This window comes from Onychomys torridus, chromosome 2, assembly GCF_903995425.1.
Source record: "Onychomys torridus chromosome 2, mOncTor1.1, whole genome shotgun sequence".
In the NCBI taxonomy this organism is placed as follows: Eukaryota; Metazoa; Chordata; class Mammalia; order Rodentia; family Cricetidae; genus Onychomys; species Onychomys torridus.
Genome location: NC_050444.1, coordinates 125,482,872 through 125,554,207, shown reverse-complemented (window position 1 = coordinate 125,554,207; position 71,336 = coordinate 125,482,872). Strand labels below are relative to the sequence as shown.

Genomic DNA, 71,336 nt, shown 5'->3' with positions numbered 1-71,336 from the left:
AAAATGGAGGGGAAAAAGATAAGGGGGGAAAAGTGACGAGCAGAGGGGGCTGTTTTAGAATGACAAACAGGGAAATCCTCTGTGAGAGAGCCAGAGCTGACAGGCCAGAGGGATGAACTCATTTGCAGCCTGAGGAAATCAATGTGGAGAGGGTAAGTGAGTCTCCCAGGGTCACCACTGCTCACTGACTGACACTCAAGGGCCCCGTCCCCTGCAGTATATACACAGCAGTGACTCCGAACTACAGTCTGTGCTTTCAGCCCTCAGTGTCTGTGAGCTCACCCTGCAGAGTCCTCTCTCAGTCTCAGGAGTTTTCACCCGCCACTCATCTGTGGACCCTCTCTGTCAAGTGTGGGACTTGATCTAAAATAAATATAATGAGTAGAATTAGTTCTAAGATCCAAAGGGTCTGGGTTTAAATCTGACACTTACCATTGCCTAGTTAATGTTACTGCATTTCTCACTGTAATGTGATCATCTGAATAGTCTTGTGGGCTCCTTAAGGAAGTATAAGTACATAATGAGACATTCAGTGACATCAACTACTTACAGAGACCTCACCTTTAATCCTAGCACCCTGGAAGGCAGAGGCAGGCCGAATTCTGTGAGTTGGAGGCCAGTCTGGTCTACTTAATGAATTCCAGATCAGCCATGGCTACAGAGTGAGACCGTCTCAAAAAAAAAAAAAAAAAAAAAAACAACAACAACAACAAAAAAACACACTGACAACTCTTATAACTAAATACATTGTGTTCACCAAAGATTTTTTTCTTCAACTACATTTCCATGGAATTGAAGATAAGTTATTAATATCAAATAAGTCAGGTACATGCTAAGGGAGGCTGAGATGGATGGAAGCCCTATGGTCCTCTACAGAGATTTAATCTCACACTCCCTCTTGTGTCCTAAATGGGAACTGCACTACTTCTAGACTGACCAGTAGCCATGGTGCTGAAATTAGCCTAGATAGAGAGCAGAATAGAGGGAAGCAACATTTGATAAGCACCTACTGGGGTGATTTCTGTATATCATCTTTTGTCGCTCATAAACTATTCAACAGAAACAAAAATCTAAGATTCACAATATTAAGTAACTTTTCTAAGTATTCATGGATATTAAGAAGACCTAAACAAAAAGAAAACTGGTGTGTGTGTGTGTGTGTGTGTGTGTGTGTGTGTGTGTGTGTGTGTCTGTGTCTGTGTCTGTGTCTGTGTCTGTGTCTGTGTCTGTGTCTGTGTCTGTGTGTTGGGGGGCGGTGTTCATTGCGCTGTAGGATAAAGCCAAACACCTTTGGTAAGTTGATCAGGTCTTTTCCTCTATGGATTTATCACCAACCATCAGCCCTCTTGGACCTTAATCTCTGGCCACACTGGATGGTTTGTCTCCTCAGAAGTTGTTGCAGCTCATTGTTTTTATACAGACCTTCGTCTCAACCTCAGATGCTACTGTCAACAGCCTTCATTTATGTAGATAGTTACTTCCTACTTTACTGGCACATGGTCCTTACTGGAGAGAATATCAATCGCTTCTCTCTCTCCTGGACTGTTTTGAGCCTTAGACTTCCTGTTGGTTTGTGGAGACTAAACAGTAAAATCCCAGTCTCTCACTAAACAAGGATTAGAATGACAGTGATGAGCAAGCAGCCCCCCCACCTCCCACCTTCACCCCCCACCCCCCCACACACCCCCAGAACTCACACTCTGGCGAAGCAGTTAGATAAACAATCACAATGACAGAGAATTGTCACCGTGAGAGTCACTTTGAAGAAGAAGTAACAAGAGAACTGGGGAACGAATGTTGCTTGAACAAAGTTCTGGATTTGAAGCCAGGCCATGATGGCACACGCTTTTAATCTCAGCACTTGGGATGCAGAGGCAGGTGGATCTCTGAGTTCAAGGCCAGCCTGGTCTATATAGAGAGTTCCAGGACAGCCAGGGCTACACAGAGAAACCCTGCCTTAGAAAATTTTTTAAAAAGTTTGATCCCCAGCACCAGATAAACTAGGCATTGTGGTATTTGTCTTTAATATTAGCACTAGGGAGGGCTGGAGAGATGGCTCAGGGGTTAAGAGCACTGGCTGTTCTTCCAGAGGTCCTGAGTTCAATTCCCAGCAACCACATGATGGCTCATGACCATCTATAATAAGATCTGATGCCCTCTTCTGGTGTGCAGGTATACATGCAGAGCACTCATACATAAATATAAATAAATAAAAATTTAAAAGAAGAAACAATGTAAGCACTGGGGAAATCTTCATTGGACTCAATACTGACAAGGAAGGAGGATCAGAAGTTCCAAGTCACCTTCAGCTGCACAGTAAGCTTGCGGTACCACCTTGGACTAGACTTGGGTGGGAGAAAAAGAAAGCAGAGAATAGATAAAGAAAGGTCATGTTAATTCGACAGTCATTGAAGATCTCATAAGGAGACATTACACAGACTTCTGAGGAAAGAGAAGCAGAAGGGTGGGGAAGAGGTCCTCTCTCGAATATTATTAAGGACCGGCTTTAATAAACATTCTTCCCAGGGGCCCAGAAGAGAACCTATGAAATGGTGAGAATTGTTTTCGAGTAAAGAATCTAAGTACACCGAGCTCTTAGTCCATCTACTTTAGTCCTCTGGAATAAATCCGATCTACCCAGCTTCAGTTCTGTTCTCATGCCTGGCTCCTTTCTTTCCTGATTTCTCTCTACATTTATCTGCTGTCCCCTCTAAATTCTATCTTAATTCCCTCATCTTAGTTCTGGCCCATCTTGGTCTTTCTCATCCCGTTCTTCCCCATCTGGCTCTTCCTCATCTTCCATCTCATTCTTCTAGTTCTCCATCTAGTTCTCCAGTCAAAATCCTCAAAAATCCTCTCTCAGTCTCTGAGGTTCACAGTTATACACCCATGCAATAGCAGTGCTCTAGTCAAAGCAAGGTCACCAGGCTCAAATTCTTACAGGGTCATAAAGGCAGACAAGAGTTTTCCTCAGGCAGTGACCACCAGGTTTTCTTCTACAACCCCAAAAGGGAGTGGTAAAGGAGGAGGTCAGCTGAGAGATAAAATTGGTTAATATATCAGAAAGGGAATTTATGTGCTCAATCTACATTCCCAGGAGTGGTTAGGTAAGAAGTTAGGAGTCTATAATGTCAGTAAGGCTGTATCAGAAAGGAGCATCTCAGTTTAAATTGCACAAGAAATAATTCGCCTGACCTAGGAGACAGGGGTTGTTTCCATGAGGGTGTTACCTTAGTTCAGGAGATCATTTGGCCTTGATCGGTGCTTTAGATAAATACACTGTTAGGAGTTTTTGGAAGTACATAGCATACAAGAAAATCATTGTAGGAACCAGCTAATATATATACAAAAGCTAAAATATCACCAAGACTTCTTAAGCCATGCCTTGACCTTTGGGGAAGTCCTTGACCTTTCCAAGTAGTAGCTTTTGTGACAGTAGCTGAGCACCCTTCCATTTTCCTGCGGCTTGTAGCAATTCTCTTGTGGAAACCTGTCAAGGCTGCAAGGTCTCTGGGCACCAGGAAGAAGTCAAGTGTGGCAGTACTCTACTCACCAGTGACCGGTGCTGAGGAATTGAAGTGGCATTTGAGATTCAAGAGAACCAGGGGACTCTGGGAAATACTGCCCAAGAGCTCTTTACCTGGGCTCAAATCGGGGACAAGAACAGCATTAATAGGCACACGGTGTTCACCATAACTCTCACCAGATGTCCTAGGACACAGAAGGTCTCGGGGAGGAATGGAGGCTGCTTGCACATTGCCCTTGAGCTCCTAAGTTGCACTGATGATGTGGGAGAGGACAGACATCTTGCCCCTTACGCAGGTAGAGGCTTTCCTCCCAGGAGAGTAAAGAAGGTTTCATGTGAACTTTGTCCACACAGCAGGCCAGTGCAGGAGAGATTCTAGTATATGCAGGTTACACAGCTGGACCGGCATGTTAAGAGAATAATATACCATGACACTGGTGAACTGGGGTCAAGTTAGGTCACCATTTAAACAACAACATTGATTTTGGACTTAAAATTGACAAGAATGGAGGGAGAAGGTCAATGAAGCCTTCCAAGCCAAAGATAAAAGGGGGTGGGGGATGATGTTTCACAGAGAGCAATGAATGTAAAATTTATTTAGAGAAAGCAGGGGAGTGGTGGCCCCTACCTCTAATCCTAGCACTTGAGAGTCTGAGGTAGGATGATTGTTGGTTTGAGGTCATCTGGGGTTTCATAGAAAGACCTTGTCTCAAAAAACAAGACCAAACAAAACAAAACTCAGCAGTTAAGGGCCTTTGCTGCTCTTGGGGTTTGGTTCCCAGCACCCACATGGTGGCTCACATCCATCCCTGTCTCCATATCCAGGGTACTCAATGCCCTGTTCGGATCTCTGCAGGCACCAATCATGTACACAGCACATAGACATACATGCAGGCAAAGCAACCATACACATAAAATAAAGTAAATACATTTTAAAACATTGAAACATGCTGTAGTAGCACACACCTGTAATCCCAGCATTCAGGAAGCAGAGGTAGGAGGATTTCTGTGAGTTTGAAGCCCGTCTGCACTACATAGCAAGGTCCTGTCAGAAAAACCTGAGAACAAATGAAAAGGAGGGAGACAGAATAGGAGTTGGTGATGAAGGACTGCATTGGAAAGGTCAAGGATGGGCCTCAGTTTTCTGGCATGTAGGAATGGAGGGTGATGCATTTATTTATCTATTAACTTGGTAATGGCATTGCCAAAAAGACATCATTGCTGTGGATATCACTCTGTATAAATAAAGTGCTGATTGGCCAGTAGCCAGGCAGGAAGGATAAGGTAGGTGGGACAAGGAAGAGGAGAATGCTGGGAACAGGAAGGCTGGGAGGAGACACTGCCAGCCGCTGCCATGAGAAGCAACATGTAAAGACACCGGTAAGCCACAAGCCATGTGGCAAAGTATAGACTAACAGAAATGGGTTAATTTAAGATAGAAAAAGTAGATAACAAGAAGCCTGCCACGGCCATACAGTTTGTAAGCAGTATAAGTTTCTGTGTGTTTACTTGGTTGGGTCTGAGCGACTGTGGGACTGGTGGGTAAGAGAGATTTGTCCTGACTGGGCCAGGCAGGAAAACTGTAACTACACATCATGATCCGTTTCCACCTTTTTATTACTTGTAGTCCTTTAGAGGTCCTAGATCACTGTACAACAATGCATTGGTCTACCAGCATTGTGTCAGGATATTTAGTGCTACTCCAGGAGATGGGATCAAGCATTGTCTATGCCAGCCTGAGTCAGAAAGAGCTATCCTAGTTAGGGGTCGGTTGCTATGACAAACCACAATGACCAAAAACAACTTGGGAAGGAAAGGGTTTATTTGGTCTACACTTCCCGATTATCCATCATTGAAGGTAACAGGGCAGGAACTCGAGCAGGGGAAGAGGCAGGACCATAGAAGGGCACTTCTTACTGGCTCACTCTTCATGGCTTGCTTAGCTTACTTCCTTTTTCTATTATTAATTAAATTTATTCATTTATTTTATATCCCCACTATAGTAGTTGGGTTACTGTTATTGTTGTTGTTTCTTTTTTTTTTTTTTTTTTTTCTTTTTGGTAACCCGCCACCCAGCTCCCAAGTAAATACATGGAGACTTACTCTTGCTTATAAATGCCTGACCTTAGCTTGGCTTGTTTCTAGCCAGCTTTTCTAACTTAAATTATTCGTTTCTCTTTAACTATATTTTGCCTCTAGGCTTTTAGCTTTCTTTACTCTATACATCTTTCTTTCCTTCTTACTCTGGGGCTGACTGTGTGGCTAGGTGGCTGACCCCTGGCATCCTCCTCTCCTTCTTTTCTTGCTCCTCACTCTCTTCTCTAGGTTTCTCCTCCTATTTATTCTCTCTGCCTGGCAGCCCCTCCTGTTTTTCTGTCCTGCCTAGCTAGTGGTCTTTTAGCTCTTTATTAGACCAATCAGGTGTTTCAGGCAAAGTAATACGTCTTTACATAATTAAACAAATGTAACAAAAGAATGTAACACATCTTTACATCATTAAACAAATATTCCATAGTATAAATGAATGTAACACATTTTAAACCAATATTCTACAACACCTCACCACAGTTCCCCTCCCTCCTCTCCTCTCATCCCTTCCCCCTCCCCCCAATCCTCTCCTCCTCTGTTTCTGTTCAGAAAGGGACGGACCTCTCATGGGGGCCAAGAAAGCATGGGATATCAAGTTGAGGTAGGACTGAGCTCCTCCCCTTGTATTAAGACTGGGCCAGGCAACCCAGTATGAGGAATAGGTTCCTAGAAGCTGGCCAAAGCGTTAGGGACAGACCAGGCTCCCACCACTAGGAGATCAAGCTATACAACTGTCACACATATGTAGAGGGCCTAGGTCGGTCCCATACAGCCTCCCTACCTGTTGTCCAGAGTCTGTGAGCTCCTACAAGCCCAGGTTAGTTGTTTCTGTAGTTCCCTTGTTAATGCCCTTGACCCACCCCACGCCCGGCTTGTACAATCCTTCCTTCCTCTCTTCATCAGGACTTCCCTAGCTCAGCCCGGTGCTTGGCTGTGGATCTCTGCATCTGTTTTGATCAGTCACTGGATGAAGGCTCTCTGATGATAATGGGGTAGTTACCAATCTGATTACAGGAGATGGCCACCTACCTCTCCCCCTCTATCTACCCTCACAACCCAATCCCTCATGTTCCCATCCCTACTGGCCCCCAGTCTACCCAGGAGATCTCTTCTGTTTTCCCTTCCCAGGGAAATTCATGCATCCCTGCCTGTCCCATTTTGGGCCCTCCTTCTTACTTAGCCTCTTCTTAGACAACCCAGAAACACCTGCCCAGGGTGGCCCCAGCTAACCAGCATTGATTGATTGTCCCAGTAAAGCAAAGATTTCACTCCACAGACTCTTAATCCAAAATATCACAGGAGAAACTATCTCATTTACTAAAGAATTTGTTATCTGTTGATTAGTTACTACCTTTCTCAATGTCTGGCAGGTATACCAACAAAGACTTATTACTTACTAACTAAATGTTAGACTTTCTCATGTACCTTACAAGTACTTTTCATCTGCTTACCTCATCTTTGAAGAACCTAATTGATTATCAGTGGATTTATCATTGAAATATTTTGGTATTAGATCCCCTGGTCTTGAGGAGGTTGGAGTATCTCAGCCACTCACTCAAATGGTTTCACCTGGTCACTCAAATTGTTCTGTATCTGAATTCTTGAATTCGGAAATATGTTTTCTGGCCACCTGTTTGTGTCTCAGTTTAGCTTGTCAAATCTTCCATAACATTTTTACTGCAGGCAGAGGTGATGTAATTCCTTCCTGGTAATATACAATTTCCTTAGAAGGTGATAAGAAAATTTTTATCAACATAGTGTGACTTGATACAATTAATGTAGCCTAAGTATAGGCTTAAGTATATTTTAATCAAACACTTGGTTTCAAATCACTTTATTGGAAGGCTTTATGTATTACCTCGTCAGCCAACACAGCATTCACTGTTCAGTCAGTCAGCCAAACTGGACTTTCAGAAAGATTTTACTTTGGAGAATCGGGATAAGTGTGTTTAAATTAAATATATGAAGGTACAAGTTACACGTGACAAAAGTTCACGTGTTGACCAATGTGCACACCTGTATAACCATGACAATGGAAGTTCCTAGAAAAAAGCCACACCCATGTCAAAGGTTCTGTGAGGATGACTGACTGATCAGTACTTCAAGACTGAGAGCTGAAATGATCCAGACACAAAGTCAAATTGTCTCCTATCTTTATTCCCTGAATAGCCATTCATTGCCCACTTCTGTGTCTGACCTGACGTCTTGAGGACTATCATTTGGAATGTATTGTCCTAACAGACCACTAACTTCTGCTGACTCAAATCTAAGAAAGAGGCAGGGGGTGGTGGCGCATGCTTTTAATCCCAGCACTCAGGAGGCAGAGGCAGGCGGATCTCTATGAATTCGAGGCCAGCCTGGTCTACGGACTGAGTTCCAGAACAGCCAAGGCTACAGAGAGAAACTCTGTTGGAAAAACAAACAAACAAACAAACAAACAAACAAAAAACCTAAAAACTAAAAAACAAACAAAATAAGATCAAAAGCTAAGAATGTCATCAGATAGTGTCTGAGACCCATAGCATAGGTCTGCCCCCTTTGTTGTAACCCACTTGCTTGATGTCCCCGTGGAACAGAATTTTTTTATTTGTTTTGTGACAAGGTTTCACATCACCCAAGCACTTGAACTTGCTATGTAGTCAAAGATGACTTGGAACCTCTGATGTCCCTGCCTCTGCCTCCTGAGTGCTGGGATTAACGATGTGCACCACCCTGCCCAGCTCCACAATCAACATTTCTACTGCCTCACAATTCTCACTCACGGCCTTTTCAGTTGCTTCCCACTAACCCGCAACCCCAGTGCCAGGTAACCACTGTAAGGGTTCTGTCCTTACTCATCAGCCTGGGACAGGCGGCCAGCCTAAAAAGTGGGTGGGCCCTCTGTGTGTCTCCCTTTTCTCTTTCCGCTCTCTTCCCTCCATGCAGTCTCTGTGTTTCTCTGGTCCTCTCTCTCCCTCTCTCCCTTTCTCTCTCTCTCTCTCTCTCTCTCTCTCTCTCTCTCTCTCTCTCTGCCCCCCCTCTGCCCCCCTCTCTCTCTGCCCCCCCCTCTCTCTCTCTGCCCCCCCTCTCCCCCTCTCTCCCTCTCTCCCTCTCTCTCCCAATAAAGCTCTAAAAGTAACTATGGCTCATGACTTTCCTCCAGGACTCTCCTTGGTCAAGCGCCAATTTAACCAACAACCACTGATCTGCTGCTTCTCAGCGTATATGATTCTAAGTGCCCTGAGTTTCACCAAGAAGTTCTGGCTTGAGTTTGTGTGTTTTTTAAGATTCATTCATGTTACAAAAAACAGCAGTTCCTACTTTTTTACTGTGTGTATGAATACACCACAATGTCTCCATTTGTTGTTATTTCATTTCAGCTTCTTTGGGTCATGAATGTTCTTTTTACAAGATTATATATGTGTATCTATGTTTAAAATAATCTATATGGCTGTATAGTTAACATGTCTACACTCACATAATAACTATATATTGGGGTCGGGGATTTAACTCAGTGGTAGAGCACTGGCCTAGCAAGCACAAGGCCCTGGGTTCAATCCTCAGCTCCACCAAAAAAATAAAAAAAATTAAAAAAAAAAACTATATATTATCTAGGAAGTGTGTGTGGCTCCATGATAGACCTCATGCTTGGCATGCTTGAAGCACATGGTTCAATTTCCAACATCAAAACCATGAAAATACTGTCAGAGATTCATGCCCTAGCTAGTAACTGAGGATGCCCTGGCTGAGAACCAGAAGTCAGTATCAAATATGAAGTATTTAAAGTAGATACAGAGTTAGGCATGGTAGTTCACACCTGTAATCTAGCACTTGGGAAGCCCAAGCAGGAAGATTGTCTTGAAGCAGGGCCAGCCTGGGCTACATAATGAGATTCCATCTCAAAGCAAACAAAACAAAACAAAAAAGTAGACACAGAACTGATATCCCATAGAAGAAATTTCCACTGGAACATCTATCAATTTTTTTCAACAACCCTGTAGCCACAGTTATGATTGGTGGAAAGCTACGTACTCTGGGATTTTTTGATGTTTAAGGCAAATTATGACCACCAATATTTACAAACAGATGTACTGCTGGTCTATTCAGGTCAGTGGTCTCTCTGCCCTCATTTGAAAGGAAAAAGAAAAAAAACAGGTAGGTAACCTTGAGAAAACTCACAACTATCTGAAGATTTCTCCCTTGCTTGTGGGGACTCAAACTGATCACAAGATGAACCTCTTCACTGTTGAGAAACTCCCAAGAATAAGCAGAAGTAACTGCTGTCGAGCTGGCTGTCGGTGTGTGGCCCTCTCTGGAAAAGCCTGGAGAATGTGTGTGACAAACCCTTCTGTGCTGCCCCGAAGCCTCTAGGAGCCAAGAGCTGCAGTAGTGTACCTCTGTGAATGTCTCTACAGAGCCCTTTCTGCACAGCTGGTGTTGACATCATACTAAAGGCACCGTCTAACTCAAATGAAAGGTTAACAATTAAAATTCATTCCTGTTATAATGACGAATGTCCTGAACCTACTCCATGCACTTCTGTGAGAACAAGGTCTGGGTATGCAGCCTCCCTTTGCTCTCCCAGTCCTGGGCAATTTTGAGTAATCATATTTTCAAAAGTTAACAGTACTAGCTTTTCCTTTTCTGAAAGAAAAAGACTGAATGGCTTAAAAACAAGGCTTCGAGGGGTTGGGGATTTAGCTCGGTGGTAGAGCGCTTGCCTAGCAAGTGCAAGGCCCTGGGTTTGGTCCTCAGCTCTGGCAAACAAAACAAATCAAAACAAACAAACAAACAAACAAACAAACAAACAAGGCTTGGTTAATTCCAACTGTTAAAGCTGTTCCCTGCTCCTGGGATAATCTAGTGTTCCCTTCCAAGCACTACAGTTTTTGAAGGGGAATCTGGGATAATCTAGTATTCCATTCCAACCACTACAGTTTTTGAAGGGGTGGGCAGTTAAGTTTGTCATTTATTTATTTACGCTAACTCATTAACCATTCAGCAGCTGTTGGGGCGGAGGCTACATTCCAATCCCTGGATCATCTAGCAAATGTGCTCCCCACCTGGTGTTCTCAGGAAGGTGTGTGGAAATGCCTTATTGAATATAGTGCCTTTGGAAGGTGCTTTTCTTTCCACCCTCTAGGAGATCCAGTCACAGATGAAACTGATAAAAAAATGGGCAAAGCTGCCTCACCCTTCTCTTTTCTAGGATGTATCTATGTGTGCTGGTGACTCTCAAGGAAAAGTTTGAATTTGCTGCTTTTGGGATGGGAGGGAATTTCTAACCTCTTTTGATGATAAATGAAGGCACATTACACCCTTTGAAATACACCAAATGGATTGTTTGTAACGTTATTTTATTTTATTATTCATCTATTTATTTTATTTATTTTATATCCCAGCTGCAGCCTATCTCCCCCCACCCTCACCCCCACCCCCACTTCCACTCCCACCCTCACCCCCATCCCGGCAACGCTTCCCCCCTCTCAATTCCCCCCTCTTCTGTCTCCATCCAGCAAAGGGCAGGTCTCCCATGAGTATCAATAAAACATGGCATATCAAGTTGCAGTAAGACTAAGCACCTCCCCATGTTTTAAACACTGAGCAAGGTGACCCAGTATGAGGAGTAGGGTTCCAAAAGCCAGTAATAGTCAGTCGGACACAGCCCGTTCCCACTGTTAGGAGTCCCACAAGAGGGCCAAAGTACACAACTGTAACATATATGCAGAGTGTTAGGTCAGTCCCATGCAGGCTCCCTGGTGTAACTTTAAATATTTATCTTATTTTTAATTATGTGTAGTGTGTGTGTGTGTGTGTGTGTGTGTGTGTGTGTGTGTTCATGAGTCCCGATACCTGGAGGGCAAAAGCATCATCAGATCCCCTGGTTGTGAGCCCCCCATTTGACTGCTGGAAACTAAACTTGGGTTCTCTGGAAGAGCAGTGAGCACAGATCTGTAACTCGGTCATATGGGGTGTTCCTAGGACCCAGCTGAAGACCTGGCAGATGGAGGGGACGCTGAGAGGTGCTTCACTAGTGTTTTCTCTTTCTGGTTCTGGAGGTCCAGGCCTGCTCCACTGAGAAGCAGGAGCTGCGGTCATGAGAGAGGTCAGAGGACCTCCCACCATTGAAGCCTGGAGATGGATCCATCCCACCTGCCCTACCTTTTTTTTTTTTTTTTTTTTTTTTTTTTTTTTTTAATTCATCTACTCATCAACAGGCATAAGCTGCTTCTATTTTCAGGCTACTGTAAGTAATACTGCTTTGAAAAATGGGTGTACAAATATCCACTCAAGACTCTATTTCTCTATTTTTAAATCTTTTTGTTATATTCCCCTAAGGAGATTTGCTGGTTCATGTGGTAATTCTACAATTCATATTTTTGGGGAAATGATTTTTCAGAGCATAAAGATATAGAAATTGATTCACTAAGCCTTTCCATGCCCATGTATCCTTCATAAAGTCCTATTATGCCCCAGATTGAAACCAACTGTTTCAAAGTCACTTCAGAATGTAGAGGTAACACGGTGGGGGAGCAGGAGTCTGCATCAGATCCTGGTGGTTAGAAGCCAGTGTTTGTGTCTAGGACCTAAGGACTGATCATTCCATCCCCTGACATTCCCTTTTGTGTAAACAAGACTGGTTGATGTTTAAAGAGAATGGATAAAAGGAACCTACCTGCTAGGCATGGTAGAGCACCCCTTTAATCACAGTATTTGGGCAGAAGTGGATTTCTATGAGTTTCAAACTAGCCAGGATGATAATGGTGAAACCCCGTCTTAAAAAGTTTAAAAAAAAAAAAATAGGGCTGGAGAGGTGGCTTGGTGGTTAAGAGCACTTGCTGCTCTGGGCAGTGGTGGTGCACGCCTTTAATCCCAGCACTTGGAGGCAGAGACAGGCGGATCTCTGAGTTTGAGGCCAGCCTGGGCACTTGCTGCTCTTCCAGAGGACCAGTGTTCAGTTCCCAGCACCCATGTCATGAGGCTCACAACTGCCTGTGACTCTAGCTTCTGGAATTCTGATGCTCCCTTCTGCCTTCATAAGCACCTGCACACACATACACAAAACCCACAAGTATTCGGTAGACTAAAGGCCACAATAGTACCTTCCTCAGGGCTGTCAGGAGCAATTAGTAAGCAATTAGGAGATGCCTGACAGCCCGAAGCCCTCAACATTTTTAAGGGAGTAACGTAATCTTGAAGGTAGTAGGAAAGGTTTTTAGTAGGGGAATGACATGGATTAGTGTTCTGAAAAGATTACTCTGGAGAAGGCAAGGAAGATGGGCTACAGGAAAGAGTATCACAGACAAATAGGCAAGTTACAGGGCTGTCACCATAAGCCCAGGAAAGAAAGAGAAAAGGCCTGCACTATTTCAGACAGGCAGAGGGAATTCAGGCTTTAAAAGTACAGAGGTGGCTCCCATCTATATTCCAAGAGCTCAGGAGGCTGATATGGGGGAATCACATGAGCCCAAGAGTTTGAGAACACCTGAGCAACATAAGACCCTACCATAGGGGTTGGGGATTTAGCTCAGTGGTAGAGCATTTGCCTAGCAAGCACAAGGCCCTGGGTTTGATCCTCTGCTCCACATACGGGAAAAAAAAAGACCCTACCATAACAATAACAAAAGAAATGCCCTGGTGTTCACCTGGATGTAGGTGGAGGAACAGGGGTCCTAGGACTCTTAGTGAAGCCAGTTTTCTTCCTCATCCTCCACTGTAGCTAGCTAGCCCTTCTTCCCTTTCTAATAATGAAAGGCCACCACAGCATCTTTCTGTTTAAAGTTTTATTAAAGCTTAATGAAATAATATCTTTTGTTTTTGTTTTAACCCCAGTACAAAAATACAGTTGATGAATTGACAAAATGGCTCCTTATAGTGCTTGAAGGCTTGAGTGTCTCTAACAGCAACAGGAAAAGCATGCTTCGGGCTGGCGCTGAGTCCCAGCACACGGCCATTCTTGACACACATTCATGCGAACAGGGAGGCCTGAGCAGAGAAGGACGAGCACAGGAATTCAGGAAGAAGCCCAGGATTATCACCAAGAGAAAAGGAGAATGTCTTCTTAAAAAACACTATAGAAAAGATACTTCCCATCTCCATTCACGTCAGCATGAATACAGTAGGAGGAAGTGGGTAAAGACTCAAATACTGACATGGAGTAAATCTCCAAGTGGCTCAAGTTTTGTATCAGAGTTTCATCCTTTACATTCAAAGGAATGGATATTTTAGGAGAGAGGGAGCAGAAGACAGTTGGCCATGCTGTTGGATGCACAGACCAGCTTCGTCAGCCTCTTCCACAGTGAGAACTCCTTCCGGTGTAGGGAGAAGCTCGGTTTCCTGGTATTTGACTGTTCTGGGTGATTCCTCCGGATTCCCTCCCTGTTGCTTTTCTTCCAGAACACTCCTTCATGTCACAGCTCGTCTTGAAGGTGTTTCTCTCTGAAGGCATCACCCGTCAGCCTCTCCTGAGCTTCCTTCATCCCCTGAACAACTGGAATAGAGGTAAGGGGTAGGGTAAGCATGGGCCATCTTTAGCAGCTGGTATCTGACAACAAGCATTAGACTTTACATGTTTTAGAAGAGATATAAGAAGAGGCCCAAACTCAAGATGTACTTCTGGATTTCAACCTTATGGTGTCATGGATTTCTTTCCCCTCCCAGTCTATAAAGCGAGAGAATGCCATTTCATTAGACTGTTAGGAAAATTAAGCAGAGCATGGATAATACAAGTATTTTATAAACTATTAAGACCTATAGAAATCCTAATTGTTACTTTGGTTCTTGTTGACGCCTATCATGACTGCACATGCTCAGCTGATACTCGGGGGTAAGAGGGAACACCTTCCTGCTGCCCCCTTGGGCCTTTGCTGCATTTATCTCATTCCCTGTAGAGATGGGTGTGAGTAAACACACATATATGTGCGCACACCAGAGGAAATGACCTTTCCTGAAGGGCTTGTCATTTCTACTATTAATCAATAGAATAGAGAAAGTCAAGTTTTCAGCGGGGAAAAAGAGAGGCTTGAGGAAAGACCGAGGCAGTCGAATGTTTTCTGCATCTCAGGAATCCCTCCTATGTACTCGTTTGCACGTCCAGGAGGGCAGCGGGGGCCGTGCAGGCCTATGAGTCGTGGCTCTACAACGGCAAGGTAGGAGCTGGGCTGCGCGGTCTGTCTTGGGAATCTTGCAAACCCATATATGCTCATAAAGGCAGCTAATATAGTTAGTTTTTTCCTTTATGTTTTCCTTGCGCTCTTGGTAAAGCCAGGTTTGAATGTTTCCAGTCTCATGCCAACTAAGCTGTGAGAACTCTGGGAAAAGCCTGTGCTTCCCTTTGGACTGTGGAAGTGTGTGGACGACAAGAGCGACTGGAGAGTCTTAGGGCCGAAAGCCCCACTGCCCTCCTCTGTGTGGGAAGTCTGCATCTGACGCCATTTCCAGGTACTCGCATTGGTTAAGGTGGGTGCATCCTCCTTACCCGGAGGACAGACACTTAACACCTCTCTATCTCTTCCCCTTTCCCATCTAGGAATGCGAGTTCCACAGACAACTACAAAGTGACCAGTGACTGGGCAGTCTAACAATAAGTGACATGTGGCACCTTAGCAAGCAACTACCTGGCCATCCTTTAAAGGCTGGGGGTGGGGGGACGCAGTGACTCCGACCCCTGCCTCTAGAATGACCGTGCTTCAGACCCAAGAGACCAAAAAGTGAGGCAGACACTTCAGCCTTCCTTCACCCTCTGTGCCATGCCATCATCGCCTCTGTCTGCAATGTGCTTTCCCTTTTCCGCTGACTACAACTCACTCTTCGGATTCAAGCTACATGTTTCTAGCAAGTCTTACCCCCCCCCCACGCTCATTTTCATAGTTTGAATAGGGACACATTACTATTTTGTATTAAATTTGTTATTTATTTTGAGCGTGTGTGTGCAATAGCACTAATATACAACAGCACCTGTGTAGAGGTCAGAGGACAACTAGCAGGAGCCAGTTCTCTCTCTCCTTCTACCGGTTCTGGGACATGAACTTAGGTCTTCCCATTTAGCAGCAGGTGCCCTTACCCACTGAGCCATCTTGCCAGGGCCAGAGCCAAATTCTTATATTGCTTGTCCATTTCGTTGACTATCTAGGAAACTGCTTTGCCTTGCTCAGCACACAGTTCACATTCCTCTCCTCTGGATTCTTCTAAGAACAGTGCAGGTGAAATGGAAAACAAATCAAATCCAACTCTGACTTATTAACGGAGGCCAGAAGCCAGCAACCACCTCCAAAAGCTCTAATCCTTCCGCTTTTTTTTTTTTAATGAAGAAATTTTTTGTTCATTTTACATACCAACCACTTCCGCTTTTAACCAGTCATTAGCTTTCCACTGGCTCAGTTTTATCTTCCAACTGTATCTGATATAGAATCTAGCCCAAACCTAGTCATATGGGAGTTGTTCTGCCAACAGGCTCACAGAGATAGGTTCCTGTCACAGACCTTGCCTGGGATCAACCACTCTGCCTCCTTTCTCTCAGGACTGTACCTTGCTCAGCACTGACGTAGAAATATTTGTAGCTGGGGTTTCCACTCTCATTGATGATCTCAGGCCGCACCTTGCCACTGGGATCTATTGAAGACAAACGGTGTGAGGATCGCAGTAACTACAACAGAAAGGTACTTCGAGCACCATTTGGTAGACTGGCCCTCAGGAGATGAGACGCTTCTCTGCAGCTCATCATGTTACCACACTGGGATTTCATGTAAAAAAAGTCCGTATTTCCTTGAGCATAGCTCATCATTTCCGCCTGTACCTTGGCAAATGCTATTCCCTTTCTGCTTGATAATGACAGAATGAAACATTTTCTTATTTGTATCATCCATTAAATCTGGCAAAAATTTTTCTGTATATTAATTTTTGGGTTTTTTGTTTGTTTGTTTTTGTTTTTTGTTTGTTTTTTTGAGAAAAGGGTTTCATGTATTCTAGGATGGCCTCAAACTTTTTTTTTTTTTTTTTGAGAGAGAGGGTTTCTCGGTGTATTGCCCTAGCTCTCCTAGAACTCAGACCAGGCTGGCCTCAAACTCCCAGAGATCACCCTGCTTCTGCCTCCCAGTGCTGGGATTAAAGGCATGCACCTGGCTCAAACTTCCAACCGAGGCTGGGCTTGAACTCCTGCCTCCCAGAGCTGGGATCACAGATGTATGCCACCACTGTTGAAAGACAAAGCTAAGAGTGGTGGTGCACACCTTTCCTAGCACTTGGGAGATGGAAGCAGGTGGATCTCTCTATATATAGAGTTCAAGGCCAGACTGGTCTACAAAGCACATTCCAGGACAGTGAAGGCTGTTACACAGAGAAACTCTGTCTTTTTTGTTTTTTTCCCAGAGTTGAAGACCAAACCCAAGGCCTTGCACTTGCTAGGCAAGTGCTCTGAAACTCTGTCTTAAAAAAAAAACAAACAAAACAAACCAGAAATGTTGAAAGACACGTGCCTGGTTATGCTATTCCATTGGTTTAGCTGCATACAGACCCAAGGGTGGGAACTACTTATCTATCCCTAGCAGTGTCTAACGCCATGTTTGACACCTGGGTGATGTCCAAATGACTGTGAGGGACTCAACGGAAGGTCACACTCTTTATGCTTCCCTGTAACAGCAGTTATTTAATGGGAAAGCTTGCTCATTCTCATGTTCTTCTCACCATCACTACCTCAAATCTCTCTGTAGCCTAGGCCAGCCGCAAACACTTGACCCTCCAATGCTAGAATTATAGGCATGCAGCACCTTGCCCCAGGTCCCTCATTCTTGACTGCTTGGTTTTTGGACACTTCAGTCTGTCACCAGTATAATTCCAATGCTTATCATTCATTTTTCTCTACCAACATCTTATCCTGGGTCACCCAACAGGCTCTTTTGCCTTACCCAAGAAAAGGATGCGTGGAATATAACCCCCATCAGGGCTGAAATCTTCATCCTTGGGTTCCTCTTCATCCTGTTAAGATTAAATATAAACCTTAGATAAGAACATGTTCCTCCTCTTCTCAAAGCCTTTCAGAGGATTCCAGGCTTGCTCAGGCCAGGAGGCTCTACATGACCTGCTCATGTCCCCCTAGCACGTCTTAAACTTCATGCTCTACTTTGTTCAGGCATCATTAGCCACATTAACCTGCTTATTGTTAACTGTCATTCAACAAATCAGACACATTCATAACTTGGGCCTCTGGACTTGCTCTGCCTGGACACACTTCCCCACCACCCACTGGGTTCACTCCCTTTTCTGCTTCTGATTTTTGATCAAATACAATTTTCTTTCCTAACTGCCTATTTTAAATTGTTAGTAATCTTATCTCCTTCACTGGTAACTTTCAGCCATAGCATTAACTACCATCTGATGTATTTCATTTTATTGGTTTTCCCAAGTTAGAATGTTACTTCAATGAGGGAATTTTGTTCACTGTAGCACTCCCAATCCTGTGTCACCGACTTGCACACAGTATTTCCTGAATGAGTAAGACTGACATTGTCACTACATTTTCTGAACTCGAGAATATTCACTGGAGACATCTTGTTCTCTTTGAATGAGAAATCCCAGTGTACCCCAGAAAGTGATGAGATAGTGTTCATGGGAAATAAACAGTAATTTTATAGCTTGTGGCAAGGTTCCCATTTACAGGGATTAAATCAGGCCATTTATGGGGGCTGGAGAGAGTACTGGCCGCTCTTCCAGAGGACCCAGCACCCACATGGCAGCTCACACCTGTCTTAACTCCAGTTCCAAGGCTTCTGACACCCTCACACAGACACACATGTAGGCAAAACACCAATGAACATAAAACAAAAATAAAGTATATATTTAAAAAATAGGGTCATTTATTTAAACTGCTTTAATTAGCACTGGGCTATACATGCTCGACGCTTTAATATTGACTGTTTACACATTCCAAAGATTTTTTTTTTTTTTTAGATTTATTCATTTATGTATATGACTGCTCTACTTGGGTGTAGTGCCTGCATGAGAGAAGAGAGCCTCAGAGAGAAGAGGGCACCAGATCTCATTACAGATGTTTGTGAGGCACCATGTGGTTGCTGGGAATTGAACTCAGGACCTCTGGAAGAGCAGCCAGAGCTCTTAACCTCTGAGCCATCTCTCCAGCCCGCATTCCTCAGATTCTTGGACCCATGTTTAAGCAAACTATCCCTTTAAAGAAACTTATGTCGGGTTGGGGATTTAGCTCAGTGGTAGAGCACTTGCTATGCAAGGCCCTGGGTTCGATCCTCAGCTCAAAAGAAAAAGAAAAAAAAAGAAAAGAAAAAGAAACTTATGTCTAGAAGCATCATTGTAAAGTACTACATGGTACCACACTTGAAGAATATGGCCTGGGAGGGAGCACACCTTGGTCACAGTATTTTCTCACTTATTAGGTTCTTAGGATTTTGATAAAATCACACACTTGATTTTAGACCTGTCTATGAAATGGGAATAATACCAATGACCTAAAAAATCCCTTCTAAGACTTGATATTCTAAGATTCAGAATCCCAAGACCTGAATTCTGTATGAAGTCCATAAGAAATGCTCCATAAGGAAACAGGAAGGTTGCACATAAAAGGCTAACAGAACCAAGCATCTAGTAGGAGCTCAACTGAATCACAATTTGCAGGATGTTGTAGCTTCTATAAATGGCTGTCTATAGAACAGCTCTATGAAAATGTAAAATCTATCATAATCAGAAGCTAAGGATGAAAAGTCTCCAAATTTTACTTCTTTTTGAGCTGAGGATCGAACCCAGGGCCTTGCACTTGCTAGGCAGGCATTCTACCACTGAGCTAAATCCCCAACCCCAAGTCTCCAAATTTTAGGCACTTAGTCAAATTCACCATTTCTACTTCCTCTCCAAATGCTGGATGGCTTCTAATACAGCTCTCGTGTAAACCTTAGTATTACAGGTCAAGAAAAAAACAACATATACAAGCAGCCAGTTCTGCCCAGAAAATCACAGAGGTTGGTGTGTGTGGGGGGAACTCTTGAAGTCTTACCTCCAGATTTACCATAACAAAATTATGGGACAGTTCTGAAATTTCTGTAGATTCTGCAAATTTGGGTTTTAAAGCTAGGGAGAAAAAAAGAAAACATTTTGCAATGACAGAAATATTATCGTACCTAAACACTAGTGAGTATTGTTTACTCATTCTCATTGATGGGTCGGGTATTTGCTAAACTAACTCATATAACTGAAACTTTTATGTCTAAAAACTAGAATTGGCCGGGTGGTGGTGGTGCACGCTTTTAATACCAGCACTCGGGAGGCAGAGGCAGGCGGATCTCTGTGAGTTCGAGGCCAGTCTGGCCTCCAAAGCAAGTTCCAGGAAAGGCACAAAGCTACACAGAGAAACTCTGTCTCGAAAAAACAAACAAACAAAAAACTAGAATTGAGGGCTGGGAAGATGGTCTAGTCTGTAAAGTGCTGCATGCAAGCCTGAGGGCCTAAGTTCAATCCCCAGTGCTCACCAAAAAAGCAGGGCATGGTAGCGCGCACTTGTAATTGCAGTATCCAGGAGGATCCCTGAGACTGACTGGCTTGCTAGCCAGCCTTACCTAATCTGGTAGCTCCAGATTCCAGTGAGACCTTGCCTCAAAAAACTAAGTGGGGACCAGCAATATGGCTCAGCAGGTAAAAGCAATTGCTGTGCAAGCCTGGAAACCTGAATTTGATCCCCAGAATCTATGAAAAGGTAGGAAAAAACCGACACACAAAGTTGTCCTCTGGTATTTACCCACACATCATCTGAGTACATACACAATATTAATACCACATGCACACAAATATACAGTTACAACAGAAAACCCCAGAATGTGCAATGATACACAGTTGTAGACTCAGCTATTGGGGAAACAGAGGCAGAAAGATAATTTGAACTACTTGAGTTTAAGATCATGCAATATAGCAAGACCTGTCCCAATTTAAAAAAAAAAAAAAAGCCAGGCATGGTGTAGCACACTTTTACTCCTAGAGTCCTGGACAGGCGCATCTCTCCGAGCTCCAGGCTAGCGCTGACTACAAAGCGGGTTCCAGGCCAGCCAGGACCACACAGTGAGACCTGTCTCAAACAACAGTAACAAGTAATAAGGACAAGAATGTTTTAAAAAATACAATCATAAGAACTGGGCACCTAGATTCTTAGCCTGCTTCTAACACTTGCATTGTGATGTGACCGCAACCGGGATCTTCATTTATGAAATAAGGACAATGGGGAGCTGGGTGTGGTAGCATAAGTCTTTAGTCAAGGACACAACAGGAGGATCTTTGTCAGGTTGAAGCCAGCCTGGTCTATGTAGTGAGTTCTGGCACAGCCAGTGCTACATAGTGAGACCCTGCCCCCCAAAAACCAAAAAGATTATTTATGGGTAGAAGAGATGGCTCAGTGGGTAAGGATGTCCACTGCCACTCCTAATGACCGGAGTTCAATTCCTGTAACCCACATGTCAAGAGTGGACTCCCACAAATTGTCCTCTGACTTCCACAGTGTAAATGTGTGTGTATATAAAATGTGTGTGTGTATGTGTGTGTGTATGTGCCATATAGCACACATGGAGGTCAGAAGACAACTATGTGGAGGAGGTTCTCTTCCTCCTTTATATGTGTTCCAGGAATCAAACTCATGATGCCAGACTTGTGTAGCAAGTTTCTCTACTCAATAAGCCATCTCATTGGCCCTATGCAGTTTGCTTTTTATAATCAGGAGGCCCAACACCGCCTCTGGGGTTTGTTTTGGTTTTGTTGTTTGTTTGTTTTTTTAAATAATGGAGTCTCTTGGGCTGGGGGGTATAGCTCAGTTAGAAAGTGCTTGTTCAGCATGCACAGTACCCTGGCTTCGATCCCCAGTACCCAGGGATAGTGGCACACACTTGTAATTCCAGGACTCGGGGGAGACAGGAAGATCTAATGTTTGAGGTCATCTTTCACTACACAGTGAGTTCAGTTAGCCTGGGCTACATGAGACCCTGTCTCAAAACAAAACAACACAAAACACACACACAATAAATATAAATAAAATGCTGGGCTAGAGCAATGGGTCAGTGGTTAAAAACATTTACTGCTCTCGCAGAGGACCCGAGTTTGATTCCCAGGATCCACAGGGTGGTTTACAATCCTCTGTAACTTTAGTTCTAGGGGATCTACCTTCTTCTGCCCTCTGAAGGCATCAAGCCTAAGTGTGGTACACATATATACATGCAGGCAAAAAAAAAAAAAAAAAAAAAAAAAAAAAACACTCATTAATAAAATAAAATATAAACAAATGTGTACTAAAGAAAAACTAAAATTTAAAAAGTTAAGAAAGAAAAATCAAGGTCTCTCGATGGAACTCATGCTGTACCTGAACTTCTGATCCTCCTGCCTCGGGCTCCCCAGTGCTGGGATTACAGGCATGCACTACAGAACTTTTACACTCCTCTTAACCCCTGATCTTATTTTTGAGACAAGGACTCACTCTGTTGTCCAGGGTGGCCTCGAACTAGCACCAATGCTTGTTTCAGCTTCCTGAGTGCCCAGCTGTACTTCTTTTCAACTAGGACTTTACTAGTTGTATCAGTGAAAGATAAAGCCTGACTGGTAACATGGCAGGCAGAAAGAATACATGCCACCGTCAAATATCCTCTGGTTCTGACTGATTCTCTCCTTCCCGAAACCATTTATGTCCCTCTGTACAGAATTCCAGATTCTGCTTAGATGCACTGTCCATGACATTAAAATATTTAACTCCATACACCACATAATTGTATCTTAATCATCCTATCCCCCCTAAAGCCTCCTGCAAAAATAACTGCAAATTTCATGAAGGGAGAGAATGTGTCGAATTTATTTGGTATTGTTCAAGGAAATCAGCAGTGCTCTGCCAGCAAGCCTGATGTAAGAGTCAAACACTTGTACTTACCTTTGCAAGCTCCACACCAAGACTTATGGATGATCACCATCAGGGGCAAGCCACTTAAAAACAAAGAAATTATATTCTAGTAAAATCCTTCAAAAGTATGCTAACAAAACAACCAGTTCACTGAGGCAGAGTACTGCATATAAATGCTCCTGCTGTATGGCTTCAGTTGAGAAACTGTAAAACAATCAAACTATTTCACTAATAGATTATTACCAGAAAAACTATTGTAAATTCTGTTCCCATTAATTCTTCAAAGTAGGGAAAAAATGTGGAATAGAAGGAAAACATCAAATTATATTATTTTAGATGTTATTGTATCTCTAAGTGATTATCACACAACTGAAAATGTAAATAAAAGCCTTCCATTAGCATGCTAAGTAAAAAATTAGGATATAAATTATCAACAGGGCCAGTAGGTAAAACACTTGCTGTGTGGGTTGGGGATTTAGCTCAGTGGTAGAGCACTTGCCTAGGAAGCACAAGGCCCTGGGTTCGATCCTCAGCTCAGCTCAAAAAACAAAAAAAAACACTTGCTGTGTAAGGATGACAGCTCGAGCTAAGGGGTCCAGCACCTCTTCCATCATCCTCTCCATGACACTTAGAATGTCTCAGACATGGTACTGTCAGCATCTTTACATCTGCTATGTCCACCACATACATTATTATTGCTATCAAACACACATCGTTCACTCTACACCAGTGCTAGTCTTCGTGATTAGCTCATTTAGTAAGTGTTAGGTGAACTATTTAGCTACCTCACCTTAGACTTACTAAGAATCTGAATGGACTTGGGCCTTTGATATTTGCAAAGGCTTATAAACCACACGAAAAGACAAGTGTAAGGAGGAGGCAGGTGACCATAACTAAAATGCATTAAACTACATAGCTCCACAAATATCACTAGGGTAGAAACTTTTTAAAAACTTGTAATTATGGGCCAGGCATCGTGACACATGGCTTTAATGTCAGCAGTCTAGAGGCTGATCTCTGAATCTGAAATTAGCTTGGTCTAAATAGAGTTGCAGGCAGGCCAAGGCTACATAGTGAGACCCCTGCACTTCAATGAATAATTACATTTACTTGAGTGTGAAAAATAATTATACGTATTTATTATTGGTTTTCAATACAGGGTTTCTCTGTATAGCTCTGGCTGTACTGGAACTCAGAGATTTGCCTGCCTCTCTCTCCTTGAGTGCTGGGATTAAACACATCTGCCACCACCGCCTGGGATAATATTTATTTGAGTGTATATGCATCCATGCATGCTCCTGGGAGACCTAGCAAGGAAGGGAGAGAGCATGTACACTGGAGATCAGTGGTGTTCTTTCACGGTGTAAGTCCTGGGTATTGAACGTGGACTGTTAAACTTGGAGGCGAACACTCTTGCATGACCTGCCATCTCATCTGTCCTTGTACTTTTGATTCAGTCTCTACATAACCTACACAGGGCTAAAACCCATGGCAATCCTCCTGCCTCAGCCTCCTGAGTGCTAGGATTACAAGCATATGCCAACACACTCATCTAGGGTGGATACTATTAATGGTCTCATAGAAAGGAGAAAATTAATCTGTGATGTTGCTCAATGGTAGACAGAGCAGTTGCCTAGCATGTACAAGGTTCTGGGTTCAATCCCCAGTCTCATCCAGAAAGAACAAGACCCTCAAGAGATTAACTAACAGACCACATACAATTTAAGTTCTGCCATTTATAAGCTAACAAAAAGACTGATTCCAAAACCAGTGTTCCAAAACCATCTAGATTTGCTGACCATTTTTCTACAGCGGCATTTCAAATACTAACTTTTCTACAGTCTTCCAAAAGCACCTTCTCCCAGCAGCTAGTTAATCCTCCACAGGTTCTGTGATGGCTACCCTTCATCCTATTGAGCATGTGTGCATTCCACACAAACAATTTCTCAAGGCAAAAGACAAGTCTGAAAAAATCATATAGATAACGGGGATCCAGTACTTACCATTTGTTACCAACAAAATTAAGATGACAATGTTGTTTGCCTTGAAATACACGATGAAGCACAATCGTTATGGGAGGTACCACAACGTATAGGCCAAACAACTGAGCCTCTCATATAAAAATACTATCAGCTAAAGACATGCCATGACACATGTATATATAAAGTACTAGGTTGCAGGGATTACATTAAATTAAGAGTCCAACAGACAATTTTAAAAGATTTTATTGGAGGAAATACCTAATGGTTGTCTTACACAAATATAAGTTTCCCAGAACAAAAGATGCACCTGTGTTCGAAGCTCCAGGATAGATAGCAAGAAGTACTGTACTCAAAAATACTTGTCGTATGAAAGAAGGGCCATACAAAACTGTATCATCTTCGTTTTCTACTCACAGTTGATTTAAAACAATTCTCTTCCATCCCGATGCAGTTAGTATCCCCAAACAGAGCCCAACCAAAGAAAAACTCTGCCCACCTGAGATTTCTGGAGCACCTATGCCTGAGCTTATGCTATACACTCAGATGTGACATGCACAGAGGCAGTCAAGAAAACGAGTGAGTCAAACTTAACAGTCTGTAGACCATTCTTCCTAGACAAAGTACAGTGGAATAAAGACAGGAGCCATCGCCGCCTCCCACCACCGCTATTAGTCCAAACTTTGGCTCAGATACTGAAGAAACATGTTGGCCAGTTGAGGCAGGTTCTCGTTGTTGGGATGCATTTTTGTATAGGTAATAAACTGGCGACGGAGGCGACTCAGTTCCGCCAGGGTCAAGGGCCGGGTAAACTGGAGGTGCTGTGTGGTGCCAGGAAGTGTTAACACGTCTCCGGGTACAGCGCTCTTCTGTGCTTCCATCAGAGCAGTCAACACCTGGCTCGTAGTCTGATCCAACTGGTACAGAAAGTTGCCAGAGGCTAGGGGCTGGGACTGCGTAGACTGATGGGGTGGGGGGGCCCGGTTCTCAAACAGGGCAGCCCGGATCTCAGGCAGCGGCAAGGGCTCTTCTAAACCCACCACGGTGAACAAAGGTCGATCCCAGCGGTTCCGAGAGTCGGGAGACTCAAAGCGCTGCGCTAAGGACTCCACAAGTTCGGGAGGAAAGGCACTGGACGCAGGCTCTGCAGACTGCTCCGACTCCGGAGTGACTGCGGCCGGAAGGTTTGATGGCGGGATGTCCTCTGGATCCACTTCCCTGGGGACAGCGGGCAGGACTTCCCCATTTGCTACCGGGCTGGCGGCGCGCTGTTCCCCGGCAGCGCCGGGCACCGGAGGTTTCTCACCCTCCTCGGCGCGCGACCTCCAGCTCACACTGACAGCCGGACCGCGTTCATCCGCGAGGTCAGCCCCCTGAGGTCTACGGCTCGGCCAGAACGGGCGTATGCAGTAAACTAAGCAGAGCGGCGTGCGCGCGGCCCGCGCGAGGCAGTACAGCTCGTAGCGGAAGCCCTTGATGTAGTTGATGGAGTCCAGGATGACCACGTCCTGCCGGCTCAGGCGCCGCTCCACCGCGGCCCGCAGCGCGGCGCGCAGCGTCTTCTCACGGGCAGAGTCGCCGTACACCGTCGCGTTCTGACTGCCCAGCACCGAAGCATCGTCCACCACGTACACCGTGTGGCCCTCGCTGACCAGTGCCCGGCGTAGCTCTTCCGTACGCTGGCTCTTGCCGGTCGACGGCAGCCCGCAAAACACCACGAGCGGCATATTCTCCAGGGCCACCCATGTGCGGACCTTGCGTCAACTTCCGGTATGGACCGGAAGTGAAACCCGGACGTCCTGTTTTTCTCCGTGGGCACAAGTTTTTGTTTCTATGGAAACGGGTACGCTAAACCGACTAGTTCAAGGACAGAAATTCTCAGAAAGGAGACGCGGAGACTAGAATGGCATCAGTTATTTACACCAAATGTTATAGGCCTAGGAGAATGATTGCCCTGCCGTCAAAGAAAATGCCTATTTATTAATTAGGATTTAATGGGCAGTCTACAAAATTACTAGCACCAGATTTAGCGTACGGAAAGCAATTTACAAATGATGCTTCTCTATTCAGGACTTCTCTTACACCTTGTAGCTCTTAGTAAATGTTTGCTCATAACACTCATAACAACTACTTCAATCGTCCACATCTGTACATAAGTGTGAAGAACAAAAGTGGAGAGCTTCCCAGAAAACTCACTGAAGACCTGATTGATATTTTAATTTGTTTCTATTTGTTTGGGAGAGGGGTGCTGGTCTAGGGCCTGATGCAGGCACTCTTACCATTGAGCTACATCCTCAGGTCAAAATATTTAATTTTTAACTTGAAAGACTAATGGGAATTTTTATCTTGGATAGGGTTGTCAAATACAATGTAGATTTTCCAAATAAATCTGAATTTAAGATTTTTTAAAAGTGCATTAAGCTTCATGGACATATTCTATTTTCCTTTGTGTAAAATTTAAATTTAGCTGAGCACCTTTTATTTCTATTATTAAATTTGGCAATTCTACTGCAGAAAATGAGACACCAGTGTCATGAGACTGTAGGATCTGTTCTGGTCAGCAAGTAGTAGTTTGGTAGGTGCAGAAGTGTAAGTGTGAGCATGTCTGTGCCAGGAGTGTGGTATCATACAGGGTACATATGTTGGGGTACAGAAGTCTCCTAGACAGTACAATAATAGAGAACTGAAAAAGTCCTGACTCTGCTACTTAATAGCAGTTTAAATACTGCAAGGTAATTTCACTTTTCTGTATTTCGGTTTCTTTTCTATAAAACGTAAGTTATTTCATAGCTATACCAATCTCAGAGGTCGTGAAGACTAATAAACCAATCTGTGTAAAATGGGCAGTTCCTGACCTCTGTCTCCTCCCCCAGCCCTTAAGCTCTGGGTTGTTGTACGTAAGCCTGAAATATGACAGTATTGTAGCTTTAGGCTGGTAGACAGCATAACTTTCGGGTTTAGAGCACAGGCTCTTTAGTTAAAGAACCTAAAGAGGTGTTGGAAGCTCAGCTCTGCTATTTAACACCCAGTACCCAGTAAGTGCTGAGTTTTTGTTATCGGTAACAAAACTTTAGTTCTTGTGGGGCCCTGACATGGCCCTTCACCTGAAAACAATGCTAAGTTAGTGATTCTACTAAGTAATAGAAAGTTTTGTTACTATAAATGGCATGACACCATGCTTTATACCTTGCAGCTGCTTCTTTCTTCCCATCTTCTAAGGTCCTCCAGTGGATATGATCTCCAAAACCTAGAAGGAAAGAGCCTTATAAACATCCAATGAACAAAGATCACAGACACAGAAGGAAGTGAGACATGTTTATAATAGATCCACAAACAGGAAACAAAACAAAGCAACAACAACAAAACAAAACAACAACAACAACAACAAAAAAAACAAACCCAAAGCTAAGAGCCTGGCATTCAACACCCAGCTCACTTTTTTCTGGGCATATTGTCACATTCCCCACGCCTGTTTTCATGCCTCTCAGTGGAGATAATACCATCTAATTAATAATTGCTAGGAGATTAAATAATGATGTGAAGTACTACAAACTATGCCAACAATACCATAAGAGCAAATGAGAATGCCCTGCACTGTAACCAGAAAGCATTCCCCTGAAGTGGAACACGGTGCAGCTTTGGCGTCACAAAGACAGGGATCTGTACCTCCACTTCACATGAAGTATGTGGGGTTTGGAATGAAGCCATGTAAGTCCCAATGTCACCATCTATAAAATCAAGATGCTATTTTCTACCTCTGAATATTGGTACAAGGAACTAAAAAATGAGGTCAGCTGCATTAATTGTCATTATTCCCACAATTCAGCCAGAATGGTTTTTTTTTTCCTTTTTAAAACTACATTTGTTTACTTTTTTTTGTGGGCATGCATATGACACAGCCTCCATGTGGAAGTCAGAGGACAACCATCAAAAGTTGGCCCTCTCTTTCCACCATGTGGGTCCCAGGGACTGAGCTCAGGTTGGCAACATTTGGCGCCTTTACCCACTGACGCACCTCCCTGGCCCCCAAGATCTTTTTCAATGACATCATTAGTAAGAACAATTTCAGAGGGTATCTAATGTTCCGAGTAAAAGGTCAACTCTCAAAGGACTGCTTACGAAGGCTTCAACAAGAAAATAAGACTTGGCTAGGCAACAGTGGCCCATGCCTTTAATCCAAGCACTTGGGAGGCAGAGCAGGTGGATCTATAAGAGTTTGAGGCCAGCCTGGTCTACAGAGAGAGTTCCAGGACAGCCAGGGCTACACAGAGAAACCCTGTGTTGAAAAACCCAAACAAAACAAAACAAAAAAACCCTGGCTGTGTGTAGTGGTGCACACCCTTAGTCCCAGCACTCGGGGAGAAGAGCAGGCAGGTGGATCTCTGAGTTCCAAGGCCAGCCTGGTTTACATACAGTTCCAGGACAGCTAAAGCTACATGAAAGACTTTGTCTTAAGAGCAAAAAACAAGTAAAAGCACTCCACCCACTTTGTAACCTCACTCTACAGTTTTCTCAAAACTCAAGACATGGAAGTACTTATTTCTGCCTCTTTTACATGCAGCACTGTGTGTGGTCTCTCCCCTCCAGGAGGTTCAAAATCGTCTACCTCTGCCTTTCTTCCCCACCCTTGGCTCCAACTCAACACTGAGGTTTAAGCCCAGGGGCATTCCTTTTGATAGGACCTACTCACATTCCACCCAACTCTTGTCCCACTCCATTTCCCAGGCAGAATCTTTAAACATTTGTGTGTCCGTTTCCCTTATTCCAAGGGGAATTCCCTAAATGCTGGGACCAAACTTCTTGTATCTTTTCCTCTTTCTCTAGCACTTAGCAGTACACACGACTGACTGTTGCAAGTACTCCATAAAAGAGTTCTTGAAAAATCCTATGTTATATCCAGAAAACACTAGTGCTCATAATGTTAGACACTATTTACTTAAATAGATTTATTCTTTCAAAATTTCATTTATATACTATCCTTTTTTATCCTTCCCTCTCACTAAAGCCCTTCTTCCTGCTAAGTTCCCCTCGTGTGTGTGTGTGTGTGTGTGTGTGTGTGTGTGTGTGTGTGTGTCCATTTAATTAGGATTGCATGCATGAGCCTGTGTGGGGGAGGTCACCTACCAGAGCAAGGGCAACTTACTAATGGCTGCACGTGGAGAAATGACTCCTCCAGCAACCATTAGGTTACAGACCCACGGAAGGGCTCTAGCAAGCCCATGGCAAACATGGCTCAGACAGGGTTCATCATTTACCTTTTGTGAAGGGGCCCCCAAATAGCTTGACCACACAGCAGCCATGACAGGCTTAGGGGCCTAGACACAGCTCCTGTGACAGGCTTACTGGCAGGCAACACCCAGATCCAGGAAAAGCCTTAAGCTGGTACCACCCAGGGATGAGGAAGTACCCGACATCCCAAACATTCCAACCATTAGATAAGGTGGCCAGATGCCCTAGAGTCTAGCACACACCCATTTCTGTTTTACAGAATGTTTTATCCCAACCTCTGCTATGATAAAAACTCTGCCCCACCTGAGCTCAGGGCTCTATGCTCTCACCGCTGTATTGGACAGACAGAGGGACCAAGCTCTGGAACTTGAAATAAAGGCTCTTTGCTTTTACATGCAGGATTTGGTCTCCGTGGTGGTCTTTTGAGGGTCCCCATGATCTGGGCTAACACCTTTCTCCCCCTTGCCAAACCATAGATTACATTCCTGAAGCCACCAAGGTCTATTCCCTTATTTGGCCATTTCCTCCTCCTGAGGCTGACCACCAAGGTCCAGCTCTCAAAGTACTGAAGTCCAGCAATCAAAACCCCCTTCTGGCTCCATCAGTCAGAGAATTATTAAATTCTGAACTGTCATTACCTATGTGCCACATCTGTCTCCTCTATCCAGAGGCAGTCCTTTGTTCCTCCAGGGCAAAAATCTCCCTACCCCATCCCCACCCTTGCCCCCTTTCTCTTCTCCTTTGTCCTCTATCTCTGTCTTTGTCTCTTACTCCTTGCCCTTTGTCCCTCTGGGGCAAATCTCCTTTGTGGGTGTGTCCTGTGTCTCCTGTAGTCCTTACACCTATAGCTCCTCCCAGGGGAGTGGGGCTTGTGAGACGGGTGTACAGGCGGCCACAGCTGCTGTGAGTTCGTGGTGCCACAGCCATGTCCTGTCCGGAGAACAGCATTTCACAGCGTTCCTTCCCATCCTCTGGCTTTTACTCTTTCGGCCCCTCTTCTGTGATGCTCCCTGTATCTGCTACTATTAACCACCTCATATGTGCACAGCACAATATACAAGCCAACTCATGTTACCTTGACAATCATTCACTATTTCCCCTCTCTATATCTCAGTTTTCTCCAGATTCAGATAGGTATAATCATTGTCTCTCATAAGGTTATTTCTGAATAGCAAACAAAATTATAAAAATGTTAAGACAGAGTCTGAACATCAGTATGGAGTAGCTTTTGCTTTTCTTTACAGCTGAGACTCCCAAAAGCCAGTAAATTATACTAGGTTATCTCACTGCTGAACAACCAACCTGAGATTTAACATCCAGCCTTGTGCCTTTTTAGTGACTACATTTGTCTTTCAGAAATTTATTTCTCCCAAATGAATTACAATCTAATTGTCATCAGTGGTCTACCACAGGGAAACAAAAGCTCACTCCTGTTAACACACTAACCATCCAAACTAACCATCATCATTTTTCCATCTCAGCAGCATGGCCAAGGTGGAGGGGGAGTGTCACTTGCCTAAAGGCCCCAAGTTTGATGCTGAAGAGTGAATCACTGAGAGTGAATTTGGGAAGATGCCCAGAACTGGAAGGTGCTGAAGGTGTTCATCATCACTCTACTCACAAGCCTCAAACCTGGACAATTGGATCCTGCTTTGGCAACATGCCTGACTGAAGAGCCTGCCCACAAAACAATGACATCCTAGATAAAACAGACTTTCAGGGCGGACTCAGCTGCAACAATGGAAATCCCTCCGCAAACACAGAGTAAGCCAAAGTCAGAAGAACAAGCAAAGGTGAGGCCACCCACCCCAAAAGCAAACATCTATTATGATATGGCAAACTGGAGTTGAGCCTGAGTGAGACTCTCCTATTAAACCACAAAAGAAACTAGAGGTATTCCAGGTCTGAAACCCAGTTCATCACCACCCACCCCCAGCCTCAGTAAATATCAAACTTTTCTGGGAGGAAACATTCCCCACATTAGGACTCTAAGGTAGTTAATGATGAACAACCATTGTGAGTTCACCACCATAGATCCACAAATTGGATGTGTGTGTGTGTGTGTGTGTGTGTGTGTGTGTGTGTGTGTGTGAAAGCAAATCATCAGAATCAACACAGGCCATGAGGACTTTAGGTACTAGGTTTATCAACCACAGGATTAAAAACAAAACAGAACAAAAACTACATATGAAGTGTTTAGAGAAATAACTCATGGACTCCTAAAATAAACTGTCAAATCTAAACCAGGAAAAGGTGGCATATATTTGCAATCCCAGCATTCAAGAGGTGGAGACAAGAGGATCGTAAGTTTAAGGTTGTTCTCAGAGTCATACTAAGTGTTTATGAGTTTTGAGGCCAGCCTGGGATTCATTCAATTCGGTTTCAAAATCAAACAACAACAATAACAACAAACCAAGCAAAAAAAAAAAGCAGGGGCTGAGGAGCAGACAGTAAAGTTTGAGCCCCAGAACCCATTTCATGTGGGCTTGTGATACCAGCAAGCTATTTTGTAATTCTATAGTGCACTGTTGGATCAAGGTTGTTATAGCCTGAACTGTGCATAATAATGTCTCTCACTAGCTATGCTGAAGTTCTAATCCTTAGTACTTTATAATATGACACTGTTTGAAGACATGGTCTTTAAAGAGGTAATGAAGTTGGTCCTACATCTTGAAAGAAGAGATTAAATACACAGAGAGGGAAAACCACGTTAATAGAGAAAGAAAAGAGAGCCAGAACAAGCAGAAACCGACGCTGCCAACATCTTGATTTGCTTTCAAGCCTTTAGAATCATAGACACATGAATCTCTGTTGTTTAAACCATCCAATTTAGTGCTCAGTCTGTAAAGCGCTTGCTACACAAGGAGGAAGACCCACTTCAATCCTGACTCCATGTAAAAAGCTGGGCCTGATGGTCTGCATATGTAATTCCAGTGCTGGGGATGAAAAGACTCCAGGATCCCTGGAGTTCACTAGCCAGCCAGCCAGCCCTGGTCCCAAAGAGTGATTCTGTCTCAAAAACAAAACAACAACAAAAAAGTCAGGCAGTGGTGGCGCACACCTGTAATCCCAGCACTTGGGAGACAGAGGCAGGTGGAGCTCTGTGAGTTCGAGGCCAGCCTGGTCGATAGAGCTAGTCCAGGACAGGCTCCAAAGCTACAGAGAAACCCTGTCTGGAAAAACCAAAAAAAAAAAAAACCAAAAAACAAAACAACAACAACAACAAAAAAAAACTATAGTACTCATAGCAGCCCAGGCAAACTAATAGTGCCACTCCATTGTCAAAATGCACAAAATTCACACTAATAGTTCAATGTAATATAAATGGGAGATCTTCATTAGTAAATGTATCAGTGCTAATATAGGAAGTGGGAAAGAGGAAGGGCCTATATTTAAACTCTGTATTTTCTGCTATATCTTTCCTTTTTCCTTTTTTTTTCCCCCCCTTTTTTTTTTGTGGTTTTTCGAGACAGGGTTTCTCTCTGTAGCTTTGGAGGCTTCCTGGAACTCACTTTGTAGACCAGGCTGGCCTTGAACTCAGAGATCCACCTGCCTCTGCCTCTCGAGTGCTGGGATTACAGGTGTGCACCACGACCGCCCAGCTTCTTTCTCCTCCTTTTTAATGTGTGTGCAAGTATGTGTGCGTATGTGCAGTGGGAGTGCATGCAGTGGCACATGTGTAGAGGTCAGAGGAAAACTTTATGGAGTGAATTCTCTACTTTCACTTTGGAGTTGGTTCTGGGAATCAAACATAAGTCGTCACACTTGTGCAGCAAGTGCTTCTGTGGAACTCTCTCAGGCCCCTCTTTTGTTTGCTCAGTTTTTAAAAACTTCAATGGATAGGTTAAAATAGCAACCTAGAGACAGGCGGGGAGGTAACCAGCTCTCCTGAATGCAGCACAGACGCAAGGAGATGGAAAAAGCAAGAGCTTACGATAACAAAAACAATATTGATAATGTATTTTTTAAGCATAGCGGTTCTTAAAATGTGTTTACGGGTATTAATTTATCTTTCCTCAGAATAACCTTGTGAAGTGCTAACTCCTTCCTTTCTTCTCACAGATAAGGAAACCGAGGTTAAAGAGCTTGCCCAGGGCTCCATGCCTGTGAGAGGCAGCACTGGAACTGGAGTGTAGGTGGTTGCATCTCTAGTTAGAGCCATTCACTACACTTCCCGGCTCACTCACTAAGGTTAAAGAATAAATGAAGAAATGCACCTTGGGAACACCGACTTCAGCTATGGACACCCGTGGGGGTTTTTGCTTGTCTTTGTTTTCCCCTCAAAAAAGAACTTAGACAGGCACAGTCTGAAGCACCCATACTCCTGGCCATGGCGGCACCTCTGTAGACACTCCAGTTTCCTGAGGTGTCACCTGCAAGACAGTTTCTGCCAGTCATTTGCAAGGAAGCCAAAGGCTCCTGTGTCAACAGCTCTCCCCCCCCCCCAAGATGACGTTTAAACCAGGAAAAGCCATTGCCAAACACAGTATTTATGTCAGTGTCCAAGCTCTTGGTCCTAAAGATTGTTTTAAAGACAAGAGAAAAGCACCAACCCACGCTCCAGCTGCTGAAACCCAGAGAAGGAAAGGTCAAATGTCAGAGCGGCAGCCAGGCCCGAGATAGGGACATTGCACCTGAAAGGTAGGGTGACAGTGTGACCACGTGATGTCTGCAGTCAGAAAGCTGAGCTGGAATCCGAGTTCAGCCTTCTATCATTTGCACAATGCTAAATACAGCTAACAAAGACATGTCTCATGGAGTGGCTGTGGCTGTGAACAGGGCATGGAGTGGTACTGTGCCCACTTTTAATTCCAGAGACTGAAGTCATCTCTTTCTATTACAGGCAGGATAAGCACATGAATGGCTAATTTCTTCACTTGCACTGGAGACCAGAGTAGTGTACTGGTTAAGGACACGGGCTCTGGGATTCATTTTCCTGCTGTCCACTTACTAGTTAACTCCTAATGCCTCATTTTAGATTCTTCATCTGTGAAATGGGGATGACAAGGGAAATATTACCCATCTCATAGAGTTACAATGAGATTAAATTAGTCACTGTATGAAAAAATGCACAGATCAGTGCCTGGAAGCTAGCATACAAAAAGTAAATGTTAGTCACTCTGCTTCTCTTCATGGGTGATGTGTTTTAGATTTCTAGTCTATAGAGAACAGTGAGTGTTTTCTGACACAGAGATGTTAGAGCTGCAAGGCCCTCAGGACACATTTCTAATCCAACCCTCTCGAAGACCAGAACTGGCTGAACAGCCTGACTAAGATTACAATCTAGGCCTAACAATTCCAGTAGAGTGCACACTCGCAAACTGCTGGGTTTGCGCTTCCCAATGAAAACTGCAGGGGGAGAGTAGGAAGGGTCGCTCAGTCCTTCCTCTGCAAACTGCCATGGTATCTTCTAGAAAGGGCTGGAGCTATTTAAACACCCTGGAAGAAGGAATATTCATCAAAAATCTTGGGAACTCCTGCCCTGGGTAGCACTTTTTTCTCTTTTGAGGTGAGGTTGAGTATGACATAATCTTATGTCCACAGAATCTATATGTAAGCAATACATAAATCAGTCTGTTTTACAATAGGATTATCAGTACTTGAGACATTGTGACCTATCAGGATGAACTGTGCAGTTTATCACTCCTTCGTAGGTGGAAATCCACACATCACTTTAGAAAAGCTTTTTCTCACCTTCCTTACTCAAGTGAATGGCAGCTCCCTTGCTTCCTCAGCTTTTTACTTCCTACCCCTCCACAGCACTATATGATACAAGCTGAAAGTCTCTATCAATCTGCCATGAACCTATCCTTTTCTCACTCTCTTTTTGACTTGAATATACATCCAATAAAAGCAAGAACTTTGTTCTCTTTAATGCCATGTCTCTAGCACCCAAGCCGATGACCAAATATGATTGGTGATCAAAAATCAATGCCAACATAGGTGACTGTGTTCAGGTCCACTAAATTTCCACTCCGTCCCATTGCCCAGCAAGGAATGCAAAAATAAGGAACATTAAAAACAAACAACAGCGGGCGCCTTTAATCCCAGCACTTGGGAGGCAGAGGCAGGTAGGTGAATCTCGGAGTTCGAGTCCAGCCTGGTCTACAGAGCGAGTTCCAGAACAGCCAGGGCTACACAGAGAAACCCTGTCTCAAAAAATGGAAACAAAAAACAAAAAACAAAACAAACCAACAACAAACAGGGGCTGGAGAGATGGCTCAATGGTTAAGAGAACTTGCTGCTCTTCCAGAGTTTAGTTCCCAGCTCCCATGTCAGGCAGCTCACAAGTGCCTGTACCTCCAGCTAATGGAGAACAGTTCCTGGGGAACTGACACCCTCTTCTGACTTACTTGCGTCACATATTTGCACACACACACACACACACACACACACACACACACAAATTAATCCTTTAAAATTAAAAACAGCATGATTAGGCCTGGAGATGGCTCGAAATAACTGTGAAGACAAGAGAGCCTGAGTTCTAAGGCCAGGCGGTGGTGGTGCACGCCTGTAATCCCAGCACTCCAGCACTCGGGAGGCAGAGGCAGATGGATCTCTGTGAGTTCGAGGCCAGCCTGGTCTACAAAGCGATTTCCAGGAAAGGCGCAAAGCTACACAGAGAAACCCTGTCTCAAAAAAAAAAAAAAAAAAAAAAAAAAAAAAAAAAAAAAAAAAAAAAAGTAGGTAATAACAAGGAGTAAGATGTTCACACTTCCTAATCTTCATTCATAATCACTGATCCCTCCATCTGAAAAATCAGTTTCTTCCAACACACTAGCTGAGCTACACTCAGCTACCAAAGACAACTGTTAGTGACCTAGCAGAAGACCTAGTTTTCATTTGCCTCTTTCTTCTGCATCTCCTGGGTAATCAGGAGCGGGGTCTTGGAAATGGTGAGGAATCTTCAGACCCAAGAGGCTATCTCTGAAACACAGGTCACCAGCGACCCTGTTTCTTCAGGCGGAAAGGTGATGGTTCCTTAAGGCTTCCCAAACACTCAACACTACAATGTTAGACTCTTAAAACATCCTAATTCAAGAGCCATACCTTCCCAAACCCAGGAATTAAGAGCGCCCTCAAGTACAACTTCCCTCTCGACCTGGTACTCCCTACCCCGAGAAATCCCCCGGAGCAGTTGAGGAAGATAAAAAGGAATCTGGTGTGGCCTAAGATACAGCGAGAGAAGAAAAGTGTGAGGACAAGAAGGGGACCCGGGGTCGGTAATGATGACGGTAAGAACGGGGTCTGACCCTTTCCAAGCCCAGTGCGTCCGTCTGAAGAAGTGATGAGGACCAGGAAACTGAAGCACAGCAAACAGGTGGCCCCGAAACGAAGCGACATCTCCACGATGGTAGTTGCACAGGGGCACCGGACTGAAGGAACACAGGATTCCTAGCAGAGGGTCCGCTCCGCTCTCCAATCGCCGCTCAGCCCAACCCCTCTGGTTCCCAGATTTCTTTCCTTTTTTTTTTTTTTATTCTTCCCCTCCACCCCCAAACACTGAAGGAAGTGATGTTAGACGGATGTGGGCGGTGCCTCCGGGGTCCGCTTTGGAATGGAATAAGCTTAAAGGTGCAGATCACGTAGAAGGATAGGGGAGTACATCTCGAGTTTGCTTTCCCTAAATCCTGTTTGTCCAAGTCTAGGAACACAGCCGGATAAGGTGGGCCGAGACAGTGGGGCCTGCGGAGAGGTTCGGGAAAACCGTTGTCAATTGCGTCTGAGCTCCAGCCTAGCCCCTCCCTCCCAGGGACCACTGCACTAAATATTCAAAATGCAAATTATTATCTGTGAAATCTGCGTCTCACGACAGAGGACATGTCACCTATTGGCTTGGAATTTCCCGTTCCCCTGTACAAAGTAAAAAGACTAGACTACTGCACTTCATTGTTAGACTTCTGCTCGGGATTCCGAAGAGATCCAGTAAGCCCGTTTTGCTGTGCACGCGTCTGTGTCCTGCAGGCATGCACTTTGGAGAAGCTCTGGACTTTTCCTTCCCGGTGCATCCGCACGTCTTTCAATCCGGCATGATGCAATCAACTGACGCAAGCTTTAAAAAAAAAAAGAAAGAAAGAAACCAAACCATGCTTGGGACTTGTTATTGCACAACTGAGGAGGTGGACCGAGGGAACCGGGACATAGGTTTTACACTTAAAAGTGTAAAGCTTTTTTTTCCAACCTCGCTTGGGGCTTCTGATTGCACAACTGACGAGGTGGACCGAGGGGACCCGGACATAAGTCACTACACTCAAAGTGTAAAGCTTTTTTTTCCGTTAAATCTGTTGGTTTGTCTTGGGTCAAGTATGTCTTTGCCTTCTATTACCTAACCAGTCAACATTTCTCGACTTTCCCTCCCGGTATTCGTAGAGTCTATCAGAGCTTAATGCTCAGTGAACGACACCCAAACTAAGTACACACTCGACCTAAATCCCAGGCCGCCCTTCCGTTAGGTCCAAGACACAAGGTAAGCGCAGACACAGCAATGGGACGCTGAAGGGGGACCGCCACCCCCAGGCCGCCCCCGCCGCCAATCAGAATATTGGGGTTCGCGAGGCAGGCTGGGCTTTGTAGTTGGGAGGCGCGCGGCTGCCGTGCCCACCCCCCTCCGCCTCCCGCGGGCGAGGCGGGGCCGTGCGTCACGTGGGCCGCTCCCGCCGCCGCCGCCGCCGCCGCGGTCTTTCTCTGTCTCAGCCGAGGCAGCCATCTTGCTCTTGCCGCGTGCTGGTGTTGGAGGACCCTCCCCGCTGCAGGTGAGACCCCCGGCGGGCCCGCCACCCCACGGCCTCCGGCCGCTGCGCACGGTCTCCCCCCGCCCTCCCCTTCCGACACCCGCCGTCCGCTCGGGCTGCCACTTCCGCCGTGGCGCGGCGAGTGGGGGCGGAGGCGGCCGGCCCGGCCTGTCGGTTACGGGCGGCGGGCGGCGCAGCTGGGGGTCGGCACCTGAGGGAAGGTCCCCAGCACCACCGCCCGCTGTGGAGGAACCGGGCCCGGGCTCTGGCCTCGCAGATCCAGTCCCAGGAGGGTAGAACCCTCCACGTCCCATCATCACTCATTCTGCACCACAACAGTGTCAGACGCTTGGAGCTTTGTACAGCTTATCTGTTGTCATCTCTTTGGCTCCTCCCAGTCTACGGATAGGGAAACTGAGGTTAGCACCCGGCCCCCAGCCTCTCGGGCCGGAACTAGGTTGCTGGCGCTCTTCACTTTTTGATGGCAGTGTTTGTTTACAAGTCTACCTTGGTTTTGAGACAGCCCATCCTTATAACCTCATCGCTTTGATGACTGATCGCCAGGGCACAGTGTTACACAGTTGGTGAATGGCGGTTTCAACTTCCGTTCCCACGTTCTTTGATGATCCCATCGGTGGTCCTCGGGAAGAGTGGTAACAATAGTTACCAACTATTAAGTATCTTACATTAACTTGATAATCTAAGCTTTCATCCTTTAACTTAGTAAAGTGTGTAGTGGTATACTTCTCTTAATGCAGAGAAACAAATGAGTTCAAAGAAGTTAAATACCTTTCCAAAGCCCTAAGTGGTAAAACCTTGGGCTTTCCGATTCCACAGCTTTTGCTACTTTTAGAGAAACCTCACATAAAAAAGTTAGGGCTGAAAGTTCATATTATTTTTATCTTTGTATAAACATGATGTATGTGAAAGTACCTGGGTGCTTAGAACTTGAGCATTCAATAAATATTGATTCATCTCAAAATCTTTCGGAAGTCCTTGAGAAAAGTGCCAAAAGGATTCTTGGAGACTCAACTCAGTGATTATGTGGCCCTGGGAAGTCACTTCCCCCTCTGGGACACAGAAAGGAACTTTCCAGGCCTTCATTTTCTGTTAAACTAGAAAGAATGCTGTTTCGTTTGTAACTTATGCCCTGCTGCACTAACAGGTATCTGAGATGATCTCACATATAAAACAAGAATCACAGGTACATTAAAGATGTCAAGTAGAGATTAAACCAGGTGATCATTGGGGTCTCTGAGTCTAAATCTCTTTCCTAATTGAATCTACTCAGCCCAGCTGAGAGACACAGCCCACATCTCTCCCTCCCCTGCTGCTTTAAATTCCCAGGCTCCCTAAAATTTCCTTCTTTTTCTGAGGTACTCCTTAGGAATAAGAATTCTTAATTCTGTTATCCAGGCCACCTGGAATGGAATCATTCTTTCATCTACAACATAAGAAAGAATTTTGGTTTTGCTTCTGCTTCAAATAAGTCTGGATGCTTTGTCTTGTCTTTCCAACCTCCATCTCTCTTCTTTGGGATTGTTACTCAAAATGCAGAATAGTCCCAAAGGGCTTGTGCTGTGTTTAGTTCTAATATTTTTTTTTTCTTGACTTCCTTTTTGCGAGAAATTCCTTAAGTGCTTTGTTATTTCACTATACCTCCATGGCTGTAATCCTTTGAGGAAAACGAACATTAGTTTTTTGTGAATATTTGAATACAAGATTGAGGTTTATATCAGCAAGTTTAAGTCTGTGGCACAGCTAAGATTGGCACACATCTAAGACGATTTGGATTCTACACACAACTCCTCCCGTACAAGAGTTGTGGCTGCATGACCATCGTGATAGAATGTTGAACAAATTGAGAAGCCATAGGTTCTAATTTTTATTTGGGAAATGGATTCAGCCTTACAGCAATGATATATACAGGTCAGTTTCCTAAGTTTCAATGCCAGTTCAGAATGGTTAGTAATTTACATGATCTTTGGTTCTTTTTTTTCCCCCCCAAATGTAAAAAACTGTATCCTTCTCATCTGAATGATGCAATTACAAGGTTAGAGAATTAGAAAAAAAAAAGTTTAATAATAACCTAGTCACTTACTTCCTCCTTCACATCTCAGTAATGATCTGGTGAGCCACAGAACAAGTCAAACAAGAATGTTGAATTAGCCTTTATTTGTTTCTAGATCGAGAAATGTTGTTCTTACCAAGAGTGTCACTGACCAGACTAAAATACATGATTTTATAATGTCCTTAGAATCTTCAAAAGTCAAAATTTGCTATAAAAGCTTGGTTTTTTTCTCCCCTCCCCCAACTTAATGTTAATGTAGCCAAGATACATCTTTGTCAAATTGTCCAGTGAAACATTTTACCCTATATGCAATAATATCTTGTTAAGTGTGACATATTCTATTAGTGCAAGTTCCAGAATGAACTCGGGTGCTGCTGATTCAGGGAGTGTTTGGAAATCCGGTAGTTTCCCATTATTAACACATCTGACCTTGAACAGAGGACATGACTCGCTTGTATTTTGACAGCCTGACAGCCTATTGTTCAATTTCTTCTCTACCTAGCCTTTTTTCCTTTGTGTCATATTTATCCTTTATAAGAAATACAGAATGTGATTCCAGAGAAAACAATCTACTTGAAGGTTTTGCTAATAATATTTGGTAATTGTTCTCTGCTTTGAAAGTCTTTGGAAGAAAAAGCCTGCTTGCCTACAGAGATTTCATAATTGGTTAGGTCTTTCTGAATGCCAGAGAACTGAGTCATGTTTTAAGAAAGGGTCTTTAAATAGGCAACTTTGAATCCCATTCATTTGCTGTTTGTATATTTGACTCCCATGTGGTATTTAATTTTTTTTTAATTGATTTGTGAAGCGAGAACAGGTTATCACTATTCCGAATAGACAGCACTGATAAGATCTTGACGGTTATGCTCAGTGAAGCAAAAGGTATTGTTTGTATAAATAAGTTTTTAACTTTGGTAAAACAGTAAATTTAACAAATCTATTTTCCCCCCTAGATTTACCAACAGCATGAATCAAGAAAAGTTAGCCAAACTTCAAGCTCAGGTCCGGATAGGGGGCAAGGTGAGTGTGTAAGATAAACTAGTAGGAGCACGTATGATTGTGAGATAGTGTTACTACTTTGTATTTGTGGTCGTTGAGTCCAAAACCTCTTCAACGATTAAAATCAGACCACATTCCTGTTTGATAATAATTTGTCTAGATCTAAAGCAGGTAATTAGAAGACTTTCTCTCTGATGGCAATGAAAATAGACACCTTTGTAGGTGAGGCCTAGTTCTAGTATTGTTAGTTTGCAGCCTGTCATGACTGAACTAATGTTGTTAGGTCTCTTCACACACATATGTGCACATGCATACATGCATGCCTGCAAATGTGTACCACACACATGGAGATCCGAGGACAACTTGCAGGAGTCAGTTCTCTCCTACCACGTGGGGTCTGGAGATTGAACTAAGGTTATTAGGTTTGGTCGTAAACACTTTAAGCTACTGAGCCATCCTACCAGCCCCACCATATTTTTTGAGATAATGGTTTCTCACTAAACCCAAAGCTTGCTAATTCAACTAGACTGGCTGGCCAGTGAACCTCCAGAATCTTACTGTCTGTACCTTCCAGAGGTTACACTGGCCATCCCCAGTTTTTATTTTGGTTGTCCATACTTAGTTCCTTATATTTGACACAGCACTTGACCAACTGAGTCATATCCCCAGCCCCATAATTATGTATTTTTAATGTAGTGGCTGGTACATGCATTAGTTTATCTACTGTTAACTGAATACTTAATTTGTACCAGGCATAGTAAATAAACAAGATTTCTTGCTTTTGACATTGACATAGCTCAACATGGAAGAAAGTCATGCTCATAATTACAATGAAGAACAGCAAGTATTGTAATGAAGAACAAAGTATTTTACCTAAGAGAGTCATGCTGGGATTTAAAGGATAAATAAAGATTTATCACTAAGACCAGCAGGTGGAAGGGTTAGTGGGAGGTAGGCTAAAATGGGGATTGCTATTTGCATATGTGCAAAGCCCCACAGGGTGCTGAGAAAATATAGACCTTAATAATGGCTGGCTTTAGTTTGGGACAGCTAGTTTAGAGTATATAATAGATAGAAAATGGTAGGGATGGGATGACTAAGTGGTTTGGGCTCCATCATACTTTTTATATACCATCCTAATCAGCTTAGGAAATGATAGCTGTTCTAGAACTGGTGGCAGTGTGGAAAATGGGATCAAATGGAGAACAGTCTGGAACTATTGTACAACATGGGGAGATAAAGGGCAGGGAGAATAATTGAGGTGTTACCCAGGCTTTGATTTTAGAATGTGGGTCTGTGGTTTTTACCAGCTGTAGAATCTAGGAGATGAAGGAACATTAGTAGACTGATAAGTCTGTGGACATGTTGAATTTTTTGTTTTTGTTTTTTGAGACACTCTGAAGTCCATGTTGCCCAGGAATTTCATATGTTGATTAGACTGGCTCAAACGTTTAAGCAATCCTCCTGTCTCTCTTTTTGAATGCTGGTATTACAGGCGTGTATAAACTACTTACACAGTAGCTTAATCGAAGTACCTGAAGACCTTTCAATAGAGTGCTCTGCCTAATGGCACACTCTGTAATCACAGCACAGGGGAAGCTGAAGCAGGATTGCCTCACTAGATAGCAAGACCCTGTCTCAAAACAAAAATACAGAGCAAGCGACTAAACTATCCCTGAGTTAGGAATACTTCGCAAATCAATGACCATCTATGTAGAGGGTTCCTTCCGTTAGCAACCGGATGTCATCCTAACCTTTGCAACCAGAGCTTTTTCTCTCACTGAGGTGCTGAACAAACCTCAGCCTTTCTTCGGTACGGCTGAGTTCCTGAGGACTACTGCAGGAGCTACCAAGAGACCGAACACCCCATTTGTCTATCACTCCTTATTTCAGAAAGAGCTAACTCAGAGCTTATGCTTTTGGTAGGGTTTCAGCTCTCATATTAGTTACATTTTTTAAAAATTGGCCCAGAAATTTAACCTACTAAATAGTTTTCATGGAAAAATATATTTATTCTTTTTAAAATTTTATTTGTGTATATGTGTCTCTGTGTCTGCTGATGTCATCAGGAGGCAGGAGAGGGCATTGGATCCCCTGAAGCTGGAGTTACAGGCAGTTGTGAGTTGCCAGACATGGGTGCTAGGATTTGAACTAGCATCCTCCAGAAGAGTAGCAAGTGCACTTAACTACCGAGCCATATCTCCACCCCTGTATTTCGAATTATCGATGGAGAAATAAACCTTTTCTGACTTAGTAAATAGTATTATCTTTAACTTCAGGCCAAAATCCTAAGACTTCTCATCATATCCCACATCTAACGTGTCAGAAGTCACTTTGTCTCTTGTGACAGTCTGACCTGTGGCCATCTCTCCTCTCTCACCACACTTGTGCACCAGCCCCTGACTGGTCTCCCAGTCTCCAGGTCCAGTTTCCTGGAGCAACCTTAAATGGGAATAAGCAGGTCAGATGAGGTCTCTGGTGATAGCTTCCTTTTGCAATTGGAATAGAGTCGAGCACTGCCCATGAGGTTCTGATCAGCATGGTGTGGCCTGTGTCTGTCTGACTCCTTTACCTCTTCCTTCTTCCTTGTTCACTCTGCTCCAGCCACACTGGCTCCCTCTGTCTAGAAGACAAGTTCAGTCTTGTTTCATTCTGCTTGGACCGCTCCTGCCTGGTCGCGGGCCTCATTTCTAGTGAAGTTGTGCTTCGTTCTTTAACCATTCTAGTTGGTTTATACCTTACCCTGTTTGAAGTGATTTAATTTGTTTAAGTACTTACTGACACTTCCCTTTTATTGCAATATAAGAACTTAAGTAAAATCTTGGGTGTGGCCCCCCGGCGCCCCCCCCCCCCCCCCCCCCCCCCCGCCCCATGCCTGGATTCTCAGACTTTGGAGTACTCACATAGTAGGGATTTAATTCTCAATATATAATAGTTCCTAAGATTTTGGATCATATTTAGACTTTATTGGCAGGGGCTGACAGGAATTCTGTGAAAGCATAAAATGTTTGAAAGTTGTTATAAAGCACACTGGATGGTCTTCAGAGTTATAAATTGTGTTCTGTTAACAAGTAATATTTAGAAACATAATGTATTGAAATGATGAAATAAGAGCTGACTACAAGTGCCCTTCAGGTGTTGGCTGAGTAATATCACAGCCCTGTGGTCTCGTTAATCACTACTGTTCGGTTAGTTTTTCCAGTGAGAGTTTTTGATTGTGAGCAGGAGCATGTGATTCTGTTACCGTCGCTATGCATATTGACACCTCTGTCTGATTATTTTCCAGGGTACAGCTCGCAGAAAGAAGAAGGTGGTACACAGGACAGCTACTGCTGATGACAAAAAGCTTCAGAGTTCTCTAAAGAAACTGGCTGTGAACAATATAGCTGGTATTGAAGAGGTATGAGTGCTTTGAAAGCCCATATTACAGAGAAATAAAATGGCACATGCACAGTTCTTTTGACTTCAAATTAAAATGCTAGTTTAGAAGACTCTTTATATTTCATGCACATATCTTTGAAAAAAAATGTAATGGTTAAATTTGCTTTGGGGATAAAATGATTTTAGTAGGCATTAGGGATTTTCTTCAGACTTTTCAGACTTAAGGTATTTATTTGCATGTATGACAATATGAAACTGCTCTTGAACTTTAATGTAAAAAATGGTGTTTTTGTTTTTGTTTTTGTTTTTTTCTGTGGGTCACTCTGTATCCTGGACTGGTCTCTAACCTTGTGATCTTGCCTCCTTTATTGGCATTTAATAGTATGTGTCCCATGCCTAACAAGTTATTTTTTTCTAATGATGATGTAGAAGTAAAACCCAATATTTTTTCAAATGAGACTTGCTTGTGCCCTAGATTCACTTTTCTGTACTACAAAGTCTCTATTACATCATCCAGAAACTTCTACTAGCAGTAGCTTTATATGGATTCGATCCCCTCCCTTTCTTTCTTCCTTATTTTTACTTTTATTATTTAGTTATTTTGGTATATTCCATACAGGCTTTATCTGTGTAGTCCTGGCTGTCCTGGGACTCACTACTAGACCAGGCTGGCCTTGAACTCAGAAATTCTGCTTCTGCCTCCCAATTGCTGGGATTAAGGGTGTGTGCCGCTATACCTGGTTTATTTATTTAGTGGTTTATTTGCATTGGTGCATCTGTGTAAGGGTGTTGGGTTCCCTGGAACTAGAATCACAGACAGTTGTGAGCTGCCATGTGTGTGCTGGGAATTGAACTCAGGTCCTCTGGAAGAGCAGCCTGTGCTCTTAACCACTGATCCATCTCTCTTTATTTTTTTTTTAAGTATTCTCTCACTGGATAGCTGATTATACTCAGCTGATTGGATTTATTAGGGATCTTTCAAAAATAGTAACTTCTAAAAGTCTAGTAGAGTAATTATTTTGTCGCTGCTATGACAAACTACTTGACAGGAACATCTTGGCTCCCAGTCTGAGCATGTTGTTTATCCTGATGGCCTGACAGGAACGTGAGGGAGCTGGGATCCAGCTGGGAAGCAGAGAGAAGGGAAATGGTGCCCTGCTTACTTTCTTTTTTTTAAGATGGTTTCACTGTGTAGCCCTGGCTGGCCTAGAACTCACTATGTAGGCCAGGCTGGTTTTGAACTCAGAGATTTCTCTGCCTCTGCCTCCCAAGTGCTGGGATTAAAGGCGTGTGCCACTCCACCTGGCTATCACTGAGGTCCATTTCTTTCTTTCTTTTTTTTCTAGACAGGTTTTTCTCTGTGTAGCCTTGACTGTCCTGGATCTCACTCTGTAGACCAGGCTGGCCTCCAACTCACAGAGATCCACCTGCCTCTGCCTCTGGAGTGCTAGGATTAAAGGTGTGCGCCACCACTGCCCAGTACACTGAGGTTCTTATATTTTTGGTTGTGAGCCTAGCCTTTAACAGCTGAGCCATCTCTCCAGCCCTACACTGAGGTTCTTAATGGATAAATACTGATAATGTAAGTAGAATCCCAGAGACAAGACATGAAAGGGCAGAGTGCTTCATCATGCATACACATGCAAATGAGCAAAATGAACCTCCTTTAAATCTACTTTTACAGTCTGTACTGATAAAATCATAGAAAATATAAGACATGTATTTTTTCTCTCCTTTCAGCTTGGGGTGACAGAATTCTTACTTAGATAAAGATTAGGCTGTGATTTGCATGTTTAATTTCAATTTTTTTCTGAGCTGTTGAAAGGTTTTATATATTGTCTTTTAAAATATTTATTTATTCATGGGGGGGCTGGTGTTGTGTGGAGATCAAAGGAACATTTTTGAAAGTTGGTTATCATCTACTGTGTGGACCCAGGAGTCTTACTCAGACCATCACATCAGGCTTAGCAGCAAGCACCTTTTCCTGCTCAGCCATCTCACTGTCCCCCAAAGCTTTTATATATCTGTACTGTCCTAAAATTTCAAACAGACCAAGTCTGGTGACACGCTTCTTTAATCTAAGCACCGGGTGGGGTGGGGGAGGGCAGAGACAAACAGATCCCTGAGTTTGGAGGCCCACCTGGTCTACAGAGCAAGTCCCAGGATAGCCAGGACTATACAGAGAAGCCCTGTCTCAGAAAAAAAGAAAAAAAAAAAAAATTCAGACAGATATTCTCAATCATGGATATATTAAAGAACAAAGATACCCCTAAACCTAAGTTTCTTCAGACTTCTCTTTGAGGATATATCGCAATGGTAAAGTACTTGCCAACATGCCTGAGTCCTTGGGTTTAATCCTAACACCAAAAATAAATTCATAAGATCCAAAACTTAGTAGTAAGTTACAGCAGACACAAACTATAATAATACCAAACCTAACATAACTGAGAATGTTTACACAATTTATAGCTCTACTACTTTGCTATTCTCCAACCCATTCATACATCCAATCTCATCCCTACTGATAATTTGGAGCAGATAATTCTTTGTTGTCAGTTCTCTCATGCTTCTTGGGATGTTTAACAGCATCCCTGGCCTCTGCCCACTAATCCACTTGTAACACCCCACCACCACCTCAGTGGTAACATCAAAAATGTCTGAGCTGGCTGTCTTGGTCCACCCCTGTAATCCCAGCACTTGGGAGTTTGCACTCCTGTAGGCAAGAGTTTTTCTGTGTCTTGGCAGCTGCTCCCAAATAACCATTCAGAGATTCATTATTAATCATAAATGCTTGGCTGATAGCTTAGGCTCATCTCCAGCCAGCTCTTACAACTTAAATTAACCCATTTCTATTCATCTATTTGCTGCCCTGTGGCTCATGGCTTGTTACCTCATTTTGTACACATCCTGTTCCCTCTGTGGCTGGCGACTCCTCAGACTCTGCTCTTCTTCCTAGCATTCTCTCTGCCCTGAAAATCCTGCCTGGCTATCAGCCAATCAGCTTTTTATTAACAATGAGAGTGTTTTCACAGTGTACAGAAGGATTATTCCACAGCACACCCCAGTAAGTTCAGGTCAGCTTTGACTATAATATAGAAAGACCCTATCTCAAAAACAGCCAGTGCCACAATAAAAAAATTCTTTCTAAATATTGTCAGCTGGTCCTTTGGAAGAAAGAAAAGTCACCCTTGGTTGAGAAACATTTTTATTTGGAGAGATTAAAAAGTATATTTCCTTTGTAGTATAGATTAATTTGTGTTTTGTTTTTTGAGACAGGGGCTCATTATGTAGCCCAGGCTAGCCTTAAGCTTTCAATAATCCTACCTCAGTCTTCTGAGAGCTGGGATTATAAATGTAGACCACCACACTGTTTTGTGGTGTTGACTTTACCTATGTTGTATTTCCAAAGACCAAAACAAGTTGAGGAGGAAAGGGTTTATTCAGCTTATACTTCCACATTGCTGTATATCACTGAAGAAAGTCAGGACAAGAACTCATGGCAGGATCCTAGAAGCAGGAACTGATGCAGAGGCCATGAAGGGGTGCTGCTTACTGGCTTGCTCCCCATGGCTTGCTCAGACTGCTTTCTTCTAGAACCCAGGACCACCAGCCCAAGGATGGCACCACCTACTATGGGCTGGACCCTCCTTCATTGATCACTAATTGAGAAAATATCTTACAGTTGGATCTCATGAAGGCATTTCCTCAACAGAGGCTCCTTCCTCTGTGATGACTCCAGTTTGTGTCAAATTGACACACAGAACCGCCAGTGTGGCATGCTTCATGGAAGCCATCCTCCTCCACCTTACTCCTTTGAGACAGCATATCTTTTTTTTTGAGCTGAGGATTGAACCCAGGGCCTTGTGCTACCACTGAGCTAAATCTCCAACCCTAAATGTATGAACAGTTTCTTTTTTATTTGTTTGTTTGTTTGTTTGTTTATTATTTGGTTTTTCGAGACAGGGTTTCTCTGTGTAGCTTTGCGACTTTCCTGGAACTTGCTCTGTAGACCAGGCTGGCCTCGAACTCACAGAGATCCACCTGCCTCTGCCTCCTGAGTGCTGGGATTAAAGGCGTGTGCCACCACCACCCAGCCTAACTTTTTTTTTTTTTTTGAAATACAAGGTCTTGCTATGTAGACCAGGTTGTCCTCAAATTCACAATCTTCCTGCCTAGCTTCCTGAGTGTTAAATTGAGATTAAAATCATACACCACCACTCCCACTTAGTCCTAATTTTTTGAGGAGTCACAGCCCCTAGAACTACACAGAGAATTAGTGATGCCTGTTATAATAGGCACATACATGCTCTCACCACTTCCTATCCATTTCCAGCATATTATCTTCCTGTTTTCAAAGACTGTATATATAGGAAAATATACCTGAAGTAATTAATATTACAAAGTAGCAACTGTAAAGTTTTCAGTTATTTGAATCAATAAGACGAAAAAGTTTTACTTTTTTTTTCTCTTTCTAAAGTTGATCATTTTAGTAGCAAGACATTTACTTACATAACTTTAGCATATTTAAAATATTTTTGTTTAGGATCATGTAGCATACTATATATACCATGACTTATTTATGTACTTTTGGGTTAAATACAGCTTCTTGTGAGGGGGGAAAAAGAAGCTCTATGGCATTACATGCATGCATGTAAACATGTAATAGCCAGTCGTGGTGGCCCTTGCCTTTAATCCCGGCATGCATAAGGCAGAGGTAGGTGGTTCTTTGTGAGTTTGAGGCCAGCCTGGCATACATAGGAAGTTCCAGGCTAGCCAAGGCTACATAGTGACACCTTGACTTGAACAAAACAAGTTATATAATGATTTTCAGAAACACTGTGACGGGAGAGTCTAGATGTGTCTTAGAATAAGGGAAACCATTAATTCCAAGTTGGAGGCCAGCGAGATGGCTGTCCTTTGTCTCTATATACATTTCATGACTTAAACACAGAAGAAATGTATACAGCTTGCTTTGTGAATTCTCCTGCCTAAAAAAGCTGGAGACCTGAGCTTGCTAGCCCTGTAACTCCTCCCTTGGTTGTTGTCACAGCTTGTGCCCAGGAGCCTTACGTAACTGCCCTTTGCTTAGTAAGATGAGGGGAACGCACAGAAATGAAATATTCTGGCCATTTTTGTTTTTCCAGAGCTGAGGACCGAACCCAGTGCCTTGCGCTTGCTAGGCAAGCGCTCTACCACTGAGCTAAATCCCCAACCCCATATTATGGCCTTTTTAAAACCTAGTATTGCATTCTCTATATTCTAAGATTAACTTCCCACTCTTCTGGACCTTCCTATTCATGCAGCTGCCTCCTTTACACCACCCCATTTAAAACAGTCGTGAATAAATTTACCCCAGTCTGAAATGGAGTTCATCTCACTCGAAACACTCAAGTGAGACAAACAGCATTGTACACTGAAAAGACGTGTATTAGGATGTACAGTGTGACTCAGCCTCCAGCCTCTGGAAGAGAAGCCCAAACAGAAAGAAAATCCATAAATGAGTTGTTTTTTATCCTGTTAGCCTTTATGTAGCCAGTGTGTATATGTACGTGTATATATATCCTCCACATATCTGTAATGTTTTTCTTTTCCATTTGGCCTATATTCTGAGGCAAATATTTGACAAGCTTGCATAGAATAGGAGTTTTATAAACAGATGATTTAAGCATGAGGATGACTTAGTAGGAAGGAAACCAAATAGTAAGTTGAGAAACTCTAGTTCATTTCAAGTACTTAGTTCATACTTAACCAGCTGTTTGTCCTGGAGTATAGTGTTTAACCAAGAGCACTGTCCTCTGTATTTACTTCTTTAGCATAAAGAGCAATAGGAATTTCAAATCAATTATGACTTTAACTTCTGCAAGTCAAGAATGTCTCAGATTCTAGCACTGCCATTTTTCCTGTCCAGAAGTGTTTGTAGAAATCCTTTATTGGACCATGTGATTTGAGAACGACTATTGTACCATTCTCCCTTTATTCTTGTCTCTAGAGTAGACTCAGGGCAGCTCCCTTCACAGCCACTGCTGCCTCCCAGGCCTCCCAGGCTTTTAGCCACTTTCACATTTAACTTTTCTACCAAAGCTGCAGTCATCTTCAGAATAAATATAATTTGTCTTCTAAAGTTGCTATAAATTGAGTTATGATGCCATTTGTTTAAAGCAACAGTATCGAATGCTTGCTGCATGCATATGATATACTAAAAAAAAACCAAAAAAACCAAAAAACTAAAATAAACTGGGTGTGGTAATACATGATTTTAATCTCATCACTTGGGAGGCGGAGGCTGGAAGATTTCTGTAAGTCAAGGCCAGGTGGGGCTACATAGTGAGACTGTTTAAAAACAAACAAAACAACATAAAAAGATGCTTAAATATAGTCCAGTGCAGTGCTGAGAAAAGGACAGTATAAAATTAAATAGTGATTTTTGTTGTTTTGTTTGTTTTTAGAGATAGGGTACCTCTGTGTAGCCCTGGCTATCCTGGAACTCTGTAGCTCTGAAGGCCAAGGCTAGCCTCGAATTCACAGAGATCCTCCTGCGTCTGGCTCTGAGTGCTGGGATAAAAAGGGTATGCCACTACCCAGCTAAATAGTGATTTTTGTCACATACACACACACACACACACACACACACACACACACACACACACACACACAATTAGAAATGAGTGCCAGGCAGTGTTGGCACACACCTTTAATCCCAGCTCTGGGGAGGCAGAGACAGGCGGATCTCTATGAGTTTGAAGCCAGCCTGGTCTACAGAGTGAGTTCCAGGACAGGCTCCAAAGCTACAGAGAAACCCTGTCTCTAAAAAAAAAAAAAAAAAAAAGAAGAAGAAGAAGAAGAAGAAGAAGAAGAAGAAAGAAAGAAAGAAAGAAAGAAATAATTTGGAGGGTTATTTTGTAATTTCCAAGCATATATCTGTATGTACTCTGTTTAAAGTATTGTCTGAGCCAGGCATGGTAGCGCACGTCTGTAATCCCAGCACTCGGGAGGCAGAGCCAGGGGGATCTCTGTGAGTTCGAGGTCAGCCTAGGCTACAGAGCTAGTCCAGGACAGCCAGGGTTATACAGAGAAACCCTGTCTGGAAAAACATGAGAAGCCCCTTTCTCCCGTCTGTGTCTCTGTTGCTGTTGGTGGTGGTAGTCCCTCTGCAGAAGAGAAACCCACTTCCCATGACCCTGAGGGCACTTGGCACATGTATGATGACAAGCACACTTTTTGGTGCCTCTGAAGTAGTTAAGTGTAACTCTCCTGACCTTTATATAATAAATTAGCACTTATTACCAAGGTGACCTTTATAGTGGAATTAACCACACGGTGGAATTTGTGTAAATGAGATCATACCAAACCAAAACAACAACAACAAAATGCAGAAAGGAAATACATGAGAGAGAAATAAATAGCATGTATTCACTCTTATGTTTCTGTAAATCCCATGACAGTGAAATAGATTAATGTGAAACAGGTCAGATTGGTAAAAGCTAGAGAAACAGTGGCAGGATGGTGTTAAAGGGCTCCTGCGTATTAACAGAGCAGGTCCTGGAGGGTGAGTGAGTGGGGGAGAGTTTTGTGTATAGAAATTAGTGAAGGGGGTTGAGAAGCCATATTTAAGAATTAGAGAAAATTGTGTAGGTGCAGATCTGTAGTCCCAGATACTTAGAAGGCTGAGGCAGGAGGATCACAAATTCAAGGTCAGCCTGGAAACTTCCTAAGAAGCTATCACAAGATAAAAAGCAAAGAGCTGGGGATGGACTTAGCACCTGGAACACCCCAGAACACCCCAGAGAATGCAAAGCAAACTAGCAACACACCTGTGGCCCCAGCTACTTGAGGACAGCATCACAAGACCTTTGTGTCTGATTAAAAAATAATAATTAGGGGTAGTCAAGATGCTCTTCAGAAGCCTGATGACCTGAGTTAGATCCTAAGAACCCACACAAAGGTAGAAGGAGAGAAGTGACTACAATATTGCCTCTGACCTCCACATGCCATCATGCCCTCCATCATGCCCTTATACAATAATACAAATAATAACTAAAACTTTAAAAAAGAAGCTAGGTAGTGGTTGGCACACACCTTTAATCCCAGCACTTGGGCGGCAGAGGCAGGCGGATCTCTGAGTTCCAGGACAGCCTGGACTACAACAAAGAAACCCTGTCTCAAAAAACCAAACCAAACCAAAAAAGTGGACATGAAGTGCCTCTACCTTGAGGCCCAGGTGACTATTTCTTACGACTCTATTAATCTCTGCTATCCAGCGCCATTGTACTCCATTGCAAGGATCTTTCTCTGCCATATTCATGGCTGAGCTAATTGAACTGCTATGAGATTGCTACTATGTCAAATGCCATAATGATAAAACTGCTTCTTTAAAAGATATTTTTAATTGAATCTTGCATGTGAAATACATTGTTTTCTGTGCCCATACAGGTGAATATGATTAAAGATGATGGAACAGTTATTCATTTCAACAACCCTAAAGTCCAAGCTTCCCTCTCCGCTAACACCTTTGCAATTACTGGTCATGCAGAAGCCAAACCAATCACAGAAATGCTTCCTGGAATATTAAGTCAGCTTGGTGCTGACAGCTTAACAAGTCTTAGAAAGTTAGCTGAACAGTTCCCACGACAAGGTATGCATTTCAGTTTAGTATTTTTTCCCTCTTCCCTGCTTTAAAAAACCTAATGATTTTAAAAACATCCCATATGAAACAGGGTGGAGCTCAGTTGACAGAGTCCTAGCCTACTATGCTCAAGGTTTTGGTTTGATCCCTAGCAGTAAATAAACAGTGTGATGGCACATGCTTGTAATTCCCAGAGAAGGACCAGAAGTTCAGGGTTATCCTCAGCAATTTAGGGAAACTGAGGCTAGCTTGTGCCAGAGACCCTATCTCAAAAACAAAAAGTGTCTTCCTTAAACTGAGAGGATTTGCCTCAGTAGATAATTCTTATACTTTCTATATCGCCACTTGTGTGCTTCATAAAACTTATAGTTTGCTTTTTAATTACTGAAATGTGTATTGTAGACTACTTAGATACAGTATTGTCCATTGGTACTGTGATGACCATTTTAAGTGTGGTAATCATAAATTCTGAATTTCCAAGTTGGTCTTGATTTCATGCAAATCTTGTTGTCTCTAACCATCAGAAAGCCTCATGTTTCAGTGGTCATATGCTCATACTACATAGCATGTAACTTTTACCTTTACTGCACAGTGCAATTACTGTGTAGTTAATATGTATTTAATTTAAAATATCAGTTTTTTGTGTTACTTAAGCAAAAAAAAAAAAAGTGAATTTTAAATTGTCTGTGTTTAATAGCCATAGGATATTTAGACAGAGAGAAGATAAGTATTAGAGGTGTTCTGTGAAGCTCTTTGTTCTCCGTGACTAATACTCATATAAACTTTTTGTAGTATTGGATAGTAAAGCACCAAAACCAGAAGACATTGATGAAGAGGATGATGATGTTCCAGGTAAAAGACATTTTGGTAGTGTTAAAATTTGTCTCAGATCAGTAAGACTATTCTAGTAAAGATGATTGATATCAAGCCTGACAACTTGAATTTCATCCCTGGAATCCACATGGTGGAAGGAGACGACTAACTTGTACAAGTTGTCCTCTGACCTACACATGCACACACACATAGACACACACATAAATTAATAGTGTCATTTTTTAAACTAAAAAAAAATTATCTCTTTTCACTTATTGCATAGATGACTTACAGAATTTTTTGACTGAATTTTATTTAATTTATAGTGATATGGATAGTGTTAGGTTTCTAGTTAGATATTAGTTGGCTTGGAAGACATTGGAGATCGACCCTTCCCTCATATCATCAGCCTGTAAAACCAAGAACTGGAATTTCAGGTCAGAAAAATGTCCCCTAAGCCCTAACTCTGGCCATGGGAGGAGACATGATATCTTGAACTGCCATTATATAATACTATCTGAGCCTGGTTCCAGAATGCTAAACCTGGTAAAAGATTATTGTGTAGTAGTAGGCTATTGGATAAAGAACAAGGACACACTATTGCCTTCTATCAGTGTCAAACCAAACAGGTCTGTCACTTACCTGAACAGAACAAAGTCCCTCAAGAAAAGCTGTTTGTAGCTTTTCAGTGGTGGCACATGCCTTTAAATCCCAGCACCTGAGAAGCAGAGGCAGGAGGATTTCTTATGAGTTTAGACCAGCCTAGTCTACATAGTGAATTCCAGGACAGCCAGAGCTGTTACAGAGAGAAACCCTGTCTTGTTGTTGTTGGTTTGTTTTTGGTGGTGGTTTTTAAGATTTATTTATTTATTATGAATACAGAAGAGGGTGCCAGATCTCATTACAGATTGTAAGTCACCACGTGGGTGTTGGGAATTGAACTCAGGATCTCTGGAAGGGCAGTTGGTGCTCTTAACCTCTGAGCCATCTCTCCAGCCCCAACCCTATCTTGAAAAACAAAACAAAACAACAAACAAACAAAAAAACACTAACAACACTCCCCCTCCCCCCCAAAAGCTGTTTGTTCTGGAGACTTCAGAAATAATATACTGCCTGCCTAAGATGTAGTCTGGGTCAGTGGTCTCTTAAGCATTGTCCACACTTAACCCTTTAAGTGTGTACTCTACTTTATTATAAATGCATTTACCTATCTTTTATGCTGTTTCTTTGTGTTCTGTCTAAATCCTTTAGACAGAGATCACAAAGACCAGAGTCCAGACAGATACCCCAACAATAGGATATAATGAATAAGAACACAGACGTTCCCTCATTCAGAACTTTGCATCAGAAAATGTTCCACAAAGCTCTGTTGCCTGCATGTATTAAATTGAAATCACTCTTATTATCAGTATACATTGTTATTGTTGAAATTTTTTTGTTGGAGGCCTGGAGAAATGGCTCAGCAATTAAGAGCACTGGCCTCTCTTCCTGAGGACCTGGGTTCAATTTCCAGCACTCACATGGTGAATCACAGCCTTATCCCAGTTCCAGGGGATCCAACACCCTCTTTTGGCCTCCTTGGGTACTGCATGCACATGGTACACAAACATACATTCAGGCAAACACCCATACACATAAAATAATAAAGTAATTTTTAAAATTGTTGGCATTAAACTGACATAAAAAAATATCCACCTTAGGAGTTTGGTTTGTTTTGTTTTGTTGTTTTTTTGAGACAGGGTTTCTCTGTGTAGTTTTGGTGCCTGTCCTGGATCTCACTCTGTAGCCCAGGCTGGCCTCAAACTCACAGGGATCTGCCTGGCTCTGCCTCCTGAGTGCTGGGATTAAAGGCGTGTGCCACTACCGCCCTGCAAAGATTTATTTATTCTACATACAGCATTCTGTCTGCATGTACACCTGCAGACCAGAAGAGGGCGCCAGATCTCATTCTAGATTGTTGTAAGCCACCATGTGGGTGCTGGGAATTGAACTCAGGACCTCTGAAAGAACAACCAGTGCTCTTAACCTCTGAGCCATCTCTCCAGTCCCTAGGAGTTTTACATACATTTTTGAAGGCCATTGCCTTAAGATTACTCTTTTTAAAAGTCATTATTACTAAAATGCCATTAGTTCATTTCTGCCTTTTTCTGTTTTTTGTCTAATTCTAATTGCAACTATTTTGACTCATTTGCATTTTATTTATTTTTCCTTTCTTCTTTTTATCAGATCTTGTAGAAAATTTTGATGAAGCATCGAAAAATGAAGCTAACTAAAATCCTCTGGGTTCTGAAGCTGGCATGGACTAGATTTAACAATCAGCTCTGTTGTTCCAAAGTTTTACAGACACGGAGAACATCACCTGTTACTAGTGCAGTAATATAAATATTTTGTATATTAATAATGCTGTTTGTTCAGCATTTTTTGGTCATTTGATTTTGCATTTTGCACTTCTTCCCAGGATCTATTCTTTTGGTCAAAATATGAAGTATTGGTATAGTTTGAGGGTGTTTTTTTGGTTTTGGGGGAACTTTTGGTGTGTATGTATATGTATGTATGGGTATGTGTGTCCACAGTGCACAGCAAATTGGATAACAGTTATATCTATCTTCTTCCTTCCCTAGTAGAAATAAAACAAATCTTTACACTTGTTACTTTTTTTCCTAATACTGCACAAAAATTGATGAAAAGTGAGTGTCTTGATTTCAGATCTGAAGAGATTCCTACTGTTGGAAGTTTGGTTTTAATTTGCTCAGTTAACAATATTTTTTATACACTTCTCTGGGTTGAAAATATCTTGAAATATTTTGCCACCAGATTGCTGCCAGAGTCACAAGTCGGGTACTTTGGGTGTGGCTGCCTTAGACTCGCTTCCTAATCAGACCTAGAAAGAGTCCTTTTATTAGCTTTCTTCCTGTTGCCCCCACCCCCTATTTTAGTCATTAAATGGACTGGTCAGCCTTTGATAATACTCTTCTCTCCTGCCTAGCTTGAGACAGAAGTTCTCCACATAGAGTTGAGAGAGTGCCTAACCCCTCTTTTTGTTCCTCACCTTGAGGAACTGCTCTGTCTTCAACGTTTTCTTTCCCTTCACATTTACAGTTTGGTAGATTTCAAACTGAACAGCTAGCATGTGCTTGCTAGATAACGTTATGCCAGGCTTACCCTGTTCCCAGCTGTTGTCAGTAGCAGGTCAAGAGTGCCTCTTTTCAGCAAGGCTGAAACTGGGACTGTCCTTTTGAATGAAGAGAACATAGGCTGTAGATTTATCTTCTAGCATAGATGGGCATTCTCTGAAATGGTACTGGCCCCAGGAGAATTTCTTCAGCCTCTCTGCTATTCTTGGCCTTGAGCTTACCTCCGGGTAGATCTGATTGATTGTAGCTGCTCATAACACCCTCCTGCATGTTTAGAATAATGCTCTGGGGGGAACGGTGGTAAGGCACAGTATTTATTTACTTACCTCCTTTCAGAGGACTTGGAGGTAAGTTATATCCATTCACTCAGGTTTTCCTCTTGCTGTCTGATAAAAGCCTGTGTTTTGCATATCAGCATTTATTATAGCCAATATTTTAGGATAAGGTTTAAAGAATATTATTTCCTGGCCCATCACCAAACTAACTGCTCCTTAACCTTGCAGCATGTCAACTTTTGTTTCAAGCTAGATATCTTTCCTTCTTGATACTTAAGACGCAAGACCAACAGCATACTGAGAGATCTATAGACACGAAGGCAAAGCTCCTGTGTTTTTTCATCCAAACATTTTCAATTTATTTTATAAATTTGTTCATTCTTTCCTGTTATGTTTTATATAATATATGGACTTAACAAAATAAATAACAATAATAAAATCACAGTACAAAAGAGGAGACTATTTCCTCTACTGCTTCTGTTAATTGTTGTCTACAGTTCCTTCTTTTCTGTTTTTCCTCTACTTGCCATACTCAAATACTTCTCACGTTATTGTTTAAAATAATCTCACCCATTGTTAGGTCAGTATCTGTACTGTTCATTTGACTGTCCAAAGGCACACACTGTGAAGCAGAGAGCACTGGACAGTGCAGTGGGTGAAAAGGGAGTTCTCCAGAAGTGAGGAAATCTGTGCTCTGGTCCAGATTCTGACATGTGGCCTTGTCCACCCATATCTCCAAACTACTCCACAGTCCGTCATCAGGCCAGCACGGTATTTCTAAGTGCAAATCTCTTCTGCTCTTGCAGTCCTCGGAATCTCACTTTAGGAGTTTGTCATCTGTTCAGGGGCGTCTTTAATTTTTAAAATTATTTATTGTTTTATTTTATGTGTATGGATGTTTGCTCACATGTATGTCTGTGTGCCATGTACATTTTTGGTACCTACAGAGGCCAGAGGAGGGTCTGATACTCTGGGACTGGAGACATTTGTAAGCTACCATGTGGGTTCTGAGAGTCAAACACAGGTCTTCTGGAAGAGCAGCCAGTGTTCTTACTCCAGAGACATCTTTCAAGCTCCTGGGATGTCTTTACTTTTACCAGTACTCATAAACTTTATGTACTTATTTCCCTTTGCTCCTGAGAGTAATCTGTTCCATGTTCCCTTTTATCCTGTGTCAGCAGCTCTCCATTATGGCCTTTCTTTCGTATAAGGGACCATTATTCTGGTGGCTGGAGAGATGGCTCAGTGGTTAGTTAAGGGTACTGCTCTTGTAGAAGACCTGAGCTTAGTTCCTAGGACCCACATCAGGTGGTTTATAACTGCCTGCAACTCCAGCTCCAGGGCACCTGACTTACTCTTCTGGCTTCCTTGGCAACTGCACTTGTATACATACACATACACACACTTTAAAATTAAAGGGACAGGCAGTGGTGGTGCACGCCTTTAATCCCAGCACTTGGGAGGCAGAAGCAGGAGGATCTCTGTGAGTTCGAGGACAGCCAGGGCTACACAAGAAACTCTGTCTTGGAAAAAAAGAAAAAAAATAAATAATATTTATTCTTTCTATACTTTCCCTTTTCTGAACAAAAATAAATTGAACTGTTCAACAAGGAACTATTTATGTTTTCAGGGTAGACAGGCATAGAATAAAGGTAAAAATATGAGTGAAACTTTAGTAATCTGTAGTTCTTGGCACAAGTATGAACTAGTTATATTTATAAATGTACATATACATGTATATGTATATATAGATATATAAGTAGTTACTAAATATATCCTTTTTAAATAAAGCCTAGGTATGAATTTCCTAGGGATATTGGCTTACATTTTGAGAATAGTTCAAGGAAAGGTGAGAAAGAAAGGGAGAGGAAGGAAGGAAGGTACAGATTGCAGGGAAACGGGATGTAGCCTGTTTTGTTTTATTTTGAGACAGGGTCTTGCTATGTATTCCTGGCTCACCTGGAAGTTGATTTGTAGACTCGGTTGGCTTTAAACTGACAGATGTGCTTCCTTTAGGTGTGCAGTCTCTTTATGATTTTTTTTAAGCTCTCATTTATTTGTTTGGGGACACTCAAATAGTTGGACCATTAATATTTATTCATTTTATATCAGATGATGGTTTAATAATCAAGTACCTTAATTTATTAAGTAATGAGTGCTTATAGGATTCCATTAAATTCATTTTTAAAAGCCTACCAGGTTCTAGAAGAAAAGCTGTATATAGAATATACTTGATTGCTTTGTTTCAATTCAGTGTTTAGCGCTAAGTATGCTGTATACGCATAAAAAGACACAACAAGGGTTGGGGATTTAGCCCAGTGGTAGAGCGCTCGCCTAGCAAGCGCAAGGCCCTGGGTTTGATCTTCAGCTCAAAAAAATAAAAATAAAAAATAAGACACAACAAGAGATCATATGAAAGAGTAAGAAAGTCTTTTTTTTTTTCTTTTTCTTTTTAAGATTTATTTATTATGTATACAGTGCTATGCCTGCAGGCCAGAAGAGGGCACCAGATCTCATTACAGGTGGTTGTGAGCCACCATGTGGTTGCTGGGAATTGAACTCAGGACCTCTGGAAGAACAGTTGGTGCTCTTAACCATTGAGCCATATCTCCAGCCTGAAAATAACAGGTTTTAAGAATCTTTCACAGAGCTGCTGTACAGGACAATCCCCAAAAGCCATGGTTTATGTTGCTGTACTTAGAGGGCACCATTTTTAAACTACAATATGAATTATGCCCTGTTCATAGTATTTTCTAAGCCTCTGTTTCCTCTGTAAAATGAATTTTTAAGATTTAAGTAAAGGTTTCAGAATCTGCCTGAGTAAGTTGAAGGTGGATGGTTAATGTGTATTATCTTCTAAACCATGGCAGAAAGTTATTTCTGTTAACTAGGCAGAACAAGGTTCTACTCCACACTGTTCTCAGCTCTGCCTGTGTTGGTTGCCTTGACACAGCTTACCTGGGTTAATATAACCCTCCTTATTAGTCATTCTTGTGATTAATCCCCCCAGTAATCAACTCAGCAGCCAAGCAACCTAAACTTAATATCTGATTATGTCCCACTCCCGATATTTACTTCCAGCATACTATACTGTTGCTATAATACAGTATCAAGATTATTTTTATGTATTGTCATCCAGATTATAAAGACATTGATAGATGTCATGTCATACATCCTTTGCCTCCAACATCCAGCATAGTGCCCAACATTTATTTACTCAAGGGCATAACATTAGCTGACTACAAAATTATTTCATTTATTCTCAATTTAGTAGAGCAGGTATTGTCTGAGTTTTAAAGAGGAACTAAAGAATAGAGGAGTTGCCAGAGGTCAAATTAATTTGTAGGAGAACTAATGTAGATTCTTGTGTAGAACTATGAAATTCCAGACTCCTGGCTGGGCGGTGGTGGTGCACACCTTTAATCCCAGCACTCGGGAAGCAGAGCCAGGCGGATCTCTGTGAGTTCGAGGCCAGCCTGGGCTACCAAGTGAGTTCCAGAAAAAGCACAAAGCTGCACAGAGAAACACTGTCTTGGGGAAAAAAAAAAAAAAAAAAAAAAAAAGGAATTCCAGACTCCAATTCCTTAACATCATCCCATATTCTCCAAAAGATTTATTTTGATTATTTGAAATACTGGGGATTAAACCTACCGCCTCAGGCATGCTATTCAAGGGTTTATCCTTAGCCCACCAAGTATGTATTGAAATGAAACTGTGTGCATATAACCTTTAGTCAGATATCAAATTTAGAGTATTTTGTTTTAGCCTGTAAGTCAAACTTAAGGATTGTTCAGGATTAATTTGAAATATTTGTATTCTTTTTTTGTTGTTGTTTGTTTTTTGTTTTTCGAGACAGTGTTTCTTTGGAGCCTGTCCTGGAACTCACTTTGTAGACCAGGCTGGCCTCAAACTCACAGAGATCCACCTGCCTCTGCCTCCCCAGTGCTGGGATTTCAGGTGTGCGCCACCACCGCCCGGCTGTATTCTTAATTTTTTGTATATGGGTATTTTGCCTGCATGAATGCCTGTGCACCATGTGTGCAGTGCCACGGAGATCAGAAGAGGGCATCAGAATCTTGGGAATTGGAGTGAGGATAGTTGTGAGCTGCTGGATTGGTGCTAGGAACAGGACCTAGGTCTTGCAAGAGCAAGCATTTTTTTGTTTGTTGGCTCTTGTTCCTGGAACCCTCTCTGTAGACCAGGCTGGCCTCACATTCAAAGATCTGCCCCCGAGTCCTAGGAGTAAAAAAGGCATGCTCCACCACTGCCCAACTAAAAGCAAGCACTTGTAAATGCTAATAAATAGATCATCTAGCAGTTGGTAAGTGCACCCTACCACAAGCATAATTGTCACTGGTGACTATGGACAGTGGCCTTGAATTAAGCCATTCTCCAGGCCTTGATTTTGAGAGCCTTGAGTGGTTCTCAGCAGTCAGATAGCTAGGCACCAAGGTCTATCTCCATTGTGTCTCAAGTGCTAGAAAATAACACACATTCAAAAGAAAAGAAATAACCAAGTAAGTATCACAGGAAAAAAGAATCATCATCCTATCTTTCTGTGTTCTAGACAAGATTTGTTGCCAGTATATTGAGAAGTTCAGCTCATATCCATAGTGCACAAGCCTAGGTAAGGATTCAGGGCATAGGTCAGTGGTAAAGTGTACACTTAGCACCCACGGATCTGTGATGCCCTGGATTTAATCCAAAGTAAGCATGCATACCTGGTGCACATGCTTAGGTGGCTATGCCTATAGTGTGACCTCACCTCAGCCACAGACGGTCAGACTCAGGCCAGAATATCCAATCCGTACAATACACTGGACCAGTCCATTCATTTCTAAGGATTTATGGTTTTGTTTAAATATACTGAATACGCTGATATACCTTTGAACTGAAGCACAAACGTTGGTCTCTGTGGAAGCTGGTAAGAATGACATAATAGGCAACCCTAGAGAGAGAAGAGCCTCAGAAAACTGCTGTAGTTTTGTCCCTATGATGTCTGGCTGTACTTTTCTGGCTCTGGATGCTTACTGGCAGGATTTCTGTGTTCTTGAAACACTTCCTTCTGCCGCTGTCACTGTCAAAGTTAGCTTGATAGACTGTTCCTGGCAATTAATGATCCTAGAGGAAGGACATGTGAATGTCCTCTCCAAGAATTATCGAAAGGCTGACATAGTGGCATGTGCCTTATAAATTCGAGGCCAGCTGGGGCTACCAAGAAAGAATCCTGACTGGGGGTGTGTGGTACAGTTGTAAAGCCACTTGCCTAGCATGTGTGAGGCCAGCCCTGCCCCTGAAAGGAAGAAAAGACTTCTCTGAAACGCCCATTGCCACGAGCACTTCAGATGAGAATGGAGCTGGAGCAGGTCAAAGCAGTTTCTGACTACAGAGGACCCAGCATGTAGTCGTTTAGTGTGAGGAAAAACAAATTTGGGGTGCCAGCAGCAGCCCACAACTACATCTTAGTTCCACTACCCCTTATGTGCCTGGGGTGATTTGTTTGTTGAAATAACGTGGCACATAGTGGGTACTCTGTAAATACTAGTTTTCATTGGTACAGAATGACTACTACATGTTTTCATCAGTCCTAGGTAGTGGTTTAGTCCAGCTTGCAGTATTTACTGGTTCAGACCTCTCACGAGGTAGTCTAGGCTGGGCCCGAATTTGTGGTCATGCTGTCCTAGCCTCAATCTCAAAATCGTGTCATCACACCTGGTTTGCAGTACATACAAGTTAAGAATCTTGTTCTGGAGTGTCTTCCCTATGTTGCCCCCAAATGCTTGAAAAATGTCAGAGGAAGGAAAAGTAGTGGATGCAAATTGAGTAAAACTGGACTCTGGGCTTCTCAGGAACAATGACTAAGTTTTATTTCTTTGTCTACAGCTTTCAGTCCAGGGACTAGCATATATTAAATGTCTATCAGGTAAACTCTGAATCAACTGCATTTAGCAGATTCTGAAAGACTAAGTATTTGCGCCAGATGGCCAGAGGTCTGACAGTGTCTATCCAAGATGCCCCATGTGAAAGGCTGTCCAGTCACACGGACCAAACACTGCTGTCTTGAATCTTTCTTTCTCTTGGCCACAACCCAGGCTACTAGCCTCTATATCAACTGACAAAGGGGCCATAGAAATCTTCCAAATGGAAAACCTGTCATCTCTAAAACCCAAACAAGCCTAGAAAACGTACTTGCTGGTGCTACGCGGTGGAAATGGCTATTCTTCACTCTGGAGGCAATGTCCTGAAGTGCCCAGATCATTGAACCCCTCAAAACTGGGCGTCAAGTCTCTGAATCTTTCTACAATTTCTCTTCCACGTCTTAGTATGCCCTCCGGAGTACTTAACACTTGCTGCTTATTAGGTCAATAATCATAATAGCATTGAAACACTAGACTGATGTGATGTTCTGCAAAAGGGCAAACAGCTTGACCCTCTATGCTAAAAGTGACAGAAGGCATATGAACATTAATTGTAGGACAAGATTATGTTTGTATACTGTTACCATCCTCTACAGGTGTGGAAAGAGCACATTTGCCAGATCCCTAACTGTATGTCCGATAACTGAGCTATGTTAAGTCTCTGCATGTGGAATAGCAGCTCTAGTTGGATCCATTACTTACCAAGCTTGGTTACTTGTCATCTGTCCTATCTATCAGTTTACCAAAATCCAGACTTCTGAATTAAATGGGAATATGGCAGGTACCATTGTATTCATTCTCAATTCCATCCTCACCCCTATTTCTATTTCCTACCTTTCTCCCTTCCTTCCCCATCCCCAGGGTGGCTTGGAACTCTATATGGAGAGCAGGCAACCTTGACGTTGTAATTCTTCTTCCATCCTGAGGACCGGAGTTGCATGCCTGTGCTACCACACCTGGATCCATCCTTGCATTCTGAAAATTGTGGAGAAGGCATTAAACTCTGTCACTCCACCTGGTTTTGATTTAGTGTGCTGGCTCTTGTTGGGGTGGTTTTAGAGGCTTCCACTTGGCCTCTCTTACAGCATGTCTGAGTTATACCCTCAGTCTATATTCTGAGTCTTCTGGTTCCTTTCACCATAGTTGCCCATGGAGTTACGGAAATCTCTGCTTCAATCGCTCAGATACTAATTTGGGATGAGGAGGAGGTTATGATGGTTTCTGTGAAAGGTTGGCAGAGGGGCTCATGGAACACTCCATATTTTTATTTCTTTGTTTTTCAGAGCAGTGAAACTTGATTTTTCTTTTCTTTTTTTAACATTAATTGTATTGATTTATTACATTCATGATAGATATTATGTCCTGATACTACTGTCCATTTGTGGGGTTTTTCCATCACACAAAACAGATTCTGTACTTAGGAAATCATTGCTCTATAATCCTTTCTTCTCTGTCTTGACATAATGTCTAATCTTTCTGACTCTATGAATTTGTGTATTCTATATATTTCATGTAATACAATTCTATAGTGTTTGTCCTTTTTTTTTTTTTTTTTAAGCTGAGGATCGAACCCAGGGCAAGCGCTCTACCACTGAGCTAAATCCTCAACGCCCCCCTCCCGTGTCCTTTTTTTAAAATGTAAAAACATTTTATGTACAACTGCAGGAGAAATAATACTCAAATAGTCTGAACATAAAAACAGGTTATAATTTAAAAGTCTAGGGTTATTTTAAACAGTAAAATATTTTCTCTGTAGAAAATAGTATAAATGATAACATTTCCCAATAAAGCCCTTTTAAGCCAAATGATAGCTGAATTATATATATAAATATTGATTAGATTCTGGGATACAGAAGAGACTTATCTTCATCTGTTCAGAGAGCTATGTTTTACTTAAGTTGTGTAAGTGAGATTCCTATTCATTAAACTTGATTTTAATTTTTTTTTCTTACAAAGGAAAACATTTATTTGAGGTGGCAGCTTACAGTTGAGAGGTTCAGTCCATTATTGTCATGGCAGGGAACATGGCAGCTGGGAATATGGTGGTGTGCAGGCAGACACGGTGCTGGAGAATTCTACATCTTGATTTGTAGGCAACAAGAAGTAAACCAACTCAGTGGACGTGGCTTGAGCATAGATGAGACCTCAAAGCCCACCTCCACAGTGACACATTTCCCCTAACAAGACCACACCTACTCCAACAAGGCCACACCTACTCCAACAAGGCCACACCTCTAACAGTGCCACTCCCTTTGGGGGCCATTTTCTTTCAAACCACCACATTCCACTCCCTGGCCCCCAATGACTTATAGCCATATCATAATGCAAATATGCATTCAGTCCAACTTCAAAAGTCCCCATAGTCTATCACAGTCTCAACAATGTTTTAAAGCCCAAAATTCAAAGTCTCTTCTGAGATCCATGTAATCTCTTAACTATAATTCCCTATAAAATCAAAGTAAAAAAAAAATCACATACTTCCAACATATAATGGCACTGGCTATACATTACTGTTCCAAAAACATAGGAAAGGGAGCATAGTGAAGAAATACTGGTCCAAAGCAAGACTGAAAACCAGCTGGACAAACGCCAAACTCTGCATCTTCATGCCTGATGTCAAAGTGCTCTTGAGATCTCCAACTTTTTTCAGCTCTGTTGACTGCAACACACTTCTTTCTCCAGCTGTTCTATTCCCTACTAGCAGCTTCCCTTAGCAGGTATGCCACAGTCTGGCAAATCCAACATGTTGGGGTCTCTAAAGCAATCCAGGCTTCTCCTTCTCGGATTCACACAATAGCCTCTCTGGGCCTCCATTCAGGGACACCCCTGACACATACCTGGCCTCAGTGGTTTCCTTAGTCACAGAGGAGAAAAAATTAAAAACCCCTTTCTTCTATCCTTAACGCTACAGCCAGAACCATGTGGCCAAAACTGTCAAGTTCTGCTGCTTACTTGTTCAATTACATTGTCACCAGCTTTCTGCTTTTGATGGTTTTCTTTTGTGCCTAAGCTTGGCTGTCCTTGGACTTGCTCTGTAGCTTTTTAAAATTTTTATTTATTATTCTCTCATACAATACATCCCAACTACAGCTTCCCTTCCCTCCAGGCACTGCCTGTATCCCCCCAGAACAGGGCATAACAATATCCAGTAAGACTGGCACAAACCCTCACATCAAGGCTGAGCTAGGCAACTCAGTAGGAAGAAAAGGGTCCCAAAAGCAGGCAAAAGAGTCAGAGATACCCTGACTTCCACTGTCAGGGGTCCCCTGCAAAACACCAAGTCAACAACGTAAATGCAGATCCATGCAAACTCTGTGGTTTCTCTTTCTTTCTTTCTTTCTTTCTTTCTTTCTTTCTTTCTTTCTTTTTTCTCTCTCTCTTTCTCTCTTTCTCTCTCTTTCTTTCTTTCTTTCTTTCTTTCTTTCTTTCTTTCTTTCTTTCTTTCTTTCTTTCTATAAACAAAACTTACAGTGATACAGTAACAAAAAGGAGTATCCAGTACTGTACAGAATCATCTTTTGGGTCCCTTGCAAGCCAAACCCTGTATTTCAGGAAAGGACATCAATGTTGGTAAACTCTTCTCTTCCCAATCTTTAAATTTTACCACCACTTACCCAGCCCTCAAGCACACTCTGTTGGCACTTGTGAGCCAGAGGCTATGGCTACTTTGGTACATAATCTTTTTTCTTTTAGCAGACCCTGTACTTACCTAACTGGGCTAGTTAATAACTAGTTATAAATCTGGTGGCCAGGAGGAGGGATCAGAGGAGATCCTGGGGATCTGTGTTGTTTTTCTAAGTTACCAACTTGGGGGCGAGGATTGGGCATTTATCTTCCCATTTGAGATAGTGGGTCACTTCTACAGTTCCCAAAGAGTCAGAGGAACCTTGAGATTCAAGATTTTCAAATGCACCTACCTACATGTCCTCACCTCATTGTTTGGGGCTACAGTTCTTCCCTATTAGGACCCAAGTTGGGGAGGACACTTGTCTATGCTGGGAATTCGACCTTTTCTTACATCTTCCAATCTTATATTCTATTTAATTCTGTCTAATAATTAACTATTTGTGATATTGTGTTCCCCAGTATATCATGCACCCTAATAAATTTATCTGGGATCAGAGAACAGAACAGCTACTAGATAAACACAGAGGCCAGAAAATGATGGTACTCACACCTTTAATCCTAGCCTTCTGGAGGCAGATATCCATGAGGATCTCTGTGAGTTTAAAGCCACACTGGAAATAGCCAGGCATGGTGACTCACACCTTTAATCCCAAGAAGTGAGCCTTTAATCCCAGGAAGTGATGGCAGAAAGCAGAAAGGTATATAAGGCATGAGGACCAGGAACTAGAGCTGGTTCAGCTTTTAGGCTTTTGAGCAGCACAGTTCAGCTGAGATCCATTCTGGATGAGGACTCAGAGGCTTCCAGTCTGAGGAAACAGGATCAGCTGAGGAACTGGCGAGGTGAGGAAGCTGTGGCTTGTTCTGCTTCTCTGGTCATCCAGCATTCACCCCAATACCTGGCTCTGGGTTTGTTCTTATTAATAAGACTTTTTAAGATTCATGCTACAACTATTTCTGACCACTGGCTGTAAGAAGAGAAGATGCCTTTAAGTGCTACCAGAGAGGGCCCTTGGGATAAAACACATAAATGCTACTTTTGTTTAAAATATGAAAGGAATGCAGAAAAAAAGTGACTAGTTTTGCCTAGAAGATTCAGAGAAATCTTCCCAGAGGAAAGTAGCATCAGTCTGCTCAAAGGGGGAGGGGGGGAGAGACAGGTTTCTCTAGAAAGGAAGCTCTGATGCTGCCCAACAAAACGGAAAGAACAAACAAAAACGGTGACAAAGAGATGTGGCACAGTAGTAGAGTGCTTGCACCGGGTGTGATCCCTAGCACCACACACACACACACACACACACACACACACACACACACACACACACACGAGGTTATGGACATGTGTGGGACATGCTTGTACACTTGTGCAGGTGTATGTGCCTGTGTGCATATGGGGGCCAGAAGAGGATGATGGTGCCCTGCTCTAGCACTCTCTGCCTCATTGCCTTGAGACAGGGTGTCTCACTGAACCTAGGATGGTTAGGTTGGACCTACGCTGGTGGCCAGCAAGCCCACTGACCTGTCTGTCTCCACTCACTGTGAGGCCGTGTCTGGCTTTATTTCTGTGTGTGGGTACATTCACATACGTGCTAGCATTCCCCAGAGCTGAAGCTACAGATGGTTATGAGCAGCTGATGTGGGTGCTAGGAACCACATTTGGATCCTCCGCAAGAGCAGTACATGCTTTTAACTGTTGAAATATCTCTCCAGCCTCCTTGGGTTTTTTTTTTTTTTTTTTAAGAGTTCTAGGGATGCAACCTCAAATCCTCAGGCTTGCACAGCAAGTGCTCTTACCCACTGAGCCATCTTCTCAGCCCAAAACACTGTAATTAAACACAGACGACAATGAGGGATGCGAGAAGAGAAGCCAAAAATGACCCTGTCTTAGTTTGCCTCTTCGTTGCTGTGATAAAACATGACTAAAACCAACTTAAATTGTAAGAGTTTCATTTATTCTTAGAGCTTTCAGTCCATCATGAAGGGAAGTCAGGACAGGAACCAGGAGGCAGGAACTGAAGCATGCTTATTGGCTTGCTCTCCATGGCTTGCTCAGCCTGCTTTCTTATAAAACCCAAGGCCATCTGCCCAGGTTGGCACTCCTACATCAATCACTAACTAGGAAAATGCCCCAGATACTTTCCTACAGGCCAGTCTAACGGAGATGTTTTCTCCGTTGGGGTTCCCTTTTTCCAGGTTACCTCAGTTTGTATCAAGTTGACAAAACAACAAAACCCAAAACCTAACCAGCAGAGACCCCTGAGGAACGCTGAATGTTTGAGGACATGAAGAAATGGGGATTGTCAAAGCTGAGGGGGACTGAGAAGTGGAAGCAGCATGGGAGCATGTGGCTGCAGAGGGGAAAGAAAGAGATGCTCCCCTGTGCTGCTGCAAGGGCAAGGGAAAGCTAAGTAAACTGGAAGTTGGCTGAGGCTGCTGGGAAACAGCAGTGCTTGGAATACTTTGCTCGTCCTGGTGTTCCCAGTTCTCCACACATAACTAGGCTCTCTTTGGTATAAATTCGTATAGTAACAGGAATTCACACTCACGTAAGGACTCTGCTGTGTGTTCACTCACTTTATACACTTGGACTCTTGGAGGAGGGATTAAGTCATCATTAGTGGGGAAGGGTCATCTCCTTTTCTTTCTTTCTTTTTTTTTTTTCTCCTTTTCTATTAACATTACTAATGTTCATCTCATTGTGAAGCCCTGAACAGGCAAAACTTTACTAAATGAAGTAAGCAGAATTTACAGATAAACAGAAGGCAGAAAGCAGAAGCCATGAAGAAACAGAAAAAGACAAATAAGGAGAAAATTTTATTGGTAGCTGCAAAACCAGGAAAAGTAGACAGTGGTGGTGTATTGCCACCATAGGGGAAAGAATGTCCAGTGGTTAATGAGACAGCTTGTTGGAGTAGAGCCCTCCTCAGACCCGAACCTGCCAAAAATCACATCCTGTGGTAGCTAGGACTTGAACCTTTTCTAGGGCTATTTCCTTTCTACTTTTCTTTCCACATAATCCTGATCTAAGTCTTTTAAAACATCTTGTTGCCAAGTGAAGGTGAAATAAACATACACATAAACAAAAGTTGAGTGAAACATGGTGGGGATCTCTGACTTGTTAGTCACGGGTCTTATGTATATAATACCTTTCCCTATACTTTTACAAGCTATATGCAAGCAAAACTCTGTGTGTTAGACTCTTGTTGTCATGGCAAAATGTCCTGAGCAAAACCAGGAAGGAAGTATGTTTTGGCTCAAGGTTATATATGGGTCCATTATGGTGGGGGAAGGATGGAAACAAAGCAGCTCACCTCCTGGTGACCAGGAAGCAGACAAAAAGGAGGGAGGGGGGGGGTGCTGCACTCCTGGGCTTTCCCATTTCCCTGTACCCCAGCGGGGCCTCAGCTCATATTTGGATGGCACTGTTCACATTTAAGACAAATCTCACCCCTTTAGTTAATCCTCTCAGAAACACCTTCACAGACACACAGAGGTGTGCTTTATCAGTGTCCTAGGTGCTTTTCAATCAGATCAAGTTGACAAGACTAATGATTATGGACAAGGGAGATGACTCAGCAGATAAAGGAGTGTGCCACCAAACCTGATGACCTGAGTGTGATTCCTGGGATTGTACAGTGGAAGCAGAGAATAGGGAACAATTCTCACAGGTTGTTCTTTGACCTCTACACCCATAAACACAATAAATAATCTAAATGTAATTCAAATAAAGATTATCCCATCTCCTATGCTAGTCTGTATCCATTAGGACCTGACCTCAGTTAATATATTTTTGTTGAATTACTCCCTTATTAACAATACTTCAAGCTTTTGTCATTATGTAAAGGCATCAGCATGGCATCAAATCCCATTGGTTGTCTGATGAGCCCCGGCTGAGCCTCATCAAACCTTCCAAAGCACCTGTTCTCACCTGCCTGGTACTTGCATGATTTCTGTCTCCTCTGTCTGGAGTGTTCTTGTCTGATTGTCCAAGGACTATTCAGCACTCAGCCCAGATGTTAGCACCCGTGCATTCTGTCGTTCTTTTTGTTTGTTTGTTTTTTGAGACAGAACCTCATC

General features: G+C 42.8%; 3 protein-coding genes and 1 non-coding gene across 6 annotated transcripts; 2 read left to right on the top strand and 2 right to left on the bottom strand.

The window, feature by feature from the left end:
* Positions 1-13,362: 13,362 nt before the first annotated feature.
* On the bottom strand, positions 13,363-37,199 carry Txndc12 (thioredoxin domain containing 12). The gene is made up of 7 exons (XM_036177809.1): positions 36,943-37,199; positions 27,644-27,704; positions 22,509-22,561; positions 19,611-19,684; positions 17,497-17,566; positions 16,121-16,204; positions 13,363-14,084 (listed from the first exon to the last, which is right to left on the bottom strand). The coding sequence occupies exons 1-7, from the start codon at positions 37,031-37,033 to the stop codon at positions 14,005-14,007; spliced, it is 513 nt and encodes a 170-aa protein (XP_036033702.1). The 5' UTR covers positions 37,034-37,199; the 3' UTR covers positions 13,363-14,004.
* Positions 22,943-23,020, top strand: Trnap-agg. The gene has a single exon. It is a non-coding gene; the product is annotated as a tRNA-Pro (tRNA).
* Positions 23,693-26,878, bottom strand: Kti12 (KTI12 chromatin associated homolog). Its single transcript, XM_036177808.1, has one exon. The coding sequence runs from the start codon at positions 26,182-26,184 to the stop codon at positions 25,129-25,131; it is 1,056 nt and encodes a 351-aa protein (XP_036033701.1). The 5' UTR covers positions 26,185-26,878; the 3' UTR covers positions 23,693-25,128.
* A 1,109-nt stretch (positions 37,200-38,308) lies between the features above and the next one.
* Positions 38,309-56,959, top strand: Btf3l4 (basic transcription factor 3 like 4). Of its 3 annotated transcripts, none has more exons than XM_036177810.1 (6): positions 38,385-38,442; positions 41,446-41,512; positions 44,778-44,891; positions 53,303-53,504; positions 54,288-54,347; positions 56,535-56,959. In XM_036177810.1, exons 2-6 carry the CDS (start codon positions 41,459-41,461, stop codon positions 56,579-56,581), a joined length of 477 nt encoding a protein of 158 aa, XP_036033703.1. In that variant the 5' UTR covers positions 38,385-38,442; positions 41,446-41,458; the 3' UTR covers positions 56,582-56,959. The 3 variants fall into 3 exon arrangements, with proteins under 3 accessions (XP_036033705.1, XP_036033703.1, XP_036033704.1); XM_036177811.1 differs by lacking the exon at positions 38,385-38,442 and adding an exon at positions 39,826-40,350; XM_036177812.1 differs by lacking the exon at positions 41,446-41,512 and having other exon boundaries at positions 38,309-38,442.
* Positions 56,960-71,336: the final 14,377 nt, after the last annotated feature.

Bases quoted from the DNA above. Each gene is read 5' to 3' on its own strand.
- Txndc12 (XM_036177809.1), bottom strand. From the start codon at position 37,033: ATGTCGCTTCGTTTCGGGGCCACCTGTTTGCTGTGCTTCAGTTTCCTG. The intron at 17,567-19,610 runs GTAAGACTTCAA...TAATCTTAACAG, and splicing joins TTGTTATGGTAAATCTGGAG to GATGAAGAGGAACCCAAGGA. The intron at 14,085-16,120 runs GTACAGTCCTGA...CCTCTATTCCAG, and splicing joins CTACGTCAGTGCTGAGCAAG to TTGTTCAGGGGATGAAGGAA.
- Btf3l4 (XM_036177810.1), top strand. From the start codon at position 41,459: ATGAATCAAGAAAAGTTAGCCAAACTTCAAGCTCAGGTCCGGATAGGG. The intron at 44,892-53,302 runs GTATGAGTGCTT...GTGCCCATACAG, and splicing joins ATATAGCTGGTATTGAAGAG to GTGAATATGATTAAAGATGA. The intron at 53,505-54,287 runs GTATGCATTTCA...AACTTTTTGTAG, and splicing joins TGAACAGTTCCCACGACAAG to TATTGGATAGTAAAGCACCA.
- Kti12 (XM_036177808.1), bottom strand. From the start codon at position 26,184: ATGCCGCTCGTGGTGTTTTGCGGGCTGCCGTCGACCGGCAAGAGCCAG.